Here is a 71905-nt window from a genome sequence, read left to right as displayed (position 1 = left end):
TCTAGTAATATGTACCATTTAGACTTAAATTTTTGTTTTATTTCGACATGTTATGCATAGAAATACTTGGGATGTTGTTATGTAATTTGAGCATCAATATTAATCAAAATTTATTTACTTACGATATGTATTCTCATTAGATTTCCTAGCAATAGTTACAAGTTAGTTTATAACTATAAAAATGAAGTCATATAAGAACTAATGCATCAGTTCTAAAAGAAAAAATTGATGTCCCATTAGCCAGTGGATAACAAAATATTAAGTAAGAAACGATGTAACACAACCTAATGAACATCGACTTATTAAGTAAGAAACGATGTAAAACAACGCAATGGACATCGACTTATTAAGTAAGAAACGATGTAAAAAAATGCAATGGACATCGATTTATTAAATGAAAAACGATGTCTAGGATAAGTATAAACATCAGTGTCAACCTCAAAAACTGATGTTTTATATAAGCTTGGACATCACTTCGTAAAAGGAAACGATGTTTAACATAATAATGAACATCGGTCAAGTAAAACAAAAGAATGTAGATTCAATCTTAAATAGTGTGATATATGGCAAGTACCAGTAAAGCTTATAAACAGCAGGCAAATTTCAAAAATACCGATGTGTAAGAATATATTACACATCGTTTCTAGAATGAGTAACGATGTTAAAATGAATACTAGTGCTATTGAACCTATATTTTGTTAAGCATTAAATGCATAAATATGAAGGTTTAACAATATCTAAAAACACCAATTTGTGATCATAATAGCAGTTTAACATCGATTATAGAATCTAATCCGATGTTTATTGTAGTATGGGACATCGGTTTTTAACTGATGTCTATTTTTTGGCGATCTTTTACATCACCCACTAACACATGTGTACAAAAAAAATTTTTACATCGGTTTCTGGCTGATGTATATGAGAAAAATTCTAGTAGTGACCCCAAGCACACAAGCAACTAACTGAACTGATGACCCTCGACAAGGTTACTTGCGGCATTACAAATGCGGCCCCTAACACTCGGCAATGAAAGAGTGAATGGGCGGGCGTACGAAGATATATTGCTAGCACATCGTTTCCATATACTAGTTTACTACCTACTGGAAACCTAACTTAACAATATTTTGGGAAAACTACAACGCAAACAGTTGAAGTAACAAATTGAGTCATGGTACCTGATTCTCTCCAAATCTTTGATGAACTCACGAGCAAAACCACGATAATGCCTGCAATTTTAATTTTTAACAACAACAGCTTCTAAGATATGGATACACATTTTCACGTGGGACACGGGGCCCCCTGACAAACACCCACTCCCATTTCCCAAAGCATGCAGCACCCATTTGCTACCTGTGGGTGATGCATTCTTCCATATTGAAAATGAGTAAAACCCCAATCCCAAAGCAGGCTACATAAGACGCCTCCGTAAATAACGTGTCTCAAACTGTTGACAACGAGGCAGACTCGGCTTGATATGAGATTCTACTGGCTCGTCAGATACCAACAGAAACAGTAGTTACAGAGCCATGGCAAATCAGATTCCAGTGGGGCCATACCCGTTTCCTGATAATTTGAATGCCATTACCCATATTTGCTGTATTGGGGCCCGACGGGAGAGTGTTTTGAGCATGGTGGCAATGGCCTCCCAACACCCGAACATACACTTCGTGGTTGTTGATTACGAAGCAGCGCTCCTGGTAGATTGGGTTTTAGGTCAAATTGATTGGGTAGAGCCAGGTCTTGAATTTTTGCTCAATGATGTTATGAATGAAAACTTTATGTTCAGTGACCAGGTGGATGTATGGATCAATCAAGCGCAGATCATCTTCATCGGGATTGATATACCCTGTAAGATGGGTGGTTTACCTGGTCTGGACTTGACCGAGTAGGAAATGGTCCTAAGGAACATAGTGGCTGCATCGGCAACTTCAAAGAATATAGTCGAGAAGACCCAGCCTCAAGAGTAAATTTTTGATTAAGTAAAATAAAATAAAATCATTGTCTAATTATATAACTAAAGATTTTGATTAATCATTATATTATGAAACTTTGAGAATATATATGATCATAATTTTATTAAAATATTATTTGAATATAATTTCAAATCAAGTTTCTAGAATTCTAGTTTGTAGTTTCTTCTCAATTTGATTTCTCCATTAAAAAAAAAACACTCACTGATGAGCTCCAAATGAGTTCTCAAAATTAACCCTGTTGTCAATTGTTAGTATATAGCAAATAGGGATTGTTCTATTCGAGGATTGAGGGTGCTCCTGTCATTTAAACATCAAAGAAATAATATTAATATATTTACACAATATTTACGAAAATATACAAGGGATAAGGGGGTTTCAAAATTTGTTTGGTTTTCTAAACTAATTATCTAACTAACTAATTACAATGACCAATCAACCAAGAATCAAGATAAGATGGACGGATGAGAATGTATGATGTAATTAACAACCTTTAACACGAAGCCAAGGACACAAATCATAACTTTCGAATCAAACACATACTTGAACGAAATCAATCAAGAACAAACCATGAACGCATGCATAAGTTCTTATTACTTTCCTTAGTTAAATTAACTAGATGAACGCACCATAGTTAACCCTATTAAACATGTTATGCTAATGAGTGACCAATCCAATAACAAACACATTCAACGCATTAAACACTTAGAAAGTTTGATTGACTTAAGAAAAACACACAAGTTAGAACGCTAATCGAGCATGCAATTCTCTTTGTTGATTTACCTAAGTAATTATAGGTTTTCCACTTTAATTAACAAGACCTAGGATGCTAGCATCTCATTATGAATTTAATCATGCAACTCGAAACCTAAGTTGGTCAACAAAGAAATCGAAACATGAAAGATGGGATTGAAGAACAAAACCAACAAATATTCAAGAACATATAAAGATTTCGAAAACTATAAATCTGAAAATCCTAAAACGAAATCATGCTTCAAGGCTATTGGAAATTAAACATCAAAACAAATACTTTATTCTAACATGAAATCGCATCATCCAAGAAAATCAAAGAGATAGAACGCTACACAATTTGATTTCAAAGTTACAAGAAAGCAAAACCGAAAACAAAGTTCTAAGGTTCATGGTTACACTTTTAAAGGAGCTTCAAGAACACAAGAAGATCTTCAAAGGTGGTGGACAGCAAGGATGATCACGGCAAGGATGGAGGACGGAGGGAGAACTTGCTTCATGGCTTCAAAACCTTGAACACTTGGAGAGGCCGAAACTTTTGAGAGAGTAAAGGGAGGTATTGCGATTTTTGATTCAGGGTTTCATGATGGTCTTCACGGCAATTTATCCCCTCCTTTATATAGTGCACGGCCTAGGGTTTACTTCCTAAGAAATCTCTCTTGTGTGACATCATTCAACCAATGAGAAAATTCCATTTGAATTAGAGAACAAGTCACCTTCTCTTTGGCCGAATTTTCCATGTTTCTAGTCCATGTTTTGGCTTCCTTGCATGTAGAATCATAATTCAATTCTTCTTCCTCTATTTTCTCTCCAAGAATTCCAAAGTAATCTGAAATAATTCCTAATTGGACTCTTGCCGAAATCTTTATGAATCTTCTATTAATTTTCGGTAAAAACCAATAATAATTGATTTAGGGTTCTCCCAAAACGTCAAGAAGGATTTAGAAACTCATGTGCAAGTCACATGCTTCAATCTCTGGGCCAAGCTTCTCAATTGGGCAATTTCAAAGCCCATTCCTTTGTTGCCGAAATTCCTTGTGCATTCTAGAACACTCTTGAACTATCTTGAGTCATCTTAAAGCCACAGCGTCTCCTAGCACCACCAGGACTCCTAGTGTCATCAGGTTTCCTAGTCCAACTGGGACTCTGTTATTTCTTCATTTCTGAACACCATTTTTCCGAGCTCATTCCTAGTTGCATTAGGATTCCTACTTCAACTGGGATTTCCTATTTTGGATTAGGAAAGTTTCCATTTCTCCATCTCTTTCCCATTTCTGCGCTGCATTTCTTCCTTGCCTTCATTTCCATCATTTCTAGCTCTTCTTAGCTCATTTCTTGCGTATGAAGCTCATTTCTACCTAAATACAACAAAGTAAGTTAGAAATGATATTGTTAAGAGAATAACTAAGTAAAATGTAGGAAAAATGATACTAAAAACATTGAAAATATTGGCTCGATCACTCACTCTCTATTGTGTTTTAATTATAACACAGAGGGAGTTAAGTTAATTAGTTGTTAATTGGTTTTGTTCACTTTTTTTTTTTTTTTCTCTTTCTTCTTATTAAAAAGAGGATCAAAGGGTTTCACTCCTGCCCCCATGGTGACTCGAACCCATAACTTCGTACATAGGTAGTGGGTGCTCTAACTACTGAGCTAACACCACTTGTTGTTGCGGGAGATTTATTCAAAATATTTCATGTTTAAATCTTTTGCTTTTGTAACTTATTTATAATGCAACACATCACAATCCATTACGTACATGTGATCTAACTTGGAGCTTTCTCTCAACAAATTCTCACATCGACCATATGTTTCAAAAACAAATCACTCACCCCCTACTTATTTGTTCTAAGGCCTAATTATTGTCCAATACGTGCATCACCCATAAGCCCATTCTTGGTGAACAAGATATGATTTAATATCGATAATCTGTTTCTGATACCACAACCGAGTAGCATGCATATATGGTCTACTATTAATTTGTTTGGCACATGAAGAGTATCCTCAACCTAACCACTATTTTACAGCGTTTTTACCCAAATAGCCTCCATTATATTTGTATTGAACCACCCACATTTAAGTTGTTTTGTTACTTTTTCTATTGTGTAATCTCCTTATTCTTCCACACGAACATTATCTAGAGTTTGGGAAAGCAATCTGTTTTTTTATTAAGGAAATGAATCTAGTTAAAGGTTTACACTGCTGTTGAACCTGTGGCTGAACAAATTGAGTTATTCTACATACACACAAAAAATAACGATAAATAAATAAATAAAATTGAGTCAAATCAAAATTAAATGTTCATTTTCAACTTTAAGAGGACTATATCTCTAGGCAAAGGATGCTGGCCAGTAAAATCTGACCAAATATTGTGAGTTGAACAAGTGAACTTAAATGATCAGCAACTAAATATTGAGCTTGGACAGCTTAGATATTAATGAATAGGGATTTGTTATATAAATTAAATCTTCATTTAATCTAAAACATAACATGATATATCAATACTATTTTTCAAGCCGCAACCGCTCTCTTCTTCTATCATTCGACTGCGTAGTTCTCTATAAACATTAATGACTGTGATTGATGCAATGGCCACTTGCCTTGCCTCCTCCCTAGCCTTGACCAATGGGAAGAAGTCTGTGGACCTGCGTCTGTCAAAGCGGTTGAGACAACCAAAGGTTTTCTTGGTTGGTAAGCTGCTTACGACAAGAGAGTATTCTCGTAGTTCTTTCCTTGGCATGTTCAGATCTACATTGAGAATCAATGGCAACCTTTGTGTCGAAGAGGTTGGAGAAGATGATAGGGTCTTACTCTCATTCACAGACCCAACTGATGTTATTAGGGTTTAGAAAGGTAGGCCGTGGTGATACAACAAAGCTTCGATAGCCCTAGCAGAGTACAAAGGTGTTAGTCCGGTAGCAGAGGTGCCCCTAAAGACATCATCACATTGGATGACACTGCAAAGCGTATCGCTGGCGTTCAGATTGGAGCGAATTATGCGCCTCACTGATAGCACGCTCGGAGACTTCAAGGAGCTTGATAGACCGACTTTTCGAAACAGGGTTCTATGCATCAAGGTCGAGATCGACTATGTGAAGCCCTGCTGTTCCGACACCGATTCTAGGTGGAGGATGAGGTACTGTTCATGATCCAGTTCCGGTACGACAAACTTTTGGTCGATGTAGTACATGTGGCCTTGTCACCCATGTCGGCCTTCCTTGTTCAGGACCGGAATTGATAGAGGACAATGATGCACAGGTTGGAGTGGTGGTGCAACCCACTGCCCTAATGGTGTTATGTGGGACTGAAGGACCAAACCCAAACGTCAACAGGGTTATGGTAAATAACTAAATCCTTGTTTTCAAGGCTCAAGTACCGAGCAACATATCATAAGCATTTCTTCCTAAATCTGTGGTAGTCATGCACTGCCATCTAAGGCAAGTTCATATTTGGGAACTAGAAGAGCCATGACACAATGACACACTTCTCATAGAGCAGCAACGACTTAGAGAAAATGATGAGGCAACACTGAACAACCAAAGCAAAAGAGAGGCCGCTATATTGACAGTGTGAACAAGTTGCTGTATGGAAAAGTGGGAAAAGGAAAAAATGCAAAGGACGACGGAGAACTAGACAAGGCAAAGAGCAAGAAGACCAACTTGATGCTGAGGTTGTAGGATGTTGATGAGCCTGAGGCAAGCACTAGCTCTGACCCTAAAGGGAAGGAGAAAGTACTTGCTTAGGGTTTCTATAATATAGACATTCTGAACTCATGCCTTCTCAAGTGGGAGTGCTTTCTATATGCTTCTCTAATATGTATCTAGTTGATATGTGTACCACAATTGAGTGTTGGCAGATTAGACTAGACGATTGAATTTTCCTTGAAAACCGAGATTATTCTTACTTAGTTTGTTGGCTTGCTATTTTCGCGAGCGTCCCTTTAGTCCTTAATGAGTTTAGGTATGACTTAGATAGGTTATCCGGTCTATTTTAGATTTTTTCATGTAAGTTCTGTTAGACTCTGGCCTGTTTTCATGGCTTTGATTTCTAATAATATCAATTCATATTCAACAAAAAAAAAATTATATATCAATACAATCTAACTAATAAGCTAGGGATTCAATATGGGGTGATGATGGGAGGATGAGACTAGGCCCGGTTTAGCCGGAAAACCATAAAAGTAAGAAGCGGTGTAGAATCAAGAAGACTGATTGGAAAATAGGTAACTCATGCGTAATGAGGTTACTAGCCACTGGTATATTCAAGAAGATTTGGTATTGGACTTTTCGGGTTTCTCGTGCAAAAAGTCAGGTCTTGATTGAGAATTAGATTTGATTAACTTTTGGCCAGAATGTCCGTTTGAGATACATGATATCTTTCTAGAATGTGAACGACGAGATCTTCACGACTAACTTTAGTGAGTCCTAATAGATTTAGGCCTAAAAAATATCATCTTAATTATCCGATTTGGGATTTAATATTTTTAGGCTAGTTTTACATTTGTTTTAGGATTCTTTTCTTTTTAAGTTTTTAGTTTCCTTTTTAATTTGGATTCTTAGGGTTCCTTGTTAGATTATAACTATGATTAGATTATGATTTGGATGCCTATATAAGTATCATCATGCTATGTTTCATATCAAATTTAATAAAAATTATAGAGTTTTCTCTCTCTCTCTCTCTCTGGTGGATTCCAGAACTATGTCTTTTAAGGTTTATTGCTTGTAAACCCTATTACTTCCGATTATGTTAGGTGATTGTGTTAATAACATCGGGGTGGGCTTATCAAATTATTGCAGCTGCTCTCAATAGAGAACCATGAATAATCGAATATTGCTCTATCATCATTATTGTCATGATCATCCTCTAACTCTAATTGCACCTGGTAGTTATTAGGAGTGTTCTCATTCTTCAGGATCTTAAGATAATTAAACTTGGCCATAATATTATCATATTCTGGCAACTTCGGGTTCACATACTTAGGCTTCTTGAGAGCACTGAACTTGGTATATATATATATCGGTATATATATATATATCATCCCAATAAGGCAATTTGGGGTCGACATGGTTAGGAGAAAGGAAGGTAATAAGTTGTAATTGATTCTTGCGATATTGTCATCGTCCTTTTTCTCTGCTGATGATGATCTCTCTCGTGCCTAAGCAGAAGAAGAACTAGTGAAATAGGGTTTAACCACTGAGTCTGGAGGAGAGCAAGAATATTCTTCTGGAAGGTAGGGTTTACAAGAAGATTCCTAGGCAACCATTTCACAACAGTTTCTATAAATTTCTATAAAAACTCTCCCCGTAATGCTCTCTGAATAAGTCCCTGATCTCCTCAAGCTTAGGAATCACCCCGCATCTCAATCTTGAAGAAGCAAATTAAAGACAAGATTTGAAACTGCTTCAGCTAGGTCTCTTTGACGACATTGCTTTCAATATAAAAGAAGTACGAGCATGAGGATGAGCTTGCAGAACTTGCTTGTTGGGGAAAGTGTACACCGAAGATTCGTCTCTGGTGTGTTATTCTTGTTCGATCCTAAGGTTTAGTGCCTTGTAATCTAGCTTCTCAAGCTCTCTCCGTAACTGCGTAGAAATAGCAGACCTCTCCTCTTTGAAGCACTCAAGCCCCGACTGAACTTTTTTGAGTACTCATACTTTGAAGCTTTTCCCCGCCCCAACATGAACATGTCTTCCATGGGGTTTGGGAAGGAAGATAGAGCAAAAGAAAGCAATTAGAGAATTGGTTTTTCTTGTTTCCTAATTCCTAGAAACATTGTGGAGGATGTTTTATACTTGTACCTGACAGTGGTGCAATTGCTATAGCTGCTTTCTAGCTGGAATTCATACCGGGACTGGAAATTGATCTCCCTTTCTTAACATCTTGGGTTCTTGCAAAGTGGTATTTCATTCATCTCCTTATGCAACAAGGACTTGAATGAAAGGAGCCCGGACTTGAATGAAAGGAGCCCTGTGTTTATTTCCTTTTCTCTCATGTTATATATTCAAACCGTGATATCTTCTTTAAAAAATAAATAAATAAATAAAACACCTCAGACGGTGATAGCCATAAGTTTCTTTCAAATTTTCTTTTGATATGAAGTGGTCAATCTAGCTACTTTTAGCTACCAAAAAAACAATAATAATAATAATAATAATAAACTTTGTATGCAAGCCAAAGTCAGAATCCTGATAGAAGCATATATTGATAGAAAGCATCAAACATGAACCATGACAAGCAGAAGGCAAGAAAGACGACGCCCAAACAAACACCACCCAAGCCACAATCCGACCAAAAGAAGGGCACCACAGGTGACAGCGCCACAGTGGCACGAGTCTTAGATAAGTCCTTAGACCTTCTCCAACAGATTGGTCATTTGCCACTTGGAAGCCCAACAGCTATAAATGACACATGAGAGTACCCTCCAACCCATATGTCATTGCCACCATGGATGATAATTTGGTTTCAAACTGTCAAATTTGACAGAGCCAAATGAAATTGTCTTTTCTTTTTTTATTGTTTCTCTCTCGTTCTGCCACTTCCCTCCGCCTCTCTCTTTTCTTCCAACCCAAAGCAAAAGCAAAAACTCAATAGATCTGCAATTTTGGCATCACCATTGTTCTTCAGTGGGTCTTCACTGAGCTGGGCATCAAACCCAGTCATCCAAGACGAGCAGTTTGGGAGTAGCAAAGGTTGCCATTTTTCGCCGACGGCGGGGCGCAACAGAGGTTATTGTAAAACCAAATGATGATGTATATATGTATAAATTAAGGTGAGGTGGGAGATCAATTTTGAGGAATAAAGAGGGAGAGAAATAGAGATTAAGTCATTGAGAGTATCTGGCCATCTGATCATCTATGTTTGGGAGATATGGAGGTTTCATGGGACAAGTTTGTAATTATATTTTGGAGGAATTGAGGATTTTAGACCTTAAGTTATGGGAATTCATGAGTTATTGTTTCTTGAAAGAAAAGGAGAGAAAGAAATATTGGGGAGATTTAAACAGAAGGAAGAAAGCTGCAGAAGACGAAAAGGAACTGAGAAACAGAAGGATCGAGAAGAAAATAGAGAAGAAAGAGAAAACGTTTTTCTCTTTGTTATAAAATATTCTAAAAAAAATAATGATTTTGATTGGGAGATGAGTTAACGTATAACGAAAACAATCCAGAGAGGCCTCCGATTTTCTTGGAGTGACCTCGGTTTTACGAAACCTAGGTTTCGTGTTGCTGGCGGCGGTGAACCTTCACTCCCCAAACCAAGCAAGGCTGCGGCGTGCTCTAGGGTGCGGTGACGATGGGGCAGCGGTGCTGGATTGGGCTTGGATCGGGTCTGGTTCGGCGGCGGCGGTGTAGTTCCTGATTGTTCCAATCGGGCTCTAGGTTGGTGTAGATCGGGATTTGTGCAGTTGATCGTGGTGGTGCTTCCGGTGTAGGGCTCGGCGGTTTCTGGACTTAGCACAGCGGCGGAGCCCCCCCGAACGTGTGGATCTTCAGAGCGGCGGGCATTCCTTTTCCGGCCGAGTCTCAGTGTAGGCTCGGGCATCTTCTTCTTGATTCCGGGCGGGTACTTGATTCTCTGTTATGTGTAGCAGAGAGGCACCAAGCTTGATGGTGTTGCACTGTTGGAACAGCCGGCCACCAAAGCTGCGGTAGAAGGGCTTGCCGCCGGAGGACATGGCAGCGGCGGAGGCAAAGGAACAAGATGCGGCTCCTATTCTGCTGGCTTGGGTTTGGGCCTGGGCTCAATCTTGGGATGATGGGTCTGTTTGATTTTCTTTCTGCTAGACAAGACTGGACTTGGGCTTGGGCTCGGGTCAAGGCAATTGGGGCCCTAATGTTTTAGGGTATGAGCTTGTGTAACGTTGGATTAACTTCTATGAGTCTTCTATGACATTTCTAGTCTCCTGCTTGTACCACAATTGCGTGATTGGCAAGTGAGGGCTAGTTGAGTGATTTCTTTTCTGTAGGAGGCGAGGTTTTTTCATTCTTGTATAGGCTCGCTTAAATGTGAGCGACCCAGTAATCTTTAAAGGTTTGCTTTAGTTTAGGTAGGTTACTCCGGATTTTCTTGTCGGATTTCTTATGTAAGTTTGGGTAGACTTCAGCCTTTTTGCTGTTGATCTAATGAATTCAACTTCTATTTCAAAAAAAAAACAAAAAATCTAAAAAAATAATAAAATAATATTTAAATTAAACTTATATCTACTGGAGTAGAAGTATGTCAAAATTGACAATTACCACCTCAACCTTCAAATTCAAATTTGACATAGACATTTTGACTCCATCTCCAATGATTCTCTTAGAGCTAGAACATGTCATCCACAATTCCGCATTAATCTGGATTTATACACTGGCATGGCCATAAATGATAAAAGATCTATCATTGCTACTAGTTGGCCTTTTTATTATAGTTATTGAATTACATAAGAAGAGTACCCATGATTCCAGAAAGCACTAGAATTTTGGCTTAATTGAAATCGATGTGAGATATTTAGGCTGTTTGGTTGGGTAGAAGAGCCCCCAATGTCTCTCAGTCTGTGGACCTTTCTTTTGATTCTCATTAAACATGGCAAACACATAAGCCTCTATAGTGCTTCCAGGTTTCTTTGGAGTCCCATTAGCCTTCACATGATTGATCAAATTGGAGTTGTAAATTATTGCATTCTCAGTTGTAGTCACTTCTCCATCCCCACCGGAAGAGGGCCAACCAGACTCCGATACAACGATTCCCAAGGAACCGCTGCAGCTCTCTCTAGTGCTGAGTAAACTGTATCGAGAATAGCATCAAACAGGTTTTGATACCCAAGCTGGCCATCATGCACTACAGGTGATGGAGATGTAAAAAGAGCATACTCGATATTAATCTGACTGTTTTGATTGTAAGTAAAATAAGGGTATAGATTAACGAGCAGTGGAGATTGGTTGCGTGCTAAGAAGGCGATTATGGGATTAAGAAATGGTAAATGGTCAATACGGAATGATCCGTTTGATGGAGGGTAGGAGGGTTCTTTGAGGACGGCAGTGGAAATGGCAGTGGAGACTTTGATTTTACTGGCAAGATTCTCCGAAGTAATTGCTTTTTGAATGTTTTCCATTGCAGGGCCAACAAATGATGCTTGTGGACCTGTAGGATCTATTTCGTTTCCAACTACAATGTATTTGAAATTGACATTGCCATAGTTTATGACATTACTTTGGACCCAGGAATTAGCCTTGTCTTGGTCTTGAAGGCGTTCATTTTCAACACCAAGCATGACTTCGATGTTGGAGCCTCTAAGGGCTTGGAGAGCTCCTTGGTTAGGATCATAGAGACGGATTTTCTGAATTCTATGCTGGTCGAACATAGATATTACTTCCTGTGCTGGCAGTAAGTCGTTTCCCAAGGTTCCATAACAAACACCAATTAATCTTGGAACCTGCATCAGATTCAATGAAAGATATACTATTTAGTGATTGCGAATTCCGTAACGTGAAGAACATAAAACAGGGGTGTATAAATATATGAGAGAGAGAGAGAGAGAGAGAGACCTGTAGTTGCTGCTATGTGAGCCATTACTAGTATACCAAAAAGTAGGATTTTTGAAAGCATGGAAGGGCTTTTGCCAAGTATATTGGCCTTTGCCATTGTACAGTGACCATTGTACAGTGACCATTGTACAGTGAAGTAGTTAAGCTAAGAAAAGAAGCAATTAAGTGTAATGCTTCCCCGACTTGTGAGTTACAGGTGCCATCTTTATAGATCGAGTGATTCACTAATTCATACAGAGGAATGTTGACTAGATAACAGGCTAGCTAGCTAACTCCACAAAAGAATACAAACATATTACTAGCTAGCTAGCTAATTCCACAAAAGATACAAACACATTACTATTAACTAGCATATACAGTTACAATAGTAAATAGTGCTACTGGATTTTTCTTGCACATGCATGCAAAGCCAAGTCGTACGTATACACAATTATTCATGTCGTCAATGATTTTTATGGAGGAATAATAATGCTGGTCTTCTCCTAAGTCTCCTCAGTAGGCTTCTCCATTCCAGCACATGCATTCTACTACAGTCCAGTACGTAATATTTGAATTATTGGAGCCGACTATAAAATGGTTCCTCAAAATTATTACATATATATATATATATATATAGGGAGCTTCTATTCATACCTCCAAAATTGGTATTTAGACCTCTATCTTTTTCCAAATTATAATTGACTTTGTCAACTCATGCCAAATTACTAATAAGGACACAAAAGAGGGAAAAAAAAAAAACCTGTTTTTTATTTTTATTTTTTTAACCCCACCCCACCCCTCCTCTCCCATGATGTCAGTAAGGTTTGAAACTGTGACATCCACGATATCGGTTATCTTAGATAACCAACAGGTCACAACTCACCGACAAAAAAAAAAAAAAAAAAAATTCTTACCTTTACAAACAGTATGTTTCGATGAGACAATTCGCAAAATTCTAAGCTGTGCATTGTCTATTATATTGCTGCTTGCGCTTTTTTTCCAACTCGAAGTAATTAGTAAATATGTCTCCCTCCAAGCTAAGGAGCATTATGTTGGACCGGCTTTGGAACACCATGACCACTTTCAATACGGGCATCTGTACATAAATCATAATTAAGTGATGAAAACTTTGAATCCAAAAACTTAGTTTAATTACAAATTTTGAGAATTGGGAGCAATATCTAAACATCTCAGATAGCAGTATACCAACGTGCTTCTATATTCAATTGATTTAATGAAAAAATACTGTATTGACTACCAACTGGAGATTTTTTTGTTTTTTTTTTGTGCAGCTTAATTGTATGAAGGGTAAAATAGGATTGTGAAATCTTCAAAAATTGAATGAGGTTCTACTACTGATTTTCGAGGTATGAATAGAACGTAAAAGAAGAAGTTTTTATTGATTTTATTGGACGATGGGCGTTGTGGGAAAATTAGGGAGGTTTAGATAGAAAATTGGTTATCTATAAAAGTAAGTTGGAGGTCTATTAAGTTGAGAGATCCAAATGCCAACTTTGGAGGTATGAATAGAAGCTCCCATATATATATATATAACTGATAAACAGACTTTCTGTTAATTGAATTTTGCGATTTATTAATTACATTATTAATTTCTTACCTTTGTAAGGTGAAGAATATTTTCTTTAGTATCAGTACAGTTTGAAATTTGAGTCTTGAATTTCCATAGACCTAAACTTTTGTTCCATGACAACACTCTAGACTAGGACTTGAATTATTGCTTTGAAATGACATGCCTACAAGATTCTTGCTCGCTCAGAACTGATACGATAAGCTTATTGTCCCGCTAGGCTTCCAATCCCTTTGTTTGATCAGAATGGTACTATCGAGAAATGTAATTAGTTCACTAGGGGAATGCAAGTCAATAACACTATGGAACTTTATGAATTTGATTCCACAAAAGAGTACAAAACATAGTAAGGTTGCAGTAGTACTACTAGATTTTTTTTGCAAAAAGGCAAGCGATGCAGATTCTTGTCTGTCAATATGATTTTTGTGGACGAATGGTGATCTTCTTGTAAGTCTCCGCTTTGTAGAATTATAGTGTTGGGAAAATTTAATATTAAATTATTAATTTTCATAATTTGTGTATGAATAATTTAGTGAAAATGTGTGAAGTTTAATAAATGTAAATGATTATACAATGAGAAGTCATGACTTTTCATGTAATACCCCGAAAATTAGCTATTAATTCCTAATGGTTTCGGGAATTATTAAAGTGTTCATTGATACGATTTCACTGTTCGAGGGTGGAGCAGAAATTATTTTGAATAATTATTCGTTCAGAATGCTTTGTTTCAGGGGTTGACTTTTTATATGTTAGGATTCTGTGAAAACTTCCTTCACAGAAATTGTAGAGCGCATCGATACGATTTTGTGGACATATAGAAGTAACAAAATGTAAAAATCGGAGTTCGTATGAGGAAGTTATGGATTTCGAAAAAAAGTTTCCATTTTGGGACAAATAGAAAAATTTGGCCAATTTTTCAGAAAACCCTAATTTTTCCAAAAAAGGAAAATCCATATCCCTTTTTCTCTCTCTTCCTCCCGACACTGGAAATAGCCTCAAAACTTCGTCTGGCGATTTCTCCGCCGTCCAGCCACCATAGGCCTCTCCATCGGTCCTAATTGTCTTGCCTTGAAGTCCTCCAGCGATCTGTGGTAGCTTCTCCTCCCTTCTCTGCGACTACGCGGCAGTGGAATGAAAACTCAATCCGATCTCAATTTTTGGTCAACAGTGAGTTCTCCCTCCTCCGGCCACCATAGATCGAGCTGCTAGCCATTCTAGAATCCCCAGGAGATGCTGATCATGCTCCTTAAGTGGCTTTAACAGAAATGAAGCATGGACAGAGAACTAAGCCAAATCAGAAAATGGTGAAAATCTCCGATCTATCTACTGTTTATGTAATTTCCGGCTTATTCTCTTTGATTTAGACTTTGTGCTAGTTGTGAATGTTATTGGGCATGTTGTTAGGAAGAGATTAGCATAGGTTCCACTGCCCAATTCAAAGGTGGACGGCGGCGCTTGGCGGTGGCTTCTGACCACTTCAAGGATAGTTTTTGTTCCTGATTTTGATCTACTCGTCGATACGAGTATTTCGATATAAAATAAGTAATTTTTGGAGATTGTATGATTATGTTATGGATTTTAGGGTTTTCGATTCGATCGGTTTTTGATCCGTGGGATTTGGCTATTCAATCGACTTGTAGTTTTGATATATTGATCGTATAAGTATTCTGGAGACCTTAGGTGGTCTTGGGCGAAGTTTTGCCTCAATTGGCGTTACTTTCAAGGTTTTAATTCAAATGGGGGTTCGAACTTAATTACTTTTTATTTGTGTACTAAGTTGTGACGTATATTACTTAGGTGATTGATGGAGCGTATTCGATACCTTATCTCTGCTGTAAGAGAAGATGTAGCGGGATTTAGAGGTGAGTAAATCTCACATGGTTCATTTACGAACAGAATTACTTATTATTCGGAATTATGTGATAAATTGTAAATCGTTTTCGGAAATGAATATTTGTTTTAAATAATATGAACTCGATCGACTACTGGATTGTGGACTATAGTTGGTATTAGTATCATTCCTGAGCGAATAACTACGTGTGTGTGTGTGTGTATTTACGTGGAATATATATTGGTGCAGTTGTTTAATGAGGTGGAATTAACTTGTTTTGTGAATTCGATGTTGCTATTGTTTTGATTTAATTTTCTAAGAAAATGAATGAGTTTGGTTCTTTTGAATGGAAACAATTATATTATTGTCATTTCGTAATTGAGAGTTTTACTTGTTAAATTGTGTTGGTGGTTTGTGGTGTGAAAACAATATTTCGAAATTGATTTCTTTATTATTTTTGAGATGGGAGTTGAGCTTTGAAAACAATATTTGTTGCAGTCGAGTTTATTGTTTTGGAAAGTGTTGAGATTGTTTAACAATTTGAGTCTTGAGAGATTTTTCAAATGTTTTGGTCTTTGTACCGAGGGCCATAGTAGTGACTGAGGGTGGGTTATCAGAACCATGCCCTTGGCCGGGGTATGGTTACGATTCAGTTAGAGCTCTAGTTTGTCTGTCATTGTATGTCATAGGGGTAACAAGCAGGTTACTTGCGACTCATGAGTACGTATTTTTAAAAGAGAGTTTGAGGTGTATCCTTCTTTTACTTGTCCAAGGAGAGACTTGATTTCATATTAAATTGTGCGTTGAAATTTATATGATTTTGTCACTTTAGTGATGTATGTTACCCTTAAGAGGTAAGTTTGTCGAGTTTTGAAAACGAGTCATTTTGTGGGATCGTTTTAATGGAGTTGAAAGGGTGATTTCTGTTTTATTTAAATTGTTTGATTTCATAATTGATTTATGTTTTACTTTGAGTCGTTTGATTTTAATGTAATCGATCTCCTGAACTAAACTATGTGCAGGAGTTGCTATGATTTGAATTATGTGATTTTGGGTGATCTCTTGAACTAATTTTCTATGCAATGATTACTAATTTCTACCTAGTGTGATTGTATGTTTGGTTATGTTTTGTGGAGTTAAATATTGTTGCTTTGATTTACCTCATGAGTTGAGAAATTTTAAGCATGCGTGATGTGAGTCATTTTATTTGAGTTTACTCATACAAGCTTAAAAAGCTTACCAGATTTGTTGTTGCAACCCGGTGCACTATTCCATAGTGTAAGGGTTTTACCTGCAGGTCAGGGTAACCAAGATTTAGGTTGTAGCTCGTTGCCATAGCAGTATTAGGTTTAGAACCTATTTTGTTTATTTTATTTACTGCTGTTTGTAGTATGCTCTTAGTGAGCGTTTACATTTACCTTGATACTTCCGAGCTTATGTAAACACTTGGTGATTTGATATTTGACTCTGGTGATTGAGTTTGTATTAACTTTTGTGGTTTCAATTCGTTTATTGTTTAACTTTATTGGAAAAAAATTTCTATGTTTTTGGGTGTTTCGTTGAGTTATCACGTTTTAGATTCCAATTTCTTTATTCGAAATTCGGGGCGTGAGAGTTCACAAAAGGTATTTTTGGTGAAAAGTCATATCTCCTCAAAAGTCACCTTACATCTATAAAACACTTGCTACACCATCTTCTAAAGATCACTTCTTGAATTCATCTTTCCTCCTCCTTTTATATATGAGTCTTTTCTAGTGTGATAAAACCAATTGAGTCTTTTCAAGAGAGAGTTCATACACAATCTAATTTTGCTGTTCTTGAGGTTTGGAGTGCTACTACCATAAGAAGAAGGTCGTTGTATCCTGGGAGACGTTTGCCATTGAAACCTTTAAGCACCAATGAGGCGGTGATTCCGTCTTAAGGACATAAAACCAAGTTCTAGACTCAACCATATTATTTAAAGTTTTTCTAACTTTTATTCGTTTTGGATTGTTTAGATTGAATGCATAAATTTAGTATATTATTTGCATAAATAATTTCTTAATTTTCCTATTAATATAGCAATTAGACCATATGTGTTACCAACAAGTAGCACATTATACAGTTCAGGAATATTCGAATTATTGGATCGTACTAAGCAATTTCACAAACTTTTCCACAATTATTGGATAGGCCGGTAAACAGATTTACTATAGCTAGACGAAAGCAGATGAAATGACATGTGGTTTTAGCCTTTAGGGCTAACTTTTGGGATTCCCAGTTAAACTTATTTCCTAGTCTTTACTACGCTACTCAATCTCGCTTGGTCCTTCCTTAAAGGGACACACTATTTCTTCAGTTCCTGAGGAAAATGAAGACCCCTTAGGCCAGCTTGATATAGCTAGCTAGGGTTTGGCATTTTATGTGGACCTGATCAATGGATATTGCAGACTCAATAATGCATATAGGACTGCTATTACATACTGCTTGGAAAGTACCTCCACTTGTTCATGGTGAACCCACTCAAAACAGTGAATAGTGAAACCATTTCGTAAACGCCCTTACCACAGAGAGCGAGGTAATTTGTCTTGCTCTTTATATTTGGATTTTTATTTTTCATATTAATCAATCATCAAATATATGCAAATTTAAATTTAAATTCTGAATTGCAAAATGTCACTAAGGTTTCAGATCTGTATCGTATCAATCCACAATTGTGTGCTTCGATTACAAAGAAAAAACTGATATGCGTGTGCATGTGCAGTCTGAAACTGTAAAAGTTCATGTTGATCTAAAAGGCTCATAGAAACATGTAAAGCCCTTCTGGTCTTCTGGATAGCCCATGCTACCATCTTAGTAGATTTTTGTTGCACGAAGACAAGTCGTGGAGAAGAGTTTCGTGGAACTTCAGTAATTCCACAAAGATGAGTGGTGCAAATTCATTCAAATACATGTCTCTATACAGTTTCTGTAGAGGAATATATGGCATGGTCCTCTCTCTCTACTCGAGTCCCTCATCTGTACGTAGGCTCCATTATTCAACAAAATTTAATTGTGAAGACAAGATGACTAATTAAGTTAAGGAATTAGAGGCTTAGAGCTAGCTAGCTAGGCATGCAAATGTCATTTAGGTTTGCAGTATTTGCATCATAAACTAGGAATCAGTCCATCTATGACGCGTCAGATTCACAGAACCTACTGCCGACAGATATATCGACGTCGATATACTTTTTCCATATGTTCATGCCTGGCAGCTTCTTCCGATCCCCGGCCATACTAGCTTTGAATTACGTTCAAGTGTACAACATGTGTTTCTAATTAAAAATGTGTCTGTTTTTGGTACGGCTAGGTGTTTGAAGCCTAATTATTCTAATATAGCTTGGAGCGGTAGCATTGGAAGTGATCATGGGAAAGCATCCTGAAGATCACATCTCCTATATAATTTTTGTCACTTCCATCATTAACTTCAACAGAGAAACACTTTCAACTGAAGGATCGATGTATTGGACATACGGCTCTTCGCTCCTAGCAATTCACTTCCTGAGAAAGTGATCTCAGGTGCAAACCTTGCATTTGCATGCTTGTGAACATATCCACAATCTCGACCAACCATTCATCAAATTTCCCCGGAGTTGTTACTTTAAATATGACACAATTTTGTCAGTCAATGTCAGATTTAGAAATCTGTATTAGCTTCGTTCAATGTAAATATGTCTGCGTTAACTCTTTGATGTTGTAAAGTGTCTCTGGAATATATTCGTTTTGGACTGAAAACATTATCATTTCAAAATCTAGATATAAATATTAATCTCCATTAATTCTAATTCAGGTGCAAGACCAGTTACTCCCAGAAGCTTCCTGTAAATTTGAACTCTGGCTTCTCTTGAATTTCCCTGATCACTCTACTGTAGTTTAGGTTCTTTTCTTTCAGCTTCTGTAGCTGCACAATCGTTATTGTCAGCCAGATCGAGCTGTGTACTAATTGATTATAGAACTACCTCATCTATCTCCCACTTAATATCTTTACTTGAGATCACGTGGAGTCATGAAGACTAGTTCATTTGCCTGTTCTTTTTCTTCTCGTTTTATTCCAAGTCTTCTAGCCTCGAAGCAATGTGAGGCTTATAACATGAGAATTCATTTGTTTCATAAGTTAGGCGGAGGTAGTAGCCAGTACGTGGTGCTCATTCTTGTACGTAGGCATAATATCGATTTGTCCCTATCAAATTATAAGAGACAAGCTAGTGTACTGGTGGGTATGAGATACCCTCATTTATAACTATTTGAACAAAAATTTACAAGTATTTGAACAAAAATTACAACATTGAGAACAAAAGTTACCATATTCATTTACACTATTTACATATAGTTAAACAAAAATTACAACATTGACAACGAATTTGTTCAAAAACTTGTAAAAATGTCGTAAGAGATGTAATTACTATTATTAAAACTAAGATTACAACATTGACAACGAATTTGTTCAAAAACTTGTAAAATGTCGTAAGATGTGTAATTACCATTATTAGAACTAAGATTACACAAAGTATGACTCAAATTACAACTTTGACAACAAAATTTGTTCTCACTTTTGTAAATGTGGGTATGAGATATCCACCGCTACACTAGAATTTCCCCAAATTATAATATCTATTTGTCCTAAAGTTCATGAATAATTAATTAACTGATATTGAAGATGACTTTCCGAGAAGGAAGCAATTTGATCCAGCAATCAAAACTCAAAAGGTCCACACCATTTGTTACGTACGTATTGTGATGATGCATCATAAATATTTACTATATACTAATTCTCAGTTAACTGTTCATCGGCTTAGTAACAGTGCCGGCTCGAGCCGAGCCGTAACTGTGAAATGACCATTTTGCCCTCCATTCTTTGCTTGACTACGGTATTCTGTTTGACCTAGATATAAAAGGTGTAGAGGGTGATAAACGCGATCTGTTTCCTCTCTCTTTCTCTCTTCGTTCTTAGCTCGGCTCTGCGCATCTGAAGGGGCTTGATCAGGTTTCGGTGTCGCTGGGTTTTGAATAATCGTGCTAGACCAATCGGTGAGGGGATTTGTGTTCTGATTGAGATTTGTGCATGGGTTTGTCTTCATTAGTGGTTGGGTTTCTCTTTTGCTATAGTAATTTTGCATTGTGTTTGACTTCAGGATAATTGTGTCTTCAGTTGGTGATCTGCTACAAGTATAATCTAAAGAACCGACGCCTACTTTCGGGAAGCATCGGTGAAGACTGACCTCCGCTGCTGCGCTGTTGCAACCTCTCTGACGTCGACATGAATCCAAACAAGTACTCAGTCAAGTTTCACTTTCTATTTGATCAAATGTCATCAACTTCTTTTCGTTTTCCACTACCACTGATCTGATTCTCTCTTTCAAAATCAATCAATTTCAAACTACCCTTTTGTTATTTGCAGTGTTTGATTAATATTGACTGGTGTTGGGTTGTATACCAAATGTTTCCTTTATGAGGTCATGTTTCTGGGTGTTCTATTGTATGTTGATCCTTGAATTTGAATTTTCAGTTTAAGCCTTTAGATCATGATAATGGTTATGTGCATCTAATAGTTTTAACTTTTAAGGAGTTTTATCAGCTTTAATGAAACATAATTTCAAAGACTATGGGTTTGTTAAAAAAATATAGCAGCATTGCCTATGTTCAATTGTTAAAAACCATTCATTTTCAGAAAACTGCTCTTAATTGCTTCTTTGATTTGCTATTCCGTTTGATTTATAATCCTATTTCATATTGACATTCTTATGCCTCAGTTTTTCATCAAAGCCGATCCAACTGTGTGTTTAATTCCCACAGAATTTTATCATCAAATACTTGCCAAGGCTTTAGCACATTTCTTTCAATCGAAATTTATGATCATAACTTGGTCTTCAATATATAGTTGTGCATAGAGGCTGATGCTGAAGAAAGAAAAAGAAAAAGGAATTCTTTTTGTGACAAAACAGCTTATTTTCAATTATTCATTACTCATTTTGAGATTTTCAAACAAACATTTTCTCATTCATCGAATGAAGCCTCTACAATTGAAACCAAACAAAATGAAGTTATATGTAGTCTATGAAAACAATTTTTTAAAATTATTATCTAAAAATAATATATGCTATTACTTGCAGCTGCGAGAACAAAATGGATGTCTTCATTCATGAAATGGAACCTTACAAATCAGAATACAAGATCAGAGTTCGTATATCGAGAGTGTGGAGAGCAAAGCAATATAATACTGACAAGAATGATGGTCTCCACTCTGTCTTGATTGATGAAAAGGTAACTTTCTCACAAACAATTAATTATCAGTCCAATTATTTGCACACTTATACATATTTTTCTCTTATGAAATGCAGGGTGACGCTATTCAATTATTCATGCAATTATCAGTGAATCTGACTACCCTTTAGTTCACAAAAAAAATACAACAAGGCAAGGTTTATGACAGTCAGAATTTCTTTACACGAAAAAACCAGGAAAACTACAAGATTCTTGATCATCGGAGTCAAGTCCGTTTCAATGCACTGACTGTCTTTGAAGCAATTGAAGGAAACTGCCCAGAAATTCCAGAGCATCGATTCTATTTAGTAGAATTTGATCAACTCGAAGCACGCATGAATGATCATACAATTCTAACAGGTAAATGTACACATTGTAAATAAACAATGCTTCCTCATTATGCTTTACCTTATAACTTTGATTAATCACTTTTTTTTATTTTTTTTATTTTTGTTAAATGCAAGTTGTGTATGGCTGTTTGAAGTCGATTGTACCACCACATGAGACAACTGTGAACTGTCAAGGATAGAGAGTCAAAATGTGAAAGACAAGAGTCAAAATGTGAAATCCATTTGCAGAACTTAAGGTAAACTTTTTACACACTTTAAACATTTAAGTACAATATATGATCCAATTGAGATTTAAAACTAACTTCCTAAACATAAAATGCAGAAGAGAGGACTTGAGAATTACACTCTGGGGCAACACTGCTAGACAAGTCGACATGGAAACAATTAGAAAAGCTTCTCCACCAGTGCTGATGGCATTAACCAGTTTAAAAATCAAAGAGTACTTGAGTAAGTGTCCTTAAAAAATTCATCAATTATTTCAACATGACTAACAACTATATATAACTAATTATTTTTGTAACTAGCAGACAAACCTGCCCCATCAAATACAAGCAACACCTGTATTTTCATCAATCCAAAGATCCCAGAAACAAACAAGTACAGGCTTCAGTAAGTTCCTTCATTATAAGAAAACCATCATTTTACAAAAAAGGAAAGAAAAAAATATCAACAGTTTCATCACATGCCTATAAATTTATAGGTTCTCAAAACTGGTTGATAGAGTGCAAATACTTCCAACACCATTCAAACAGCCAATATTAGAAGAAATCCAGGAAACCAATATGAAAACAGTGACTCGATTGAACATATTGGATCCATTGTCATACAAGGTATAAAATCCAATTTTTGTTTCCAACTACACATTATAAATTGTAAGTATTTGAAATTTAAATAATTTATTCCGTAAATTGTTTTACTTTGTAAATTATAGATTCATTATGCTACTTTGGCCCTAATTTATAAATTGTAAGTCTTTGACATTTTTATAATTTATACCCCTTTTTAATTTTCAATTACAGGAACAAATGGTGTATTGCAATGCTTCAATTTCCAGATTTGCAACACACGACGGTTGGTGGTATAAAGCCTCGCTGTTATCGAGAATTAAGAGAACAAGAACATGACAATCAACTCGGCTGCTCACATCATGGGAAGCAAGAAATTTTTGGTAAACACTGTAAAAAATTATATTTTGAGGACAAATTTTATATTATGTGACAAAACAAAATAACAACACTAAAGTCTCTTCTTTATATATAGTTTCAGAGTCTACATGACTATCACAGATGGTCAAAATGAGGCAACGGTTATCATAATGGGAAAACAAGCAGAGAAACTGTTTGGAAGTAATTGCAAAGATTTGGTCAGCAAAAGATCCTACTCAACAGAAGCAACATTACCAGAGGAGATGGAGAAAACAAGAGGCCAAAAGTTCTTTTTCAGCTCAAGATAACGGAAGATAGTGAGCTAATAATCAAAGCAGTCTTCCCACATATGGAATCCTCTGTACCACCTTTTTGAAAACGACCCAGCAACTATGACTCCAGATCCTGTTCCTTTTCAAAGAAAGAGAGTTGCTGAGACAAGTAAAAGAGGATTATTCATATCTGAACCAGACAAGAAATCTAGAAGGTAAGTAGTACTGATCTGAATATTTTCTCTCTTTTTATTTTTTAAATTTTGGTTATTTGGAAAATACCATTCTAATTTTTATCACATTCATTTTGGTTGAATATTACAATTCTCTTATCTTTAAAAAAGGACGTTATAATACATGTACTATATAATTCATTTTAATGAATCAATTCTTATCAGTATTTAAATAAGTACTATATTTTATTTACTCTACAGAGAGAGAGAAGCAGAGGAAGATGAAACCACATCGTCATCAGCTGAAAACAAAAAGACTGTTTAATGCAGGATAACTGTGGTGTACAGTGTTTTGATGAAGTAATCGATTTTGTGTAGCTGCAATCACAAGTACAGTTGGAACCACCACTGTTTTTGAACAAGCTCCACAATCTCACAAGATTGCAGCAACAATCTTTTTGTAAATCTGCAACTATAATAGCTAATCTGACTATGCAGCTAGCTTTTTTGTAAAGCTGCAGCTGAAATGCCTAACGTTATTGTGCATCAAGCAATTTTTGGATGACTTCAAAGGAAATCAATTGTGTAACAAATGTAGAATGTACATGTACTCTTTTATCAAATGAATATAATTTAACAATTCTCCCTCTATATGTCACTGTTTTCTTTATTACTATGCTTCATAGTTTTGATTAAAATTTTTGTCACAATTAGCTTCCAAAGAAGATCTCAAACTTCTGCAGGTATTATATTTCTTCTGTACTTTGAGATTCAGTTTTTGACTTCATAGTTCCATTGCATTAAGAGCTGCAGAAAAATTATGAAAAATTGAACACGAAATGTTTTGGGACCAGGAAGCTCTTAAAGCGGTAATCCTTTTACGACCAATGCTTATCGTACAATGTTCGATTTTGATCTTTCACTGCATCTTCTTGAACTGAGGAACTAACATGAGTTTGCAGATCTCAATCAATCAATTTCAATTTCCTATACATTTTTCTCCTTCATTTTCAGTTTCATATCGACTGTATTCAATTTCAGTTTCCTTGGTATCATATTAACAACTTCTTTTGTATACAACTACTTACTTTCGTAAACAATTCACTAACAATCTTAACTCCCGCAACAAAGCGCGGGCAACTATTCCTAGTCGAATCAAATGGTCGACTTATTGGGTGGACTCCGCTAGCGACTTGACTTGGTTACTCACTCGATCACTTGCTAAGAGACAACCGCAACTCATGCTTAATGGTTTTAGACAATCATGCACCAATCATTCGTAAGAAAATGAAATTGAATATGTTACGAAAGTTGATAGAGTTGGGACCCAAAAAGGAAAGGAAAATAAAGTACTTAATTAGTAGATTAATTCAATGGAAATGTAGGACTTAAATAGTAAGTCGGACTTCTATATGCCTTCATCTTCTTCTTTGAACATTTTCAAGGGGTAGTAAAACAAGTTAGAATTAAAACATGGATGACAGTGATGGCAATAACCGTGTTATGCACGTCCGTTTAATTGTAAAATGATTCATAACCTCTCTTATAGATGCATGACTAATGAACATTCAAAATTTCACCGGGATTTTTGAACAATTCTCCTTCAAACTTTTAACTTTGTATGCAGATTTCATTGTCCAATGTATATTAATAGCACCGATCATCTACTTCGTAGCTGGAGCCTACGAAGGAGACAGGTTAATAAGGACAAGTCTTCTCCAACTTGTCCAAAGGGAAGAAACTAGTCTTCTTCATCAACTAATTACCTCTTTCATAAGTCAGGGTTCGTAGTTCACACTTTGTATTTATTTGTGCAAATCTGTGTCAAGTTAATGCTCGCTCTTGATTAATTGTGGAAATTCATTCATAAATGTCTGAGTTTACCGTCAAGAATATTGCAGGGACAGTAATCCAGACTTAAAGTTTACTCTTTCTTAGGATCAAGGTAGGACTATGCCTTCTTTGTAACTGACTGCTACGCTGCTTACAGGGCAATTCTGGGCAAAGACTGGATTCACAGTAGCTGTTGTGTTCCTTCTACACTTCACCAAGAGTTGATGATGTGGAACAGGGTGACAGACAAAGCAGAATTGATTAAAGCTGATCCTAAACCCTTTCCTGTCTCTGCCAATGCAGTTGATGCCAGGTACTACTACTACTTCGAATCAATCACACATTTACAGGTTAGCGACGTCAATAACTAGGGCCGCCCTGTAGGGGTAACGGCTTCTGACTTAGCACAGTGGGGCTAACCTTAGCCAAAGAAGACCTAGAAAGACATGACCACGCTGTTCCCCAACCAAAGGCCAATTGATGGATCGCTTCCTTACAGAGGAAGAAGTAGAGGTCTTCCAATCTTTGTATGACAGACTATCTTCATACTGGGTTGAGAAAGAGGCCTATGATCGAGTGACTACAATGAGTACATTAACGAAGAGATCTCTGACCATGAGGAGGAAGAGGAGCCAATTTAGTTAACTCCTGCTACCTTGGATGATACTCCACCTAAGGTCAAAGACCCCACTGAGAAGGTAAATTTGGGAACAGAAGATGAGCCAATGGAAGTGGCAATCAGCACCCTGGAGCCTGAAGAGAAACGGAGGCTCATTAACTTGTTGTAGGAATTCAAGGATTGCTTCAAGGAGAAGTATGAAGACATGCTAGGCCTGTCAACAGATTCGGTATGCCATAAGTTGCCAACTATGCCTGACAAGAGGCCCGCGAAGCAGGAACCAAGAAGAATGAACTCAGGAACCCAAATCTTTGTCAAAGAGGAAGTTGAGAAGCTGCACAAGTCAGGCACCATTAGGGTGGTCAAGTACAACTAGTGGTTATCCAATATCATGCCAGTTCGCAAGAAAAATGGGAAGATGAGAGTCTGCGTTGACTACAGAGACCTTAACAATGCTACACCCAAAGATGTTTACCCCATGCCCATAGCGGATATGTTGGTAGATTCAGTAATAGGTCATGAAGTTCTATCCTTCATGGATGGAACAGCAGGCTATCATCAGATTCCGGTAGCGGAAGAGGACAGACACAAGACTGCTTTTAGATGTCATGATTTCACAGGAGTCTTCGAGTATGTGGTTATGTCCTTTAGACTGAATAATGCATGGGCCACATACCAGCAAGCAATGAACTTGATCTTCCATTGACATACTCGAGAAGATCCTAAAGGTTTACATAGAGGATGTGGTCGTTAAGTCCAAGAAGCGGGGAGACCATATCATGGACTTGCGAAAGTTCTTTGAACGCATGCACCTTCACAAGCTGAAAATGAACCCAGTGAAATGCGTTTTTAGTGTCCAGGAAGGTGACTTATTGGGCTTCATTGTCCATGAAATGGGCATTGAGGTGCCCGAGGACAAAGCCAACATGGTCATCAAGGCCTCATCCCCACGAACAAAGAAGGAATTACATAGGCTATTGGGCAAAATTAACTTCCTACGTCGGTTTATTTCTAATTCTGCCAGTAAGATCCAGCCTTTCTCCTCTCTACTGAAGCTACAAGACAAAAAGAGTTTGTCTGGGAACCTACGCACCAAGAGACTTTTGATAGGATCAAGGCCTATCTCGCGAGTCCGCTAGTTCTCGTCCCTCCAAGACCTGGTTTCCCACTCAAGCTCTACATTTCAGCGGTAGAGCTATCTATTGGTAGTCTGTTCGCCCAAGATGATGAAGGAGAGTAGAACATGCCATTTTCTACCTCAGCAAAACGCTAACAGACTATGAAAGAAGGTACACTTCCGTGGAGAAACTCTGTCTGACGCTTTATTTTTCTGAATGTAAAATACGCCATTATATGTTATCTTTCACTACATGCATTATAGCTCAAACAGACCTGATCAAATACATGCTATCACAGCCTATATTCAGAGGCCGAATAGTGAAATGGGTACTGGCCGGCTCTTTCGCATTATAACTCAAACTGACCTGATCAAATACATGATATCGCGACCTATACTCAAAGGCCGTATAGTTAAATGGGTACTAGCCCTTTCAGAATTTACAGTATGTTCCCCAAAAGACTATTAAGGGTCAGGCTATAGCAGACTTTCTCGCACACCACCCAACGTTGGGGGTGCTAGAGGTCCGAGATTTGGAAGTTGCATCAGGTTTTTTCAGTAGACTTGATTCACTATACATACTTGAGTTCGCTCATCTCATGCAAGCGACAATTTCATTGCAACCTTGGGTCTTATACTTTGATGGCTCCAGATCTAACATGATGGCAAGAGCTGGAGTTGTTCTTGAAACCCCATCTGGGGATTGTTTCTCATACACCTTTCAGCTAGAGTTCCGGTGTACCAACAACCAAGCTGAATATGAGGCCCTCATTACAAGCCTAGAGGTACTTCTAAAGTTAGGTGTTAGAGACATGCAGGTCTTTGGGGACTCATTGCTCGTCATTAATCAATGAGCGAGAAGTATAAATGCACAAGTTTCTCGTTGGCACCCTATTTGGAAAGAGCACTTGAGCTGCTCCTACAGTTTAACGATGTAGATTTGGAACACTTTCCTAGGGAGTTCAACTTTATCGTTAACGAGCTTGCCCAAATCGCCATAGGCATTACCCTCAAGGATGGAGGTAGCTGATAAACAAATTTACTATAGCTAGACTAAAGCAGATGATGGGATTTTAGGTAAACTTGGTTTAAGGTAGATCGGTTTTAGGGCTAACTTTAGGGGTTCTGAGTAATCTTACTACTCTATCTCTCTTTGTCAGTCATTCACAGGACACACTTTTTTCTTTAGAATCTTCTTGTGCCTGAACCACTTAAGCTAGAAAATAAGTTCTGTAGGGCCAGCTTGATATAGCTAGCTAGGGTTTGGCATTTTATGCATGTGCACTTGATCAATCGATATTACTGACTTAATAACGCGTTTAAGACCGCTACTGCGTATTTCTTGGAAGGTACCTCCAATTGTTCATGGTGGTGACACTCAAAACAGATCCAGTGAAACCAATTCGTTGATGCCTTTATTCTTGTGTCACTTGAGTGGTAGAGGTGAATGAGTCCACATTCTCCCCCCACCCCCCTAACCCCTCTCCCCACTTCAGCCATCCATTTCTTATAACTCAAGAATTACTTTTCATGTATTTTTTCTGATGTGGGATCCTAAATCTCTAATTTTTAGTCCCTATTCCAACATTTATCACAGAGAACGTGGTAATAGGTCTCGCTCTTGATATTTGGATTTGTATGTCTGTAAATTGATTGGTTGTTAATCAATCATCGCATGCAAATTCAAATTTAAATTTTGAATTGAGAATTGTCACTCAGCTTTCAGATTTGTGCCGTATCGATCAATCCACAATTTTGCCCTTCAATTGAAAAGAAACAACTGAAATTTATAAAGCTGTGGTCTATAAGTGTAATGTTCATATGAATCTAAAAGGCTCATCGAAACATGTAAAGCCCTTCTCGATAAACCAGGCTACTCTCTTCGTAGATTTTTGTTGCACGAAGACAAGTCGTGCAGGAGAATATCGTGGAACGTCAGTAATTCCATAAAGATGAGTGGTGCGAATTCGTTCAGGTCTGTCGACGGTTTTTGTGGATCGGAGGAATATATGGCATGGTCTTCTCCCATTAATTACTGGAGTCTCTCATCTGTGCGTAGGCTCCATTATTCTGCGAAATAATTGCATAGACTTAGAGCTAGCTCGTCATTTACGATTTCATCATTTGCATCATAAACTAGGAACTAGATGGACTATGACCTCAGGCGCGCCATTTAATTCATTGGTTTTTTCCATACGTTCATGCCCGGTCGCTTCTTCCGATCACCGGCCATACTAGCCTAATTTGTTCCAAACTTAAATGAGTACAATAAAAAAAGGCAACAACCTCATGAGGATACATATTTTATTCTGTATCTTTTGCTTTAAAAAATATGGATAACTGTATCTAAAACTCATTAGATACGGTGCAGCCACGGAATGAAAAAGGGTATTCTCTATTGCAAGTTCCAGTAGTCAAAAGATACGGTTTTTATATCAGTATCTCAATTTATTGTTGTGGGATCCATCTATTATCAACTTTTAATTTATTTTGTTTTCTCTTTTCTTTTCTTTTTCTTTTTTGGACGAAATTTATTTTGTTTCCTTTATTAACAATGTTTTTTATTTATTAACATTTTTTTATTAACAATTTTTTTTATGTATTTATTTGGTATTAATTTAGGTATTTAGCCAGGTAAAATACAAGGAGTGTTTTAAATTCTGTATACTCTGTATAATACTTGAAGAGTCCAATCAAAACTTGTCTCATCTAGATAGGGCGGCAATTTTCTCTCCTCCGCCCTCAGTCCCGCCCTCGTTCCAAACTTGCTATAATCAAACAAGCAATAATTCAGACTACCCAGCAGATCAAGTAACCCAAATTGGAGTTGAAGAAGATTAATTGGCTTATAGACCCAGATCGATCAACCCATATTATATTCTCTAGTAGATCTCAGGCAAACTTGAAGCAAGTGAATGATCACCTTCATCTGAGATGAATAAATGGCTGAAAGATTAGAATTTATTATCAAATCCTAACATATATATATATATATATAAATATGTATATATCAAGTCTGAGTTTATGTGATTTTAGTACCTGTTGATGGGGGAGATGGTAGCCAAATATATATTGCTTCTTGAACGAGATTGATGAAGGAGATAAAGTCTGAGAGTTGAAAGAATGAGAAGAATAGTACCTCTTATACAATACAGGAGAATGGAGAAAATGGCTTCACATCTAAAATAGTTTTTTGTTTTGGATTGAAGTCTAAAAAAGTTAATGGGATAAGGAGTGAATAACTTCTTTTTTTGTTTATTTCCCAAAACATTTATTTATTTTTAGGATAAATGTGTATATTGAATGGAATAATTAAAAATTGTCGAGAAAAAAAGAAAGAAAAGAAAAAGTTAAATATAAAGTGGTTTTTGATGAAAAAAAAGTTTATAAAGTGGTTGATTAATAATAGAAAAGAAAAAGAGACATTTGCTAGATACAGTTTTGTGTGTGTAGAATGAAAGGCTACTGTTTTTGGTATCTATTGCCAGGAGGAATTATTAGGTGGTCTTGGAGTACCACGTGGCACTGCCATGTGGTGGTACAAGTCAATAATATCACTCGAATGTGGTGGGGACCATGCAGGGGGTGAAAAAAAAAGAATTAATTAATTTAAGAGACCAATCAGAAATCACTACGAATCACATGACCCAATAACATCACCCCGGACCACCACGTGTACTATGGTCCGGGACCATGTAATAATTTCCTGGCTATATACGGTTATAAGTATCTATATTTGTGAATATTTATCCATACCTTTATCCGTATCTAAATAAGATATTAATTTTAATATTTAATTTTACTACATCAATTTAAATTTTTTAATTTATCAATGGATACCGATGTCTGCAGTAGCAAAATATTTTGTCAATTTTACCCTCCATTTTGCCACAGTCATCAGTACCTCTAGAGCAAAGAAAACTGAAAATAAAAAGGGGAAATGATCATTTACCCAATTTTAGGCACCAAATTGCCCACTTGCTCCACTAACATTTTTTTAAACTCATTTACCCAAAACACTCTAAGGGATTATTTCCCTAATACCCAATTAATTCTTTTTTTATTCTTTTTATTTATTTTTGGGACTTTTTTGCCCTCTCCTTCTTTCTCACTTAGAGAGAGAAGTCATCATCCACCTTGCTGTGCTCCGGTGACTAGTGGCTGGCCTGGTCTCCAGTGACCAGTGGCCGGCCGCGGTCTTCTGTGACCGGACTTCAGCGACCGGGTGGTCGGAATCCGGCGACCGATGATCAGAATTATGAATCTGGTGACCGGCGTCTGATTTTATTACCCCCCAATAATACCCAGTCATTATATTATTGCCCCCCAATAATCATATTATTGCTCCCCAATAATAACTTCATTAGGGATCAATGATTTGTGAAAAATGAAGATGTTTTGAATTTTGAAAGCTATCGGAGGTTTATCCAAATAAATATATTATTAATGCCCGGTAATCATATTATTACCCCCCAGTAGAAACATTACTGCCCCCTAATAATATGATTATTGCCCCCTAGAAATAAGAATGAGAAAAATGGATTGGTCTAAGTCCGACATTTCTCGTAAAAATCCACAAGCCCATTGAGCACTGACACATCACACATCTTTCCCAAACCCACATTGCATTACAAACCCATGCAACTGTCTCCCAAGTTCCAAAGCCGACGTATCCGAACAAGCATTGAGAAATGAACAGAAGGTAATCGAATTCGACCTCCCCTCCCGCACTGCATTCAACATGAAGACATTCCAAGTGGCAAGTTTTCTCTCGGGAATTTTATCAAACAGTTTCTGGGCATCATCTCCGAGACCAGTTTTTCAGTACATATCAAAGACACTGCACTCAACAAAGACTTCACACATCTGCTCGACCTTGATGACAAGGGCATGAATTTGTTTTCAGACCACTAGTATATAAAGCAAATGGGAGGTCTTGAAGGCGCAGGTTAACTCCAAAGGCGATGATCCGACTTCAAACCTGGTTGAGGTGGTGGAGGGCTAGGAGAATTCGAATACGAAACCGGAGGATGTTGGCGCCGGAGCTGGAGAATCCAGCGCAAAGCCACCGGTGATGATGATTCCCGGTCGGCCTGCGACGTCGTCCAAGAGCCTCACCGCCTAAGAGCTCGACCGGAGCTTAATTGCCTATTTCGACGACGCGTGCAGCTTCTCGACCGAAGGATCCTTGAGGTCGACGACGACGGGCACTGAGCCAGCACACTGATCGGAGATTAAGAGTGAGGTGAGTGTGTGTGTGTGTGTGTGTGAGAGAGAGAGAGAGAGAGAGAGAGAGAGAGAGAGAGAGAGAGAGAGAGAGAGAGAGAGAGAGAGAGAGAGAGAGAGAGTAAAGTCAATGAAGACGTGCTGTTGATAGGGGCTGGTGGCATGATTTGTAATTTATTTGTTTTTGCAGTCTAAAAGCGTTGTGTCACTGATGGTTTGGGTAAGTGGGCACAAACAAAAGTAGGTGGAGTGTTTGGAGAAATGTTAGGCCATATTTAGATAAGTGGTCACGGCCCCAAATAAAAAAGGGTGCCATTTGCTATGCCAAATGACACGGATAATAAAAAGTATCTAAAGGGTTAGATTATCTAACTTGTTGTGCCATTTTTCTGGTAGTGTTAGATTATCTAACTTGTTGACCAAAAAAGAAGAATAGTCTATAAATATAACTAAACCACAACCTCGATCATCACATTGCAACCACAATTGGCTGAATTTAGGGCAACAGATCGAGATATTCAATAATGATGAAAATCCAAGTACTTCTCTACCTCACCTTCGCCTTCCTTTTCTTTCCAGGTGAACAGACCATTCTTATTTCCTTCGTGTGCTCTACTTTCTTGCTAGACTGATTAGTGATTACCACACTTTCAGTACTATTTGTAGTGCTAATTATTTATTTTGCATTTGTTTTTTTTTTTCCTTAATGCATGCAGGCGCACATTCGGCTACAATTTCTTTCACAAACAAGTGCACCTTCAAGGTCTGGCCAGCAACTCTAACTTCTGATAACAAACCTCAGTTAGCATCGACCGGGTTCGAGTTAGCACCCCAAGCTAGCAATTCCATAGACACTCCGGTTCCATGGAATGGCCGCTTCTGGGGCCGTACCAACTGCTTCACGGACAATTCAGGAATGTTCACTTGTGACAAACCAGGGGATTGCGCATCCGGTCAGGTCTCATGCAACGGAAAAGGAGGAATTCCGCCAGCCACGTTGGTGGAAATTAATATCCCAGCAGGTGGGGGTCAAGATTTCTACGATGTTAGTCTTGTTGACGGCTTCAACTTGCCCATCTCCATAACCCCTCAAGGCGGTCACGCTCCCGGGGACTGTCGGAGCTCTAGCTGCAGCGCCAACGTGAACGCTATGTGTCCGAGTGAGCTACAAGTAACGGGGGCTGGCGGGAGCGTGGTTGGCTGCATGAGCGCGTGCCTGAAGTTCAATGAGCCCAAGTATTGCTGCACTCCACCTAATGAAAAGCCAGAGACATGTCCTCCTACGGACTACTCTATGAAGTTTAGTCAACAATGCCCTGAGGCTTACAGCTACGCTTATGATGACAAGAAAGGCACGTTCACTTGCTCCGGGGGACCTAACTACGCTATTACTTTCTGCCCATAAGAGTCATACACTATATATCTAATATTATGCTAGAAAGGAAATATCACGACAGAGATATCCTTTCCTTATATGTTAAAATAAAGGAATAATCGATCTTTTTGAATCTGGAATTTGACACCCAGCTATTGTCGAATGATGTATGAACTATGAATAATATGATATGATGAAATATTTCGGTTTCAGTGTATGGCGTTCATGGTTCCGATAATAGAGAAATAGGTACCGGTCATTTTTCTGACAACATCTCACCGCATACAATTTATAATGACTTAATGATCAATGTACGCGTAAAACTAATAATGACATAAGCGTACTCTCCAGTTTGAATCGTATTGTTGTAATTACTTTCGAGTATTCAGAGCTCGCTACTGTATGCACCTTTGTTTTTGCTGGACAGCTACACATCCATGCTTTGTGTCACCTAATATAAATTAAGTCAACGTACGTCACCTAATATAAATTAAGTCAACCTACGTATTTTGAAGATGTGGGTTGACATTGAGCGTGCTATTACATTTTGAAGATGCAAAGTTACATAAGAATTGCCTTGAGTTATTTCACAGGTCTATTGCATCTGCGAATTAGTATAGGATGGGATGCTCGTACTTCTACACCAAATAATCTTTCATCAGCATTAATACCGTGCCCATTTGTATCTAGAAATTATCAAACAGTTTGAATTACGTAAAAATATGTTTCTAATTAAGGCATCAGGTCTCTAAATGTCTCTGATTTTGCGGCTAGGCTTTTGAAGCCTAATGATTCTAATTGGATTACGTACATTTGCAGGCACATTTGGATACGTACAGTGCTTCAGATTTGGCATACATAATATGGAATCAAATGAGAAATTGATGTTTATAGCTTGGAGTGGCCGGTAGCATTGGAAATGATCATAGGAAAGCATCCTGAAGATCTCATCTCCTATTTTTTGTCATGTCTATCATCAACTTCAACAGAGCAACACATTCAACTGAAGGATCCCGATGTGTTGGACCAACGCCTCTTGCCTCCTACCAATTAAGTTCCTGAGGAAGTGATCTATTGCAACCCTTGCATTTGCTTGCTTGCAAGCGACTTTCAACCAACCGTTCATCAGAAGCTTATTGTAAATTAATTAGAACTCTCGCTTATCATAAATTCAATGGATTCTTCTCTGATCTAGTTGTGCTATCTAGCAGCAATATATATTGTCGGTCACAGCTGTGCATGTGAGGCTTATAACAGGAGAATTTAATTGTCTCATAAGTAAGGCCGGGGATAGTAGCCAATACGTGGTGCTCATTAGCTTACACGTAGGCATAGTACGTGATCTCATCCTTAAAATCTAGCTTACTAGCTAATAAGGCAGTACACCCTCTCATTAGCTTACGAGTCTTTAGTCATTGTTTCCTTTACTCTACACACACACACACACACACACATATACACACATATATATACACGTGTGTGTGTGTGTGTATTGTTCTTGATTGCTAATGTACATGTATCTGATGCAGGTGCCCAAATTGGTGTTTGTTATGGAACTGTAGCAAACAATCTACCAGAACCACGACAAGTAATATCACTTTACAACCAACATAACATCAAAAGGATGCGGCTATATGGTCCTAACCATGACGCTCTCGAAGCTCTTAGAGGCTCCAATATCGAGCTCATGCTTGGGGTCGAACACGAACGCCTTCAGGACATATCTTCTAACCAAGCCAGAGCTGATGATTGGGTCCAAAACAATGTGGTAACCTATGGAGATGTCAATTTCAAATACATTGCAGTTGGGAATGAAATAGAATCTGGTCCATTTGCACAATTTGTTGGCCCTGCCATGGAAAAAATTCAAAATGCAATTTCTAAGGCCGGTCTTGCAAACAAAATTAAAGTCTCGACAGCGGTTCATCCTATAGTCCTCCAAGATTAATCCTTCCCTCCATCAAAAGGATCATTCAAGCAGGATTATCGAGCCTTTCTTGATCCTGTCATTGGTTTCCTTGTGGGAAACCAATCTCCGTTGCTTGTTAATATGTACCCACACTTTAGTTACATTGACAACCGAGAGATTAACCTTCAATATGCTCTTTTCACATATCCATCAGTTCTGGTTCAAGATGGACAATTTGGCTACAAAAACTTGTTTGATGCACTTCTGGATGCACATTACTCCGCTTTAGAGAAGGCCGGAGGCGGTTCTTTGAAAATTGTTGTATCGGAGACGGGTTGGCCTTCCGCTAGTGGTGATGGCGAAGTGACAACAATAGAGAATGCGAGAATCTACAACTCACATGTGATTAATCATGCCAGGGGTGGTACTCCGAAGAAACCTGAAGGTCCTATAGAAACATACATATTTGCCATGTTCAATGAGAATGAGAAAACTGGAGCAGAGACTAAGAAGATTTCGGGCTCTTTTTACCAACCGGAGATCCTGTTTATCCCATCAATTTCAACTAAGATTTTTCAAGGATTATAGGGGCATTTCTTTTATGCACGGACGAGTAAAGGTAAATAAAAGCTAGGTTGTAACCGTAAACCCAGCAAGAGCCAAAATACGTGTATAATAATCAAGAAATGAATGCCAATAAGCGTGTAGTCATAATTTATTTATTTATTTTTTTTTTTTTGAAACAATGAGACTGAATTTTATTGAAATGATCAGAATAGAGGATTACAATCTTGTGTCACTAGATCAAGGATACAAGATGGAACAGAACCGTGCCAAGTTTCACGCTGACCGTTTTCAAAAGCCAAAGTAGCCAATCTATGTGCCACTTTATTACAGGACCTGGGAGCAAAAGTAATCTGGACACCCTGCATACCGTTTGCTACACTTTGAATGTCCTGCACTAGATTGCTTAAATCGGACAAATTCACATCAGTACGAGCAATATCTTGTACTGCCAACAAGCAATCAGATTCAATGATGACCTGCCGCATATGCAATGTTTTTATGAAGTTTAACCCTTCCTTGATAGCTAGTAGCTCAACCTGCTGAGCTGAATTAACATGCTGCACTGGTCGCATAAAAGCTTATTGAAAGCCTCCATTCGAGCTCCTTAGTACACCACCAACTCCACCATGTGAGGCATGAGGTAGAAAAGCACCATCCACATTAAGCTTGGGGATTTCTGCAGGCTGCCATTTGTTTACAATATTGTGTACCCGTGAAGTAGGAACTTGTCGAGCGTGTTGGAATTCTTCCAACCATGCCAAGCACCCAAGCATGATATCATGTGAAGACTGCACTCTGCCCTCCCACAACTTATGGTTTCTATTCTTCCATAGACCCCAAATGATCATTAGAAGTTTCTCAAAAATCTCAGACTTTAGATTAAGAGCTTGCTCCAACATCCCTTCTTTAAAGTCTAAATTGGGGAGAAGAGATTGTTTCAGAGAAAAAGGTGAACCTGAAAGTATCTGTAGAGCAGTAGGACATTTGCAAAAAAGATGAGCTATGCTTTCCACTTTGTGGTTACACACAATACAGCCTAGCTCTCCATCATATCCTTTCTTGAGGAGTTGTTCTCTTGTAGGTAGAAGGTTGTTAACTGCCCGCCAAACACAGATTTGGACCTTACCAGGAATTTTAGCCTTCCATAAACACTTCCAAAGCATTTGAAAAGGGTCACCAGTTGAGGAAGAGGCTAGAACATTACCAATCACATGTTGCCTAGCTATCCAATATGCACTCTTTACTGTGAAAAGGCCACGTTTTTCTGGGATCCAACACAATCTGTCCTGCACAGCTTGGTGTCTTAATGGAATGCATAAAATTTTTTCAGCCACAGTTGGTGGAAATAGCCTCTGAACTGAAGCTTGAATCCACGTTCGAGACTGAGGGTCAATCAAGTCAGCTACTGTTTCAAAAACAGTGCCAGTTGGTTTCTGAATCAAATATCGGGGACAGTTTGGTACCCATTGATCATTCCAGATATTGATTTGAGTGCCATCCCCTATTCTCCATGAGGTGCCAGCTTTGAGAAGAGATCGACTCTCAAGTATGCTTCTCCAGGAATAGGATGGTGCATCACCCAAACTTGCGTCCCAAAAAGAGCAGTGTGGAAAGTACCTAGCTTTAAAAACTTGAGCTATCAGAGAGCTAGGTTTGGTAATAAGTCTCCAGCCTTGCTTAGCTAACATAGCCAAATTATATGCAAATATGTTCTTAAAGCCCAAACCACCTTCAATCTTCGTTAAACAAAGTTTCTCCCAACTTCTCCAATGTATCTTCTTCTTCCCCTCCATGTCACCCCAGAAAAAAGAAGCACAAAGCTTATGTATGTCATCACATAAGCTCTTAGGTAGAAGATAACAGTTCATGGCATAGGTGGGCATAACTTGGGCAACCGCTTTGATAAGAAGCTCTTTGCCAGCACTACTAAGGATTTTGGACTTCCAATTAACCAGCTTTCTGGAGACATTTTCCTTCAAGTATTGAAACCTTGCCGTTTTTGATTTACCTACCCTCAGAGGCAGCCCAAGATAACGGTCGTGCTCATCAACACACTTGACATTCAACACTGCAGCTAGGTCTTCCTTCAACTGCGGCTGGAGGTTATTACTGAAAACCACACTGCTTTTAGTAAAATTTACCTTTTGGCCAGATGCTTTTTCGTAAGTACTGAGAATAAATTTGACAGTAGTGCACTCACTCATAGTAGCTGCACCAAAAAGGAGGCTGTCATCCGCAAAGAAAAGATGGTGGAGCACTGGCGCTTGTGGACACATTTTCAAACCCTTGATGGTACCATACTGAACTGCTTGAGAGATTAAAGCAGACAGGCCTTCAGCACATAAGATAAAGAGATAAGGTGAGAGTGGATCACCTTGTCTAATCCCCCTTGTAGGACTGATCGTGGCAGTGGCTTCACCATTTACCAAGATTGCATAACTGACTGAAGTCACACATTTCATTATCATATTGATCCAACGGGAAGCAAATCCCAATTTCGTAAGAATAGCTTGCAAAAAAGGCCATTCAAGGAGATCATACGCCTTGCTTATATCAAGCTTTAGAGAGAAGAAGGCCTCCTCCTGGGACTTAAGTTTATGCATGAAGTGTGCCACCTCAGAAGCAACTAAAGTGTTGTCTGATATTAGGCGGCCTGGAACATAAGCACTCTGCAGTGGAGAGATGATTTCAGGCAGCCATCTTTTGAGCCTATTAGCCACCACCTTAGAACAAATCCTGTAGATGACATTACAGAGGGCAATAGGTCTAAAATGGGCAGCCTCAGTTGGATTTTTAATCTTTGGGATCAAACAAATGTAGGTAAAATTCGATTCCGCCCAGAGTTCTCCTTTTTCCAAAAAATTCCGGATAGCTAGACAAACATCAAGGCCTACAATATGCCAATATTTTTGATAAAAGAAAGGGGACATACCATCGGGTCCCGGGCTCTTCGAGGGATGCATTTGAAATAGAGCGGCTTTGATCTCTTCATCGGAGTATGGCAGATTAAGGTCGTCATTCATAGATGAAGTAACTTTCATTGGTGTAGCTCGAAAGATTGTTGATATAGCTTCATCATTGACATCCTCCGAGCAAAACACTTGTGCATAATACTTAAAGATCATGTGTTGAAGTGTAGCTGGTTCTGATTGCCATTCACCTGCTGCATTCAATAGACCTTTGATTGTATTTTTATTCTTCCTGTTTGAAGCCTTTCTATGGAAGTATGCAGAATTCCTATCCCCATCTTTGAGCCATAGCGCCCTAGAACGCTGCCTCCAATACTTTTCTTGAAGAGCAAGCAAGTGGCTTTGTTTTGCATGAAGCAAACGTTGTTCTTCATACTGCTCAGATGAGAAAGGCCGTTTCATGATATCAAACAATTTCTCTTGGACTTCTTTAAGTTCAACTCTTTGTTTTTGCATATCTAATTGGTGCCACTGCATGAGTTGTTGGCCTGCATTATGAATCTTTGTGCCAAGTTGTTGCAAAGCGTTTCCAGTAAGAGGTCTTGCCCAGTTTCTTTGAATAATCTCATGACATGGAGCCTTGCCAAACCACCCTTCTTCAAAACGAAATTTCCGAGGACTACGTCTAGGTGGATGACAATCTGTTTTGACTTCCACAAGAATGGGATTATGGTCAGAGTCTGAGGGAGGTAGTGTGATCACTAGAATTAAAGGGTATTGGTCTCTCCACTGTGTTGATTGGAAGCCTCTATCCAATCTTTCCTTCGTAAACTTGTTGGACCATGTAAACCTGCATCCCACAAAACCCATATCCATCAAACCTGTAGCCACCATTGTTGTCTGAAACAGAGTCATGGCAGCAGTAGTACGAGGTACACCACCAGATTTGTTAGCCCTACACCAGACCTCGTTGAAATCCCCCGCCATCAACCAAGGCAGAGAGCAATTTTCCCTTGCTAGGGTTTCAACTAAGGACCAGGTGTGGTTTCGATCCCCCCTAGATGCAAAACCATATATGCCTGTAAAGCGCCAAGAGACAGGTTCTCCATTGTCAGAAATATCAGCGTCAATATGATGGAAGGACGATGTGCGCTCATCAACCTTGAGATCTGAACTCCACATTAAAGCTAGCCCTTGACACTCAGGCTGTCTTGCAACGCATATATTGCCAGCAAAACCAATACGTGCGGTGAGAGTGTCAATGAGTTTTTGTGATGCTAGGGTTTCTGACAGGAAGATGAGGTGAGGTCGTTTTGCTTGGACCATGTCGATCAAAGCTCTCTGGGTTTCCTTGTTTGTGATGCCACGACAGTTCCAAACAAGAATGTTTCCTTGCCACATGGTGGTAGGAGTGGTGGTGCACGCAATGGCTTAGTGGCGTCGCACGAGGAGCTCAACGGCGCTTAGGGTTTAGACTATTAACTTAGCGTGTAGTCATAATTAATAAAGGACTTGCTGAAGTTAATTGCAGGAGCGGCTATTGCTACGTACTCTATCATATAAGACCAAATATACTTTTTTCCCACACATTAATTTTTGTAATTTTTGTTTTTACTTCTTTTATACATTCATAGTTCCCAATGTACCCCTAGCCTCAAGAGTAAATTTTTAATTAAGTAAAATAAAATAAAATCATTGTCTAATTATATAACTAAAGATTTTGATTAATCATTATATTATGAAACTTTGAGAATATGTATTATTATAATTTTATTAAGGATTAATTACAGTTTACCCCTCTGAGGTTTGAGGGTGTTATCATTTCACCCCCTCTACTTTTAATTTTGACTTTTTACCCCCTAAACTTTCCAATTTCAATCAGCCGTGTCCAATTTCTCCTATTCCGTCCAAATTGGAAGTTAAGTCTAACCCTTGAGAGCTAAAATGGTCATTTCAACATAAAAAAATGATTAAAAAAATTAAAATAAAATAAAATAAATTATTATTATTATTTTTTCTGTTTTTTAGTTTTTTTTTTGGGTAAAAAATACAAACAGTACCCAAACTATGGTCGACTCCGAATTTCTGTACCCAAGTTTCCAAAACTATCACTTTGGTACCTGAAGTTCGGACCCCGACCCAACTTTAGTACCTAGAACACTATTGGCCGTTACAGAGTTAGTCAACTGTCAAACTTTGAGGGGTATTCTCGTCCTTTCACCAGATTTCTTCTTCTTCCTCAAACTCTCTTCATTTCCTTCTTCCTCCTAACTCTCCCATCATCTTGGGCACGGGTGGGCTGCGCAGGTGCGGGGCGCTGGGTGGGCTGCGCAAGCGTGGGATGCGGGTACATATGTTGGGTCAGGCTAGATAACCTGGGTACCATTGTGATAGTTTTTGAAAATTTGGGTACAGAAATTCAGAATCGGTCATAGGTTGGGTACTATTTATTTTTTTCCCTGGAGGTAAAGACAGAGGGTCGGTTTTATCCCTAAGAAAATGCCACGTGGCATGATAGTTAACGCCGTCCATGACGGCAGGTACGAATGTTGGGTCGAGTGGGATATTTGGGGTACCATTATGATAGTTTCGGAAGCTTGGGTATAGAAATTCGGAGTGGCCCATAAGTTGGGTACTGTTTGTAATTTTTTCCCTTTTTTTTTTGTTTCTTCGTTTTTTTTTTTTTTGTCTTCAACCTATACACCACAAGTTATAATAGGTTTATAAAAATATAAAAAAATACTCTAGGTGGTTGAAAGCCGCTCGCTGGTCTACGATATTTGTGATATATATATCCGATAAAGTGAAGAATTTTAGAATATATCCCCAATAAAGTGAAGAAATATTTGTAAAAAATAATTTTACACTTTATCTGTAAATAAATATCTGTATATCCCCAATAAAGTGAAGAAATATCTGTGTAAAATCATTTTTGGTCTACATATTTGTGATATATCTCCAATAAATTAAAGAATTTTAGGATATATCCCAAATAAAGTGGAGAAATATTTGTACATCCCCCATAAAGTGAAGAAATATTTGTACATCCCCAATAAAGTGAAGAAATATCTGTGTAAAATCATTTTTTACAGATATTTATTTACAGATAAAGTGTAAAATTATTTTTTACAGATATTTCTTCACTTTATTAGGGATATATCCTAAATTCTTCACTTTATCGGAGATATATCACAAATATCATAAAGCAGCGAGCGACTTTCAACCACCTAAAGTATTTTTTTTGTTTTTATAAACCTATTATAACTTGTGGTGTATAGGTTGAAGACAAAAAAAAAAAAAAACAGAAAAAAAAAAAAAAAACTAAAAAACAGAAAGAAAAAAAAATTTAATTATTTTTTTATGTTGAAATGACCATTTTAGCACTCAAGGGTCAATTGGACCAAAAAAAAAAAAAGCACTCAAGGGTCAGACTTAACGTCCAATTTGGACGGAATAAGAGAAATTGGACACGGCTGATTGAAATTGGAAAGTTTAGGGGGTAAAAAGTCAAAATTAAAAGTAGAGGGGGTGAAATTAGGGGTGGGCACCCAAAACCGAAATCCCGGTCCCGTCCCGAAACCGTCCCGAAATCCGCTGAAACGGGACGGGATCAAAATTTAAAATTTACTATTTGGGCCCGTCCCGTGAAAACGGGATCGGTTTCGGTTCTCATTTTCTATGTCCCGTTTGGGCCCGTCCCGTACCGATTTATATATATATATATATATATATATATATATAATATGTATAATTTATATTATATTTGCTCCTATTTCCTTTTGTCTTGGTATTGTCTGCATCTCTCTCTCACCTTTTATTAGTTTATTCCTCCTAGTTTCTTTCTTGTCCCCCATTCTTTTCTTTCTTCTCCCTCTCTTTTCCCCCCGTCTTCACCTCTCTCTGGCCCTCCCTCCCCAGTTTCTTTTCTTTCTTCTCCCTCTCTCTTCCCCCCGTCTTCACCTCTCTCTGGCCCTCCCTCCCCAGTTTCTTTTCTTTCTCCTCTCTCTGGCCCTCCCTCCCCAGTTTCTTTTCTTTCTTCTCCCTCTCTCTTCCCCCATCTTCACCTCTCTCTGGCCCTCCCTCCCCAGTTTCTTTTCTTTCTTCTCCCTCTCTCTCCTCGTCCGTTTTCACATCTCTCTGATAAATTAATGTCTGGTAAACCGACCAAAATTGATCTGGACAAGGACACCCGAATTGATGTGCGATGCCAGGTTTATCTTCTTCACTTACTCCTTAGCATAATTCATATCTTTTTTGTCGAGTTAATTGGAATTTATTCATGAGGTGATTTGTTTGCATTGCCAGATTCATCAATTGACTTTCAGTCCTCATACAGATGCCAAAGGGATTATGGATCTGGTGAAGTTTCTTTCTCCCAAGCACGTGATACTTGATTACTTGTTCATGGTGAGAAGCCTAGGATGGCTACTCTGAAAGGAAGAATTCAATCCGAACTGGGAATTCAAAGTTGCTCAAATCCAAACTTCAAGTTTTCTACAGGCGGCTCAGAACACGAACAAATCCAAACTCCGATGCATTTTTTTTTTCGGGATGTCCCGGTCCCGACCCGGTCCCGACCCGGTCCTGTTCGGGTTCGGGCCCGTCGGGATCACTTCTCAAAATAGCATTAACTGTCCCGTCCCGTCCCGAAAAATAATTCCGGGCCCGGGATCGGGATTACCAAGATCCCGGCCCGTCCCGGCCCGTGCCCAGCCCTAGGTGAAATGATGACACCCCCAAACCTCAGGGGGATAAACTGTAATTAACCCTTTTATTAATGTTCAAGTAAACCCTAATTTGTGTTTGGTCCAAACTCCAGGTTACTTGACCTAATGGTAATAGGGTTAAATTAGAATGATCTAGATTCCTATTCAATGTACGATTACTTTCCTTGTATGATTGAGATTTTATGCATTGTAATCCTCTATATAAAGAGGCCCCTATTATCAATGAGAACACACAACGAATTTCTCTCAATTTCTGATTCCCTAAAACACGTTATCAGCACGAAGCCCTAACCCTGAAACCATAATTTCGTAGCCCTCAAATTCCAACATCCACCGCCCCACATATCGAAGCCCTAGTCCCAAGGAGCCCAGAACTGACGGCGGAACCACCGAAACAGGCCGGAAAACCCCTGAACCGGCTGTTGGAAAAATCGGACCGGCCCCTGACTTGTGCCTCCCCTATGCCTGCCCCTGCGAGCCCTGCCGAACAGCTGCTGAGATCTGCCGAGTCTTGTGTATGCATCTGCCGAGACCTGCCGACAGCCCCTACAAGCCTCCTGCATAGACCTGCCGAGATCTGCCGAGACACTTGCCAAGCCCTGTACACCCCTGTGCCTGCCCCTGTCGACATCTGCCGAAAGCTTCGCATAGCCTCTGCCGACACCTGCCAACACCTGCCTAGACCTGCACACCCCTGTGCCTGCATCTGCCGATAGCTGCCTAGCACCTGCCGAGCACCTGCCTGCTAGCCCTGCACAGCCTCCGCACATCCCTGCATACCACCTGCACAGCCCCTGCAACAACCACCTACCTCCGGCCACTTTTCCAGCGACCTCCGACAACCTTGTTCCGGCCACCTCCGTCATCTTTTCCAGTCAAGAATTCCTGCATCTTTCAAGGTAAACTTTTCTAAAAGTTCCCGTTTTTGAAGTTTTTCAATTTCTTCTTCTTTTCTCGGGGACTTCCAACATCCCTTCTTCTAACCCCCCCTTTCTTCTTCATAGGGCAGACCAATAGCCGAACTGTGGGGGTTCGTGCTCACTCCAAGCTTGAAGCTTGTAGAGTCCTCCAAACTTAGAGTTTGTTGAGAAGAAAAACGATCAACCACATATATCATTGTTTCGATCTAATCCAAAACCCTTCTTGGAATAGGATTTTCTTGGAAGCGACTATGCTCAGAAAATCCCTAATTTCTTGGAAGCGACCACGCTTAGAAATTTTATAGTTTTTCATGGTAGCCTTTTTTCGCTCCTAAACTAACCCTATTTTCTTGTTGTTTTTTCAAAATGAGTAACTTGAACAAGTTGAGCTTCGCTCCACTAGAGACAATAGGCGCAGGATACCACAAGTGGGTCCGTGATGTGTGCCAGCATCTTAAGGCTGATGGGATACTGAGTACGATCCAAGAGCCAAGTCAGGACGTGCTTACTCCTCAACAAACTGCTGATTTTGAAGCAAATAGAGCTACGAGAGAGGCTAATGAAGCAAAAGTCATCATTCTCATGACAAGGCACATGAATGACGCGCTCCAAAATGAGTACCTTAATGAGGAAGACCCAAGAAAACTATGGGTAGAACTCGAGCAGCGTTTGGCAACGTCCTTGATTCCCTGCTTCCAGACTTAGAAGTGAGATGGCATAGCCTCCGCTTCTGTGATTTCAAGTCTGTACTTGACTACAATTCAGAAGCACTTCGTATCAAGTCTATGATGGAATTCTGTGGACAGAAAATCACTGATACGATGTTGATCGAGAAGACTCTCTCCACCTTCCCCTTCTCTGCATTGATGATAGCCAAAAACTATCGGATTGATGTCAATGCTAGATGCATCACAAGATTTTATGAGCTAATTGGTGCCATGAACGTAGCTAAAAAGCATGACAACATACTTGTGAAGAACTATAACTCTAGACCCGTGGGAACCAAGTCAATTCCGGAGTCTATTTATAGTCGCGCCTCCAAGGGAGGATGCAAGGAGCGAAACCCTAAAAATAGGGATAATTTTGGACGTTCTGATCCATATTCTCACCCTAAAGAGGAAGGAAACCGCCAAGATAGGCGTGCACGGAACCGTGGAGCTAAACGTGTGAAGAGAGAGAGAGGCCAAACCTCCGGTTATGGTGGTAACGCCACCAAAGGAAATAACCGTCCTCAAAACGCTCCCAGAGCGCCTCAATCAAGGGAACCTGACCATAATGATGCTTGTCTCAGATGTAAATCAACTGGACATTGGCCAAAGCATGTAAAGCATCCCAGCAAGTTGCAAATGCATACAAGACGTATCGTGAAGCAAGGGAGGCAAACTACAAGGAACAAGAAGATCAAGATGGCGATCTCGATCTAAGGGTGGAAGACTACAAGGATCAAAACCTAAAAACTGGCAATTTTGATTAAGTCTTTTTATTTTCCAAGAGATGTAGGCAATTGCCATATTATTATAGTAGATGCTAATGGTATTAGTCTTTCTTCAAAGAGGCATACTCAATGTAAATGTGATGTCTATGAAGGTTTTGAGATAAGTGGTACTTAAGTGAGCTTTGCTCCACCGATATCTCTCTACTCACTTGGTCACATTTGCATTGAAATTACCAAAAGGAGTTAGACGACTACCATTGTTTTGCATTAGCTAGTTTATTAGATTAGATTCTTTTTTGTTAAAGAAACGATAATGTAATTCCGTTTGGCTTATTAATAAAAGTTGAGTGCTTTTCTTTATGACTGCTTTTTAATTATGAGCTTTTCTTTTAGGAATGGATGAACTACAATGTCTTGCGGATAGTGCGACTACGCACACCATTTTACAACATAGGCAATTATTCTTAGAGATGTTGCCTACATATTCCTCTATGACTATGATGGCTAGGCCATCGGGTTTAGTTCAAGGACATGGAATGGCCCAATTCCTATTGCCAAATGGCACCTTGATTAAAGTCACTAAAGCTCTCTACGCTCCTAAGGAAAATCGAACCTTATTGAGTTTTAAAGATATAAGAGCCAACGGATTCCATGCGGAAACGCATAATGAGAATGGAAAAGAGTTCCTTTACATTACCTCTAATGATTGTAGACAAAAGCGCATCTTAGAGAAGCTTATGTGTCAATCTAGTGGACTTTATGTCACTATAATTCGACCAACTGAATCCAATAATGTCATAAGAGAAGATCTCTTGGATTCAGACACATATTGACTTTGGCATGACCAACTAGGACACCCTGGTCGTGATATGATGCTCCATATACTAAAGACTTCACACAGACATCCATTCTTTAGAGTGAGAAGAAGCAAGAATCGAAAATTGATTCCTAGACTTAGTAGGACCGCAACAATTGCAGCATCTAGCTTTGCAGCCGCCTTGGGGAACCATAGGGCCACCCAAGTCCCATGTGATGACGCCATCAATGGCACCACCCACGAGCATGACGCCATGGTTGCCCCTCCTAGTGGCCATGACACCACACACACCAATTTCCATGGCTCTAATGCCATGATGGGAGATGTAGTCACACATTTTGCTTCTAATAGCGCTACAGACGCTCAGGTCCAACCAAAATCCTCATTGGTTGTTTCTAAGGCCCCTCACTTATTTTGCAAAGCCTGTTCATTCAGGAAATTAGGACCAAGACCGTCCTACGCAAAGGATCCCAAAATACTCATTCTGTTCTTACAGAGAATCCAAGGGGATATATCACTACTATAGAAAATGAATCAGACGACACCTCTCATACGACGCCACACTGTTTTCCGTGGTGTGAATCATTTCTCATTATTGAAACGACGGTTGTAAAATTTCCGTCTCCTAATATGAATTCAACCAACGGGTGTTTTTCATATTGGAATTATGTATTGCTTCAGAAGACGTTTATAAATGAAAGTGTGGTGTGAGGTTAAAATAGTTATAGGGCGGCAAGTTTCCCACCATTTGGCACCACTTAAATTTCCCCAACATATAGTGGTGATACCACGGTTAGCTTAAAACTGTGGTCTGAATCCATAGGTTTGCAAGAGAGAAACATGCCCGCCAACATTTCCCCCCAATTATTTCCTCCCATCCTCTCCCCCTAACCCATTTCCCTCCACCCAGGCAACAATAGGAGGCAAACTGAAAATTTTAAAAGTAGCATTCACACAACAATTATGTGAAAACCATTGTCTGATGGCTTGCACATGAATCAAATAATAGCTTATCCATATATGTGTGCCAATGAGCCACCATTCAGACCAAATTAGGTCACTTGAAAAAAAAAAAAAAAGGCAGTAGACGCACAACACAATAACATTTACTCCACAACAACTCCGATACCATAGCATTCACTCTCTTCGACACAGCATCTCTCGCTCTCTCAACAACTCTCCTAAAACAAACTCTTTCAATATGTTCTTTTCCCGACCTCCCCTCTTGCCAGTCTCCAAATCTCCTCATCTCTATTGCACCTAAGATTTCTCTCTGTTAGTTTCAATATCCAAATCTCCTCATCTCTATTACACCTGAGATCTACCTCTCTCCATTCCTCTCTTACTTTCTACATCTTACTCACTCCAGATCTCATCAGAAGAGAGATGTCGGGTATGGGAGACAGGTATGTAGGCACAAGACGGCGTGAGGATCCGAAGGCTGGAGAAGCAAAGAGAAGCTGAGATAGGTTTTCAAACCTAACCTCAGATCTTCGGCCATTGCCTCACTCATGGAAGCCCCTTGGCTAATTAGGGTTTTGGGATTTGGGGAAACTGGACCCTAAGGAATTGGGGATTGTAGGGTTTGGGAAGAGGGTTCGAGGGTGTAAAAGATAAGGTCACCGAAGGTGATACCGAGGGAGGCGAGGGAGTCGTCGGGAGAGGAGGCGTGGAGGTCATCATGGTGGTTTAGGGAGAGGCGAAGAGAAGAGGGAGCATCGGAGATGGATTTGGGGAGGGATTGTTTGAGGTGGTGGAGAGAGCAGAGATTCGGGACCTCGATTCAGAGAGTTTGTTTGGACTCAATAGCAGGTCAATTATCATATATCTTTTAGATTCTGTGTAATTTGAATTGGGTTTCTGGTTTTCTTGGTTGGGTTGCATCCTTATTTTGATTGGTTTTTGATTGATTTAAAGTGAGTTACTAGATCAAGAGGAGGAATTAACAAATGGCTTCCACTTTCTCTGCATAAAAAAGTAGACTGTCATCTTAGGGATTAAAGGGAACAACAAAGACATGCCCTTTTATGCAGAAAAGATAGGTACTTTGTGTTATCAATTTTTCATCCAAATTTGATTCTGAACTCTTTGCACCGGTACATAGTATTGCAATTTGCTGGTGGGTCACACATGGATTTTGTAGACTGATGGCTCTATTTTTTCTTGCTGAAAATGGTGCTAGCTTAGGTATCTCATCTGGTATTGTGGAAGCTGTATATATCACTGGCTTCCCCAAAGAATCCGACCTCAAATTGACCACTGCCACTACTAAACTCCAGCTTCCAAAAGGTTCGACTGGCCTCCTCGTCAAGAACCTCTACTTGTCCTGTGATCCTTACATGCGAAGCTATATGACCAAGCAGAAGGAAGAGGGTGAGGAGGGGGGTAGGTCCATCTGGAACACACTGACTCTCTAGAACTCTCTACATCTCTCTCTAAGTCTCTTAACTAGAAAAGAAACTTGGGGGATTCAGGGGGGCCATTCAAAGGGAGAAGAAAACCAATCCGTGTTGTTCCAAATGGCTACCCAACTCCGTACCAGCTATCTATAGAGGATAGATGGAGCAAGAGAGAGACAAGGCTTCGGGGTCAGGGTGTTACAAATGGTATCAGAGCATAGGTTCATACCTCGGACCGGGGGTGAGATTTCTACTTTATAATTGTTTATGTCCGTTCTTGATCTTTGAAATTATATATCCATTTCACCTTGACTTTCTTGTATTTCATAAGTTACTTAGTCACTTCATTGATACGCGCTTGAATGGCTGAATGTTTGAGAGTTACTTTAAGCAACTTTTAACTTTTTCTTGGAGTGGTTTCTCTTGAACTTGTCAAGTGCTATTGCTACTAATACTATATTTTCAGGTGAATTTGATGCTTCACAGTTGTAATGTGTGTTTCATTTACAGTTTTAAGTGATCTCTTGTAATTCTAGAAGAAAACTACATATTTTCTATATACAAGTTGTCATTTAGCGCCTTACGAATTGTTTGTAAATTTATATGATTCTTTTGATTGTTTTGAATTTGGTTAGGCTATATATTGCTGTTATTTGTTTATAATATTGCTCAAGGATTGTTGCATTGTGTCTTGAATATTTTTACTTGGGCACCCAAGATGTGCTAGCTACTACTTTTTGCATCTGTGATGCACTGCAATTGCTTCTGTGCTTCTGTGCTTACATCTTAAAGTTTCTAGCTGCCCATCGGACCATTTGTGTGAGAACCAGCACGATAGGGCCACTTATCCTTCACACCCGACTAGGTCAGCACTGCTCCCACCACCCTTCACCGTTTTTATAAAGATATATATCCCTTTTGTTTATTAATTTTGTGTAAAGTTTCCTTCTTTGGTGATGTGGATCTGATCTGATGAGAAATTTTTAATTCGAGGGGTTGCATAGGATAATGATATAAAATCCTAATGCAAGAGTGGATTTGGATTAAAAAGAAGAAAAAAAAGTGTGCTTTTTTCATAGATTTACATGTCTGTGTGAAGCTAATTAATTAGAGAAGATGTGGTTTGATTTGAATGATGCAGCTTGTAATTGGTTTGGGAGTGGCTAAAGTCCTGGAATCTGGGGATCCAAAGTTTAAGCCAGGAGTTTGTAGTACGACCAGGGGACTTGGTTTGGGGTCACACTGGTTGGGAAGAATATAGTGTCATCACCACAGAGTAGGGGTCGTCAACAGGCCGGGCCGAGCCTTATTACCTTTTATAAAAATAGCGGGCCGGGCCAGGCCGGGCTGGGCTTTATTATAAATGGCAAGATCCAAGCCCGGCCCGGGAAGGCAGGCCTTGTGGGCTTTTTCGGGCCTGGCCGGGTAGCCCACGTATTTACGGGTCGGGCCGGGCTTTATTAACAAAAGAAGTTTTAAAGATATGATACTTTTTTTTTAAGGGGTTTGGAACCCAACCTAGTTGGGAGGCTCATCCCCACGCCCGATTTAATGTATTGAAATAAAAAGACGGAGAATACAAAGTATAGGAACATTCCCAATCACAACTTAGAACAAAAATAAATTATTAATACAACTTATATGCAGCGAACTTGGACTTCAATGCTTCTCTAAATGCAATGAAAGCTTCTTTACTCTTCCCTTTTATCATATGCCTGCAGCCCTGCATAATTGGTACAGAGAGTTAAAAATTGTCCCTTGGTTATCAAACATAAATAGAGAAGATACTCTCCAATCAAACATCTAATTTCCAGCAAAAATTGATACTAAAGCACATAAAAATCGTTAAAAAAATACATGAGATTCAACATTTCAACTCAAGGCTGCCTCTCCAATCAAACATCTAATTTCCACCAAAAATGTATGTCAAAGAGACAAAGACTCAAAGCACATAAAAATCGTTAAAAAAAATACATGAGATTCAACATTTCAACTCAAGGCTGCCGCCTGCAGATTTGTTAAGAATGTATGAGAGTTTCTACTTCTCTACTGACCTTAAAAATTGAGGCTGCAGATTTATTGATAACTCATGGGATTCAACTGATCTTGGTACCTACACATTTAAATAGAGATTTAAAGAACCAGCAAACATGTTTTGGTAAACTGAAGCATAAAAAAATAGGAGCAATGAACCAAAAACAATGTACCTGTTCACCAGACTCATTTCCAGAATCATTATCAGATTCATTTCCACCTTCATCTTCACTATTTCCCATCCAATCTGGTCGTGCTTCCCTAATGAGTCTCCTTTCTTCAGCTAGCTGAATTTCACGCTGAGCCTCTTGCATCCTTGATTTTGCTAAACCCCAATCTTTCAAGCAAATCAACGCCTCTATTGTATTTGGACTCAAGCAAGCCCTTTTCTCAGATACAACTCTACCTCCTGCACTAAAACATGACTCCGAAGCTACAGTAGAAGCTGGAATTGTTAGCAAATCTCTAGCCATGCGAGAAACTATAGGGTATAATGGTTCATTTGATTTCCACCAAGCCAAGACACTAAATTGATTATCATCATCAACTTCAATAGTTGGTAAATCATAGTACATTTGTAAATCATTAGAAGTCGCAGAGGAAGTATATGAAGATGATACCTTTGCCCTTTTCAAACTTTGCATTGAGGAATTACCAACAATAGGCAATGCTATAGAACCCGGAGCACTCGAGGTAGAAGAAGTTAAATTTTCAGATTGCCTAGGTGCTACATCTGACACAATATTCTTCTTATATGTTTCATAAAGAGCTTGCAATTCAGTTCTTAACTCTAACAATTTTCTATCAACATCAAGCTGATCAATACCCATGCATTTTAACCATTCTCCAACAACAAATAACTTAAATCTAGGATCCATAATTGTAGCAAAGCAAAAAGCTTTGGGAAATGTACCCCAATACTTATCAAATTTGTCCTTCATTGCAGCCAATGCATCCTTACATACATTAAAATCAGAATATGCCTCAAATGCAAAATGGATATCTATCAAGCAACTAATAACACGACATGATGTAGGGTAATATACACCAGAAAATATCTTGGTTGAGGATGCAAAAATTGATAAAAAGCCATTAACTAGTTGTGCAATTGACCAATCTTGTTCCGATGGAACATCTAAATTGCAAGACCGTGATTCATTCACTTTTAGAGCATACATATTCAAAGGCCCTTTATAACTTAAAGCTACTTCTAAAAGTTCATAAGTGGAATTCCACCTATGAGGCACATCATTGTCAATATTTTTTTTTTGCTTTTGCAAATCATTACAACAACGCACCCACAATTCATGTCTCTTATTAGAAGAATTCATGCTTCTAACAACATTGATTATTTTATCAATAGATGGACCTAAAATACGTAAACCATCTTGCACAATCAAATTCAAAATATGAGCACAACATCGTACATGAAACAACCTTTTAGGCGCTGCCTCAAGCATAAGATAAGTGGGAAGAACACATGCAACCACATCATTATTCGTAGCATTGTCTAAAGAGATGGAAAATATTTTATTATGAATGCGCCAAGACAACAATTCTTCAAATATATGATTTGCAAGTGACTCTCCCGTGTGAGGGTACTCAATTATCTTAAAGCATATTATTCTTTTATTTAAAGACCAATTTTTATCAATAAAATGTGCAGTAAGTGACATGTAACCCATTTTTTGACGCGATGACCAAACATCCGAAGTCAAACAAATTTTGTCTTCAAACTTTTCAAAAAGACTCAAAAGCTCATTTTTGCCCTTAACAAATTTCTTCATCACATCTCTTTTACATGTTAAGGCAGTAAATTCCTACATATTGAGGACAAAATCCTCGACGAATCATTCCTTTAAAATCATGTTTTTCAACAAAAGTAAAAGGCAATTCAGCTCTAATAACATAATCAACAAGTTCTCTACGTGCAACATTCTTATCGTAAGCAAAAGTAGTGATATTTCCAGAAATATCGGGACCTAATCTTTTCTGCCCTTTCTCATGAATTTGTAAATGTCTTCTTAAATGACTAGTACCAGCACTAGCACCACCTCTAAGCAAAGTCTTACAAACCCCACATTTATTTTTTGGTACCATATTTCCACGGTCATTAACTTGAACCCTTTCAAAAAATTCCCAAACATTACTAGTGAACCTAGATTTCTTAGAAGATACTGAAATAGATGAAGCTCCAATTTCAGTCACATTATCAACATTAATATCATCCATTTCTAGCTGGAAATAAACAAGGTTCAGATATTACTTGAGAGTTTTGAATGAACAAACTAAAACTGCTATGAGGCACAACTTATTCGCAGAGATGCTACTGTCCATTCCTTGGTTTGCTCTTCCTCGTCCTACAATATTAGAGATCACAATCAAAACAAGAAAAAAAATAGCATACAGCAACTAGATTGTTACTAAGAACTAGTTACTAGTACCAGTTATATATTCATTGTGACAATAAGAACTCAAAACATGCATAAAACAATATCTAATCATTCTGACCCCAACATCTAATCAAAGGAACAACTGGGTTCTTCAAAACGCATAAAAAAAAATTAACTCTTTCAACTCCTGTCCAATAAATCAAAATACCAACTTCAAAAGAAAAATAAAAGGAACAAATAAGCCATAACCTTGATTCAAAAGCCATCGTTTCAACTTGATTCAGTTTCGTTTCAGTCCGTGCTAGATTGCAGATATATGTATTCTGAAGCATGAACAAACAAAGAAATAAAACTCAAACTCGTCAGATTTTCCTTTCGCTCCATTTAAAACAGAAACTGAAAATGAACAAATCAAAAAGAGATTTTCCTTTCGCTCCATTTAAAACAGAAACTGAAAATGAACAAATCAAAAAGAGATTTTCCTTTCGCTCCATTACCAGCTTCCAGGAGTTCCACAAGAATGTCTACAAGACTGCAGAAAAGGGGAAGCCTCCGAATATCTTGCACTCGAACCTGCACATTACAATGATCAAAAAGTCAAACATGTAACTTGAATCTTAGTCTGAGATTCGAACCGATCTATTTCACACTAATCTATTTCAAGACAAACAGAAAATTGAAGAAACGGGTTCTTAGTCTGAGATTCGAACTTTGATCTGAGAGAAGAGGCCGCGGTAGCCGCCGGATTTGAGGTGATCGACGGCGTCGTTGACTAGTTGGAATCGCAGATCTACCAAAGCAGCGGAGCAGGGATGGAGCAGACTGGAGGGATAGACCGATGGAGGATGAAGCTACGAGCTAGAGGGAAATCGAGGAACAGTCTCACAATGGAGGCAGCGGCTGTGAGATTCGTGAGAATGAGAGAGAAGAGTTACAGGGAAATCGGGGACGGCGGAGAGAACGAGAGAGAAGAGTTGTTTTCGAAATAGGGTGATTTGTGAGTCGAGTGAGAGTGTGAGAGACTGACCTAGTGGGTAAGTGGGGACGTGGGTTTGTCAGTTGTGGGACGGTGTGAGACAGCTGGTCTCCAATCCAACGGTAAGAAACACTCATTATAGCCTAGGATTCTCTTTATTTTGAAATAACGATAGGATCCGTTTCTTGAAATTTGTATTATATATATATATATATAATTTTATATAATATATATTTATTTGCGGGCTTTTGGAGGGCCGGGCCTATGGGCCGGGCCGGGTTTCTAACCCCTAAACCAAGCCCAGCCCTCTACCCACCAGGCCAGGCCTATAGAGGGCTTTTTGGCTGGCCGGGCCGGGCTTTTGGCCCTGCGGGCCGGCGGACCTCCATCGGCCCACTAGGCCCACGGGCTAAATGATGACCCCTACCACAGAGTCTCTGATTAAGATTCACCACACTGATGTGCCTCTCTCTTACTATACTGGACTTCTCGGTATGCCTCCTTCTCTCACTTTCTATTTTTAATTCGCTTAACTAACTGGTTCTGTTACTTACAGACCCCCCAAGTCTATTATGTTGATTCGATTAACCATAACCCCTTGACTTAAGTTGGGGAATTAATTTTTTGTGTCACTGTCACTGATTGTATCAGCTCCTTGTTATATATGAGCATATGTCAGAAAAGTTTCATGCTAAAGTCACAAGTCAACAGACTATGTCAATATTATATTTGTTTAATGATTATATATGCTTCCCTCATGAAATTATTCTTTATGTATTGATCTCTTGTTGGAGTCTACTGGTTGTTGGGCTCATCTGGCATATTCATATGTAATGTAGGTATGCCTGGAGTGACTGCTTATGCTGGTTTTTATGAGATCTGCTCTCCTAAGAAAGGAGAGACAGTCTACATTTCAGCCGCATCTGGAGCAGTAGGTCAATTTGTTGGCCAATTTACAAAGTTAACAGGTTGTGTTATGTTGTTGGGAGTGTTGGAAGCAAGGAAAAGGTGAGTCACTAGTACTCCACAAGACGTGCATATATACAGACTAAAACTTTATTCTTTGGATAGCTGCTAAGCTTATTTTCTTGTCTAGTTAGTAGCAGTGAGGCAGCGGCGGATTCTGAGAATGTTGTAGTTGTCGTAAATGTAAGTGCTTGGAGCACCAAATTACAGTATTTGGCTGCTGTATAATTAGCACAACAACTTCCTGTATTTGGAGCACTGCAACATCCTAGAACTCTTTCAATGAGGAAGCCCCATTACTGTTCTTTAGGCCATGGAGAGTGCCAATGTTATGAAGTGAAGCCTAATTTTGAAGACAAAAGCTAAGAAGAGCAGGAGATCAGTGAATTAGAACTTGACTTGGATTTTATTTCTATTCTCCTATTTTGTAGATACAATTAGCATTATCAGACCCATTTAGATTGTTATGGGATTATAACAATGATCTATTATGATTAATTTTCTGTTCTTTTGGTCAATTTTCATTCCAGAATCTAAATCTTGCCATTACAACAACAATATATAGAAAAATATGTCGTATGATGAGGATTATAGGGTGGAATCAAACAAAATTTCTACAATTCACACGACGGTTCTTACTGATATCATTGTTGGATACACCCACAGACAACAAGTAAGCAAAAACCATTGTCTCAAATGTCACAATACAACAGTTAGAGTTATATCTGTCGTGTGAAAGCACGCGCACTAAATTTTTAAGTCATCACACCACATTTTATGCTGGAAGAACTGTCGTGTGTATACAATTTACACAACGTCTTAAAAATAAAAACTGACTTCTGAACAACAAAGAGACAAGGCTGGAATCCTAAAAACCGTGGTATGAGTAGAAGTCACACCACGCTGGAATCCTATAAACCGTGGTATGAGTATAAGTCACACCACGACATATTTCTGTCGACAGCATGTCGGCAGATCTGCGGTCCATCAGACCACGAAGTTAGCTGCAAACCGTCGACTCAATGATCGGTATACGACGGTTGAAAACCATCGTCTGACAGTGTTTCATCAGACGACGCCTCGATAGACCACGGAAATGCAAAACATGAGACGACAGTTTTAAACCGTCGTGTGAAGCCTTTTGTGTAGTAGTGTATGTGGACCAATTCAACCATCATGCGGACCTTTTAAATACTTTATGGTATTGGTTGATGCGTCGACACTCTGGTCACATGTCGCGTTGTTGTCCACTCGAAATGTTGCTTATGCTAAACTCCTCGCCCAGATTATCCGTGTACGGGTTCACTACCCTGATCATCATATTAAGTCAATTCGACTTGATAATGTTGGGGAGTTTACATCGAAAACGTTCGATGACTATTGCATGTCACTGGGGATTGATGTAGAGCATCCAGTTCCCCATGTTCATACCCAAAATGGTCTCGCAGAAGCCACTATCAAACGACTACAAATGATAGCGCGGACATTGGTTATGCGCACCAATCTCCCTGTTTCTGCTTGGGGATATGCAATATTGCATGCAGCGACGCTAATTCGTCTACGACCCACTGCAACCCAATCTTACTCTGCGTTACAGCTAGTGACTAGGTACGAGCCTGATATCTTGCATTTATGCATTTTTGGGTGTGCCATTTATGTGCCTATTACACCGCCACAACATACTAAGATGGGTCCACAACGACGAATGGGCATTTACGTTGAATATGAATCTCCAACCATCATCCGCTATCTTGAACCCTTGACAGGCGATCTCTTTACCGCTAGATTTGCGGATTGTCACTTTAATGAGACAGTCTTCCCATCGTTAGGGGGAGATAAGAACACATATGTTCAACAGGAATGACAGGAATTGTCGTGGTCTGTCCCTAATATGTCTCATCTCGATCCCCATACCGCACAGTCCGAACTTGAAATGCAAAGAATAATCGAGCTCCAGAACGTAGTAGACACTCTGCCTGATGCGTTTTCTGATGTTGCCAAAGTGACGAGATCACACATACCTACTGCAGACGTGCCTGCAAGGATTGATGTCCCAAATAATGGACATAACGCCACTCCTGTGACACCAGGAGATGGCGGCATTGCTCAAAATAGCAATGATATGGCGTCTATGGCCGCAGGTCCAGCAAGGAAGTGTGGTAGACCGATTGGTTCGAAGGATACTCGCCCTAGAAAGAGAACAAATGAGGCACAAACAAATCATTTGATCATCGATACTCAAAATCCATCCCATGAGAATGTTCCGGATTATGGTTATGTCCAAGAGACATCATTGGGGGACGCCTCAATGTCAGAACCTATCCCTGAGAATGTAGAGATCTCTGTCAATTACACTAGTGTACATGGGACGTGGGAAAGAAACTCCATCATCATTGATGATGTATTCGCTTATTCAATGGCGCGTGAGATTATTGAGACTGATGACATCGAACCACGCTCCATTGTTGAATGCCAATGTAGAGCTGACTGGCCAAAATGGAAAGATGTGATCCAGGCAGAACTTGATTCTCTAGCGAAAAGAAAGGTATTTGGCAATGTTGTACCAATACTGCCCAACACCAAACCAGTTGGTCACAAATGGGTATTTGTTAGAAAGCGTAATGAGAAAAACGAGATTGTAAGGTACAAAGCTCGCCTTGTGGCGCAAGGCTTCTCACAACGCCCTGGAATTGACTACGAGGAGACCTATTCTCCCGTAATGGACATCATAACGTTCCGCTACCTTGTCAGTTTGGTAGTTTCCAAAAAACTGAACATGCAGCTTATAGATGTGGTTACAGCGTATCTATATAGGGATCTAGATACGGAAATATACATGAAAGTTCCAAATGGAATTCAGCTACCCAAATCAAGTGGCTCTAAACCATGGAGCGCGTTTGCGATTAGATTGAAATGCTCACTATATGGATTGAAACAATCCGGACGAATGTGGTATAACCGTCTAAGTGAGTACTTGATTGGAAAGGGATATGTCAACAATGAACTATGCCCATGTGTGTTCATAAAAAGGACAAGTTCCCGATTTGCAATAGTGGCGGTTTATGTCGATGACATGAACATAATTGGCACCCTTAAAGAGTTAAGGGAAACCACTGAACACTTGAAATCCGAGTTTGAGATGAAAGATCTTGGGAAAACACGGTTTTGTCTCAGTTTAGAACTTGAGCACCATAGAGATGGTATCCTGATTCATCAATCAACTTATACCCAAAAGATGCTTAGGCATTTCAATACTGACAAGATTAAGCCTTCAAGCACCCCAATGGTCATCCGTAGTCTTGATCCAAAGAATGATCCATTCTGTCCAAAAGATGATGACGAAGAAGTGATAGAGCCAGAAGTGCCCTACCTAAGTGCAATAGGCGCATTATTGTACTTAGCACAATGCACAAGACTAAATATCTCATTCGCTGTGAACTTGCTAGCTAGATGTAGCTCTGCGCCAACACAACGCCATTGGACTGGTGTTAAAGATATCTTTCGATACGTAAGTGGTATGATTGATATGGGCCTGTTCTATCCCTACAGAGAGAAGATGGATTTTGACCCATATAGTGTCAGGGACGCCACATATGGTGGACTGTGTTCCCTCTCCCCATCCCAAAACGATATAAGTGTTTTGGAAGGTTTTGCTGATGCTGGTACCTCTCTGACCCACACAAAGGTGGCTCCCAAACTGGTTATGTTTTCACCATGGGAAAGACTGCGATATCTTGGAGGTCTACAAAGCAGACCTTAGTCGCTACCTCTTCGAATCATGCAGAGATTATTGCTCTTCACAAAACAATTCGTGAATGTATATGGCTTAGGTCCATAGTTACTCATGTTCGAAGCAATTGTGGTCTGAAGTCTACCACAGATGAGCCAACAAGCATTTATGAGGATAATGCTGCTTGCATTGAACAAATAAAGCAAGGCTACATCAAAGGCGACAACACCAAGCACATATCGCCTAAATTCTTCTACAATCAGCAACAATAGAAGCTCCTCAAGATCAAAGTGAACCAGGTTCGATCTAAGGACAATGAAGCAGACTTATTCACTAAGTCATTTCCCAAATCCACATTCGAGAAACATGTGGCAAGAATTGGCTTGCAGAAATTATCTGAACTCCCATGATCGTAGTCATTAGGGGGAGGCGCAGACATCAGGGGGACATGTCTACATGTTCGTCTCTAATCGTGAAGGGTGTGTTGTGCTCTTTTTCCCCTTCAACCGAGGTTATTTTTGTCCCACTGGGTTTTTGTTACTCGGCAAGGTTTTTAACGAGGCAACGAGAGAAGCACCGCATTTGGGCAACGCAAGGGGGAGTGTTCAAGTAAACCCTAATTTGTGTTTGGCCCAAACTCGAGGTTACTTGACCTAGTGGTAATAGGGTTAAATTAGAAGGATCTAGATTCCTATTCAATATACGATTACTTTCCTGTATGATTGAGATTCTATGCATTGTAATCCTCTATATAAAGAGGCCCCTATTATCAATGATCGAGAACACACAGCAAATTTCTCTCAATTTCTGATTCCCTAAAACAATTAAAATGTTATTTGAATATAATTTCAAATCAAGTTTCTAGAATTCTAGTTTGTAGTTTCTTCTCAATTTGATTTTTCCATTAAAAAAAATATAAAATAAAACCATGTTTATCTAAACATTTTATAATGCTATCTCGCCATAAGAATTATTATTTTTTTATTTGGGATCCATACGAAATATTAACTTTATTGTTTGGATTTTTTACGTTAATTTATTTTTAAGGTAATTGGTAAGAATTAAAAATTTATTTTTTTCCTTGAAAAATAAAATGTACATTTCATAATGTATTGTTTTTTACTGTAATTTTGTAGTAAGGTACATTAGTTTTTTAGTGAACACGTAGGATGAACAAAGTTCATGGTAGCGTAAATTTGTGAAAATAGCCACACTCTAATTTTATTATAAAATTATTACAGTAGTTAAGCTAGATGATTATTGTGATCAAACTTGACAATTTTCATTGTTGTAAGTATATTGGGCTATTACCATTCAACACATACTTTCCCAAGGCCACTAGGAGATCAAAGGTTGCAAAGGCTTAGGAGAGTATTTCTCCTGCTTTTCCAGTGGCTCAAGGAAATAGAAGAACATTGCAAAATCAGATCACCAAGAGGAAATCAAGGAGAATCATACTTATTGATCTTGAGATAAAGGTGAGTTTTATTTCATATCATTTTGCATGATTCTAAATGGATGTGCATATCCTTTATTTGATCTGAAATTCTTATTTGAATTACAATGTTTTCAAAATGCATATCAGATAAAGATCTTGGTTACTTATAGTTAGGAAGATTTGATTGCATATCAAAATCAGTTTTAAAACCTTTCCTTGTTTATCTTGTTTTGTGTTAAGAAGAGATTCAATTGAGGGCGAGTCTTGCGTCTATATAAAAGGGTTTAAAACTGACTTCGAAGGTAGAGTTTTTGGGTATTAAGGTTTTGTTATTGGTGTGAGACATAATTCTTGCAAACTGGTTTTTTAAAAACTCTCATTGATTGTGTTTATTGTGAATGCTCACTACATCCATTTCATACATATTCTTCAAGATCAGTGAGGCATTGATTCCACAAGAAGATTCGATGTTCTAGTTCTTGATAACTACAACAAGCTGTGTTATTCTTGTGTAGAATAGGGTGTTCAAGTTGTAGACAAGTTAGCTGTGATGCTTGTAAAGTGGTTGTGTTGAATACCACAACTTGTGAGTTGTAAGAACTTGATTTCATAATGGATTATCTTTGTGTGTGGGATACATAAAATGCATCACAGTGAAGTTTCCTCAATGGTGAGGTTTACACTGCGTTAGCAATACTGGTGTTGATTATTCTCAAATATCTATCTTGTTCCATTTAGTGTTTACAATTGGTATTAGAGCAGGTTCTAGAACGTTCTAGTTGATCCCAGGGAAAATGGAACATGATACGTCTAAAAGATGCACAACTTAAACCTTGCACTCAAATATCATCGTTGGTAATATAGTGATCAAGCAAGGGTCTTTACCCGCTGAAGATTGTTCCTAAACTGCTAAACAAATGTCACAGACTACTCTAAAACATGCTACTGAACAGTTAACGAAAATAAATTAATTAACTAACCTAGACTCGATGGAATTTTCTATAAATTTTACAGAACACTAAAAACAAATTTATTAACACGTATACAAAATTTCAGAACAATCGGAGTTGATTTGATATATGAAATAATTCACGTAAAAGTAAACACAGAAAGATCACAAAGCAGAAACAGATTTTATAACTTTAAACTATTGACAGAAACAAAGCTAAGGACTCATTCTCCACCACCAAACACACTCAATCATATCAAAGCTCAGTTATGGAATCTTAATTCTCAATTGAATTTACCCGAAATTAACTCACAAGCTCGAATTAACCCATTACCCTTTCTTAGTTCCTCGTTAAGTGAATACAAGCTCACCACTTAATCTATTTCCGATTATGCAACCTACACACAAGCTCGCTAAGTTTAACATATCAAAATCATTAAGTAAGAAAAGGGTTTGGATAAATCTAGGGTCACAAGTACATTGTAGTCTTGCTAAACCTAGGGTTTGAGTCACATGTAATTCAAGAAAACATTTTGCTACTCAATTGGAACCAACACACGACATATACGAATCTAGTGTTACTCCTAGCATTAGAACCCTAACCTATTCATTTAGTTGTGCACCTAAACAAACAAGCAAAGATTCATCTTGTAGACACGGTGAAACAAACACTCAATTGATAATATAGAAAACCAAAAACTGAATTATCATCAATATGAATTGAACATGTTTGGGGCTTTGAAATCGCCCCTAGCTACAAAAGTATTTAGCTAGACATAGTCATGAACAAAACAAAAAATAGAAGAAAGGAAAAGGAAGAGATGGCGGCTAGTTGATGGCAGAAGATGTCATTCTTTTTTTCTCTTGTGCGGCCCTCTTCATCCAAACTGATCACATCCCCCTTTTATTAATTGCTTAGGTTAGGAGATTTTCACTTCTTTTCCTTTTAGGAATCAAGTAGCTTCTCCTTTAAGATTCCTAATAATTTTCACCCATAAAGATATGTCATATATCTCTAATAAACAGAGATATTCAGTTAATACTCGTCGGTGGGCTTCTAAAAGGAATTCAGGCCTCAAATCATGGATTTCCGTCGAAGTGTCAGATTATCGGACTGCCCGACCTTGCTGTACTAAATCGGCCATAACTTCCTCTAGAAAAATGATATTGATGAGCTGTAAAAAGATATGGAAACTAGACATCTGAGGCTTTCCATCAATATACAGATCATCCTCTGGATCGTTCTGAGCTGGTCTCAGTGATCTGTCGAAGTTGACTTATCTGCACAGGCAGATTTACCAATTTTGCCTTTCAATCCCTCTTTTACTTCTTTTCTCCTTCTTTGCTCCAAGATACCTATAAAACAAATAAACAAAGTAAATAACTGGAAAATATACTAAACTAACAAAGAAAGTACGGAGATTAACACTATTAACATCGCATAAATATGCTCTTATCAAATACCCCCGCACTTAGACTTTGCTAGTCCCTAGCAAACAAAAAACTAACTAGAACAAAAGACACAGACCTAATATCTTCCAAACATCTTAGAGAACTTATAATGCCCACAAGTATGGTCAACAATATTCAAGCAATCACATATCAGAATTCACAACCTCACTTAAAAGCTAATTTATTTTGATAACCATAGTGCTAAAGTTATAATACATGAACAATCAAACTAGTGCAACAAAGGAGAACCAACTTATTCATGGGTCAAACAAGCGTCAACTCAATTTCTCACAAAGATGCTCTCAATTTCTTTTCACTCATGATTTTCTGACTTGATGTATAAGCATATATTTCGCTCAAGTTATATGTGAGAGGAATGATGTAATAAGACAAACAAATAGCTCACATATAATAATAAGAAAGAAAGGCTTTTTCTGAAATTTTTTTTACATATGATCCCATGATTGGAACGCCAAGACTCGGACGAAAGGCCAGTGACACCATATGCTCACCCCTCCACACAAGTCTCCACAAATCGAATGCACAACTTCAAAAATCAACAAGGTCTTTATTCAGGGTTGTAATGGGGTCAAGGGTTCAGGTTAAAAGAAAGAAAAGGAAGGAAAATTCAAAGATCCTAAAGAACCTAGTGGAGCACCAGAAAAACATAAGAGATAAAAGAATCTTCGAACTCCTCAAGGTAATCAATCTTCAAACATGAAGCAAGTAATTTTTCAAGGCCAGATGTCATCTTCTTGGGCCTTTGCTTCATTCTAAACCTTCTTTTAACACTCGTGAAATAGGACAAAGACCACATTTTCTTGAACAGGCCTTCAATTCAAAATAAGCTCCTGATTCACAAAAGGGGGGACTAAAATCCATACACTTTTTCTTTTCTTTTGCCGTATACTTTTTCTTTTCTTTTCTTTTTTTCATATTTTTTTCTTTTTCGGCATACATATTTTTTTTTTATGGACAAGCCTTACCCCCACACTTGCTTACAAAAGTACCTCGAACATAAATATATCTCTAAAAACATTTGCTCCACTAATTCCATAGGATAGGGTAATGATAAATCTATACTAAGCTTAAGGTTAAGGAATTCATGGGTAATGAAACAAAAAGGCTTAATATAGGCTCTAGGGGGTTAACTAGGGGATTGCACATCTTGTGTGCATAAAAGGGACACAGGTTAATTTGGCTATGGTGGTAATCCTAGTGCCTTTATCCCTTCCCATCCATCATGCAATTCAACCATACGCTTCAAGAGGCTTTGGGGCAAGTTCTAGCATTTGTCCTTATAAAATATGCAAGTCGAATCCGAGTCTCAACCAAGATGAATAAGAGATGAGATCATGCAAAATCCTCGTCAAGAAAATAAGATGATTCTACACTAAGCACTCAGAAAAGAAATAGCACATATACAGGATCAAAAGCTCACAAGGGTTTAAATCAAGTTTAACATGGCATAGCATGCATCCATCAATTCTCAAGTGTTACATTAATCCAACCATCAATGTATATAAATCAAGCACAATAATCATCAAAATCTATTAACAATTATTTGAAATCAAGAATCTAACACATGCTTGCATTCCTTTTGTGACCAAAATATAAATCCGTAAAAAGTTCATGCTCATCATAGAGTTTGGAAGAACCCTAAAGACTCAACAGAAAATAAACCTAAGAACTAGACTCTTTTTTTTTTCTTCTTTTTTTTCGAATGAAAAATAACAAAAAGTTCAAATTCCTTCCCCCCACACTTAAACTAAACATTGTCCTCAATGTTTGATCTAGATATAATCATGCAATGATATAGTTAAGTATAGATGGAAAGAGAAAACACAACAAAAACAAACGTAGTTAAGAAGAGTAGAGAATGCTCCCTCTTGTAGACCTCCCAATGCTAATGATCTTTGGATATCAACCTCAAGGCTATAAGCCTTGAATGTCTAGGGCAAGCTCTATGCCAAATGCGCCAAAGATACTCCAATAATGCTCAAAGTCATTAGGAAACATCACTGTTCACAAACTGATTTCAGCTAAAACCTTGCAACAGCCCTATTTCCGAGGTTCATAGCTCATCCAGTAATAACTGGAATCCAAAGGTTCCACTTGGAGATGAAAGTTCATATTCAGGGATTTCCATACATATATGGCACGAATTTCAACTCCAAGGGATGTAGGAACTAGAGACTTGCAAAGTTAGCAAAAAAATTACAGAAAATTGGCAAATTAAATGCTGACAGAATGACCTTCGTCCATTCAAACCTGAATACAGGAAGCTACAGGGGTCACATTCAGAAACCCTTTGGTAGGAGTGAAGTAGACATCCGGGGCTTCAAATCCATATAAGTTTTGTCTCTGGACTCCTGGAAGTATCCACTGTTTTGCAGTTTATGTGGCTCTGATGCCCAGTTTTCTGCTTTTCTGTTCCAATCCTCCTGTACTCAACTAGAAACTGCAGACGGTGTGAAACTTGAAATTTGGATCTGCCAAAGCCATTAGAAAATAGACACCTGGGGCTTTTGATCCATATATGGTACGTCTGTTGGTTCCAAAGGAGGTGTGAACGATAGCTGTTCAAAGTGGACTGAAATCTGGGCATCAGAAAAAAAAAAAAAACTGGTTTGATAAAAAGTGACTCCTCTAAATCTTTCTCAACTATGACACCTGCACACACACACAAAAACATAAAACCGAACAAAACAAGAAGCAAGGAAAGAGAAGAAAAGAATAAAGAAAACATCCCTTAGAAAAATACCGCAATTTTCCTCCTTCATTCATTGGGTTGCCTCCCAAGAAGCGCTTGGTTTAACGTCCTCAGCCTGACAGCCGGGCCAATTCTTTAAGAGTAATCAGGAGGTTTTGGTCTTGGTTCCATGAGATGCTTGACCTTTTTCAAAGATGCTAGGTGATCCCTTTTAAGCAACTTGTGCTCCTTGGTAACAATGGAAAGGTAGGATTTCAACTTTCTCGTTTTCTTTCTCTTTTTCCATTGTCTCATTCTCTTCTTATGTCCCTCAAGCACGGCCAAAAGAATCTTCTTATCAGAATTGGGATATTCAACTATCACCATCTCCACATGATCAACAAACTCAAGAGTTTCTTGTATAGAGGGAACAAATGTAAAGCTCGAATGTGGCAAGTAATGATCAGGTGGTCGGGCATGTGATAGAATTAGAGGCCCATCTATAGGAGATTTGCTGGACTTCTCTTCTAAGCAATCCTCCATGTCATCCTTGTATTCTTGATCTTTATGAGCTATGATGATTGCTTCCTGCACTTGGTACTCATTCGCATGAAGTTGAACCTTACTTTCTTTAATGTAAAATTCCTCGTTTGTCAAGGACTCTTTAATATCACTATCTTCATATGCTTCAAGCTCGGTTGTATGGTGTGACACATAATCCTCACACGTCCCAACATCAAGTTTCTTTTCATAGGGCTCATCCAAATCTGTATCCTCATCCTCATCCAAAATTGACTTATGGAATACATTATGAGGTTGAGGTAAGGCTGTGACTTCAAGGGACGGCCCTAAAGTTGTAGCAAGTGTAGGAGGGCACTCCATAAGTACCTTGGCCTCCAAAGGCTCATTAGCTTCTGCCCAATCTTCTTCCTCACTCGTCAACACCTCATGATATGACTCTTGAACCCAACATTGTGTTTTCCGCTCCTCTGTTTCTTGGTTCAAAGAATTAATAATTTGCTGGATATGTCGCTCAATATTCTCCACGGCTTTGTCCATATTCCTTGATGATTCTTCCTCCCTTTTCGCAACTGCTTGTACAATTGCCTCAAGGGAGGGCTTCATTGGATCAACCAAGAGGACTGGTGCTTGCTCTTGGTATGACGGCCACATGAATGAATCAATATCATGATGATAAGGATTATACATAGGGACTTGATAAGGCTGCCATGAGTTGAACGCTTCCTGATTATTCCATGAAGAGTTAGCATTAGTCCAACCATTGTTGTAAATGCTTGAGTTGGGATCCTCCCACATTATAGTAGATTTCTCGAAATAACCTTGGTATTGCAGTCCGCAAACAAAACAAAACAAAAACTGAGTTAGTATATTACAAATTGAAAAACAAAAAAAAAGAAAACAGATTAGCAATTAAGGAAAACAATCCCCGGCGACACGGCGCCAAAAATTAATACGTCTAAAAGATGCACAACTTAAACCTTGCACTCAAATATCATCGTTGGTAATATAGTGATCAAGCAAGGGTCTTTACCCGCTGAAGATTGTTCCTAAACTGCTAAACAAATGTCACAGACTACTCTAAAACATGCTACTGAACAGTTAACGAAAATAAATTAATTAACTAACCTAGACTCGATGGAATTTTCTATAAATTTTACAGGACACTAAAAACAAATTTATTAACACGTATACAAAATTTCAGAACAATCGGAGTTGATTTGATATATGAAATAATTCACGTAAAAGTAAACACAGAAAGATCACAAAGCAGAAACAGATTTTATAACTTTAAACTATTGACAGAAACAAAGCTAAGGACTCATTCTCCACCACCAAACACACTCAATCATATCAAAGCTCAGTTATGGAATCTTAATTCTCAATTGAATTTACCCGAAATTAACTCACAAGCTCGAATTAACCCATTACCCTTTCTTAGTTCCTCGTTAAGTGAATACAAGCTCACCACTTAATCTATTTCCGATTATGCAACCTACACACAAGCTCGCTAAGTTTAACATATCAAAATCATTAAGTAAGAAAAGGGTTTGGATAAATCTAGGGTCACAAGTACATTGTAGTCTTGCTAAACCTAGGGTTTGAGTCACATGTAATTCAAGAAAACATTTTGCTACTCAATTGGAACCAACACACGACATATACGAATCTAGTGTTACTCCTAGCATTAGAACCCTAACCTATTCATTTAGTTGCGCACCTAAACAAACAAGCAAAGATTCATCTTGTAGACACGGTGAAACAAACACTCAATTGATAATATAGAAAACCAAAAACTGAATTATCATCAATATGAATTGAACATGTTTGGGGCTTTGAAATCGCCCCTAGCTACAAAAGTATTTAGCTAGACATAGTCATGAACAAAACAAAAAATAGAAGAAAGGAAAAGGAAGAGATGGCGGCTAGTTGATGGCAGAAGATGTCATTCTTTTTTTCTCTTGTGCGGCCCTCTTCATCCAAACTGATCACATCCCCCTTTTATTAATTGCTTAGGTTAGGAGATTTTCACTTCTTTTCCTTTTAGGAATCAAGTAGCTTCTCCTTTAAGATTCCTAATAATTTTCACCCATAAAGATATGTCATATATCTCTAATAAACAGAGATATTCAGTTAATACTCGTCGGTGGGCTTCTAAAAGGAATTCAGGCCTCAAATCATGGATTTCCGTCGAAGTGTCAGATTATCGGACTGCCCGACCTTGCTGTACTAAATCGGCCATAACTTCCTCTAGAAAAATGATATTGATGAGCTGTAAAAAGATATGGAAACTAGACATCTGAGGCTTTCCATCAATATACAGATCATCCTCTGGATCGTTCTGAGCTGGTCTCAGTGATCTGTCGAAGTTGACTTATCTGCACAGGCAGATTTACCAATTTTGCCTTTCAATCCCTCTTTTACTTCTTTTCTCCTTCTTTGCTCCAAGATACCTATAAAACAAATAAACAAAGTAAATAACTGGAAAATATACTAAACTAACAAAGAAAGTACGGAGATTAACACTATTAACATCGCATAAATATGCTCTTATCAGAACACTCTCGTGATAGGGCTGTAGGAGGATCTGTAAACAACCCTCCATGGTTCGATGGCGGCTGTGAGAAGTACACGCAGTGGAAGATTTACATGAAATCTTATCTCTTTGCACAAGATGAGCATGCATGGAACATCGTTGAAAATGGCTGGAAAACACCGATGGTTTCAAGCAAAGGTGAAGGATCTTCTACAACCATCCCAAAGCCAAGGAATGATTGGACAGAAGAAGAGGTCCATGATCTTCAAGCTGATTTTAAAGCCAAGAATAGCGTATTCACAGCTCTATCTGAACGAGATAAGCTACGGATCAGTCAATGTGACACTGCTAAGCAAGCTTGGGATCTGCTTCAGATTACCTATGAAGGAAACAAAAAGGTACGGGCTCAAAAATTGCAGAGTCTAATCTATGAATTTGAAACTATAGCTATGAGAGATGATGAAACTGTAGATGACTTTCATGGTAGAATTCTAAAAATTGCTAGTCAATGTCGAAGTTTGGGAACACCATTTGAAGATGATAAACTTGTTAAGAAAATACTTAGGGCCTTGCCTGAAAAATTCCATTCTAAGGTCACTAGCATTGAGGACTCTTTTGACATTGATGTCTGTCCTCTTGATGAGCTCATCGGGAATCTCAAGACCTATGAAATGAGGTTGAAACCTGAGAAGAAAACTAAGGGAGTTGCTTTCAAGGCTGTTAAAGAGGTAGAAGAAGAAGAGGAAACACTAGACCTTGCTCTTTTAACAAAGGAATTTAAAAGGTTTCTCAAAAGCAACAACTCTTCCGGGAATCCTAATGCTCCTAGGAAAAACCCTCATAATGGGGGTAGCAGTAGTAGTGATTATAATGGTAAGAGTGGGAAAGGAGGCTTCAAGGGAACTTATTTAGGGAAAACTAAGTGCTATGAATATGGTGGCTACGGTCATATCTCTATTGATTGTGGCAATAGGAAACACAATAATAACAACAACAAGTCCCTTCTTTCGACATGGAGTGATGGTGAGTCTCAAGAGGTAGAAAATGTGGCTTTTGTATCATCGCTTTTGTCTGATTCTGATAGTGATGAGGCCTTTTCTGATTATGAGATAAATATCTGCTGCAAACAACTCTACAAGGCTTCGAAGGCCACACTACTTAGAAACTTAAGTTTGGAGAAGGAGATTAAATTTCTGAAGACTGCAAAAGAGAAAATGGAGCTCGTGTTAGAAAACTCACAATCTATATGGGAACAGGAAAGAAGCAAGCTCATTAATGAGGTGTCTGACTTGCAAGGTGACCAAGACTCTTTAACTTGGAAGACTGAACAGACTAAGTGTCTTAACAAGATCAGGATGCTGGAACTAGAAGTTAGAGGACAGCAAGTTTTGAATCTAGATTTGTTAACAAAAAATGAGTCCCTGCAAGATGAGTTAAAATGAACTCAAGAAAGATTCACCAAGTTTGAAATTAGCTCAGAAGCTATGTCCAAGTTACTTGGGTCAGGAAAAGCTCCTCATGACACCTACTAGGAAGAACTCTGAGAGTACCAAGTTTGTAAGAGCATCAAGACCACTTGTAGAAAAGATAGAAGCTTCTCTTGATGATCATGTCACTATGCTTAAGAACAAAAAGGAAGAAAAGCCAAAACACTCGCAATAGGTAAAGGTTGACCCAGGCTCTTTCACTAGTCAAAACATGCAGGTACACAAACTCTAAAACTTTCATTCCTACTTGTCATCACTGTGGTAAGTTAGGACATATCAGACCTAGGTGTAATGAAAGGCTATTAAATTCAAAGGCATCTCAAGAAAAGTGTACTGTTGAGTCATTCCAATGTGAACTTAGAGAACAGAAGGAACTTATTAATAAGCTAACTGAGATGTTTTCTAAGAACAGTTTGCAAACTGCAAAAGGAAAAACTGCCTGGACCAAGAAAGATGCAAATAAGTGTCTTCTAACACTTGCTAATAAAACTTATGCTCCAGTGGCTAGATTAGAATCTGTGAGATTACTTTTGTCTGTAGCTTGTCATCTCAGGTTCAAGTTATTTCAAATGGATTTCAAAACTACCTTCCTGAATGGGATCTTACAGGAGGAGGTTTATGTGGAACAACCACCCGGTTTTAAAGATCCACATAACCTGGATCATGTATATAGACTCAAGAAAGCCTTGTATAGGTTAAAACAGGCACCTCGAGCCTAGTATGAGAGGCTCTCCACTCATCTTGTGGAAAAAGGTTACACTAGGGGATCAATTGATAAGACTTTATTTGTAAAACATGCAAAAAATGGCATTATCATTGCCCAAGTGTATGTTGATGACATTATTTTTGGTTCTACATCTAAATATCTTGTCAAAGAATTTCAATCAGTCATGGAAAGTGAATTTGAAATGAGTATGTATGGTGAACTAACCTTTTTCCTTGGATTGCAAGTAAAGCAGCTTGATACACGTCTATTTCTCTCTCAAACCAAATATGCTAAGAATCTGACCAAGAAATTT

The 71905-nt window shown here is 38.5% G+C and overlaps 3 protein-coding genes, 1 long non-coding RNA gene and 3 pseudogenes across 5 annotated transcripts; 5 read left to right on the top strand and 2 right to left on the bottom strand.

Annotated features, from left to right (window-relative positions):
• Window positions 1-11170: 11170 nt before the first annotated feature.
• On the bottom strand, window positions 11171-12341 carry LOC112195407 (annotated as a pseudogene).
• An 8075-nt stretch (window positions 12342-20416) lies between these two features.
• LOC112195388 lies at window positions 20417-24512 on the top strand. 2 transcript variants are annotated; one of them, XR_005807833.1, is made up of 10 exons: window positions 20417-20688; window positions 20810-20931; window positions 21771-21921; window positions 21999-22507; window positions 22594-22718; window positions 22799-22880; window positions 22972-23101; window positions 23291-23439; window positions 23532-23903; window positions 24123-24512. It is a non-coding gene; the product is annotated as an uncharacterized LOC112195388 (long non-coding RNA). The 2 variants fall into 2 exon arrangements; XR_005807832.1 differs by having other exon boundaries at window positions 20793-20931.
• Window positions 24513-33128: 8616 nt separating this feature from the next.
• Window positions 33129-34164, top strand: LOC112193031 (glucan endo-1,3-beta-glucosidase). Its single transcript, XM_024333040.2, has 2 exons — window positions 33129-33235; window positions 33373-34164. The coding sequence occupies exons 1-2, from the start codon at window positions 33181-33183 to the stop codon at window positions 34059-34061; spliced, it is 744 nt and encodes a 247-aa protein (XP_024188808.1). The 5' UTR covers window positions 33129-33180; the 3' UTR covers window positions 34062-34164.
• Window positions 34165-35591: 1427 nt separating this feature from the next.
• LOC112195347 lies at window positions 35592-36509 on the top strand (annotated as a pseudogene).
• A 576-nt stretch (window positions 36510-37085) lies between these two features.
• Window positions 37086-40817, bottom strand: LOC112194424. Its single transcript, XM_024334664.1, has one exon. The coding sequence runs from the start codon at window positions 40815-40817 to the stop codon at window positions 37086-37088; it is 3732 nt and encodes a 1243-aa protein (XP_024190432.1).
• Window positions 40818-49462: 8645 nt separating this feature from the next.
• Window positions 49463-56255, top strand: LOC112194423 (annotated as a pseudogene).
• A 13152-nt stretch (window positions 56256-69407) lies between these two features.
• Window positions 69408-70841, top strand: LOC112194422. Its single transcript, XM_024334663.1, has one exon. It carries the CDS (start codon window positions 69408-69410, stop codon window positions 70839-70841), a length of 1434 nt encoding a protein of 477 aa, XP_024190431.1.
• The last annotated feature ends 1064 nt before the right edge of the window (window positions 70842-71905 follow it).

The sequence above is a fragment of the Rosa chinensis genome, chromosome 3, assembly GCF_002994745.2.
Source record: "Rosa chinensis cultivar Old Blush chromosome 3, RchiOBHm-V2, whole genome shotgun sequence".
NCBI lineage: Eukaryota > Viridiplantae > Streptophyta > Magnoliopsida > Rosales > Rosaceae > Rosa > Rosa chinensis.
This window is presented reverse-complemented; position numbering and strand designations above follow the sequence as displayed.

Coding starts and splice junctions, on each gene's coding strand:
- LOC112193031 (XM_024333040.2), top strand. CDS start 33,181: ATGATGAAAATCCAAGTACTTCTCTACCTCACCTTCGCCTTCCTTTTC. Junction 33,236..33,372: donor CGCCTTCCTTTTCTTTCCAG/GTGAACAGACCA, acceptor TAATGCATGCAG/GCGCACATTCGGCTACAATT.
- LOC112194422 (XM_024334663.1), top strand. CDS start 69,408: ATGCTCTTATCAGAACACTCTCGTGATAGGGCTGTAGGAGGATCTGTA.
- LOC112194424 (XM_024334664.1), bottom strand. CDS start 40,817: ATGTGGCAAGGAAACATTCTTGTTTGGAACTGTCGTGGCATCACAAAC.